We start from the raw sequence: 60,948 nt of genomic DNA, 5'->3' as shown, positions 1-60,948 counted from the left end.
CCACTAAAGACTAAGAAGACACAATGACTAAATGCAATGTGGAATCCTGGATTGCATCCTGGGACAGAGGACATTAATGGAAAAACTGGTAAAATCCGAATAAAGCCTGAAGTTTAGTTAATATATTGATGTCAGTTATTTAGTTTTGACAAATGTCCCACGGTTATGTAAGATGTTAACATTGGAGAGGCTGGATGAAGGGTGTATATGAACTTGCTATCTTTGCAACTTTTCTATAAATCTAAAATTACTCCAAAATTTAAAATGCACTTAATAAAGTGCAGTTGATCCCAAGTTTGTGAAAATATGTATATGAGCACACATGTGTAAAAAACTGTTACGGGAGGGGGATAAGGAGAGTTATAGTCTTTTTCTTGCTTGTATTTTCTAACTTATCTGGAGCCAACATGTATCACTTCTGTTAAAAAAAAAAAAAATTGAAGTTGTTTCTTTAAAACTCTCATCTCCATCAATTAGCCATGGGCATCCTTCTGTAGGTCCCTGCCCAGACCCAACCTCCATGGCTTCTGGGAACTGGAGTGGAGTCCAGGGGCCATAACAGGAGGGCCAAGCAGGACCCTGACAAGGGGGCAGTCCTTCCCTGAGCGTGTTGAATATTCAGGGGCCGGATTCTCTGTGCCTCACAGAGCTGTTTCTCAGGAGTTCAGGTCACACTGGTCAGGGTGTAGCCCCTCCCCAGGTGGGGCTTTGCAGAAGAAGTGGCTACTGTAACGAGGATCTAGCCCTAACTAGAAGTCTTTGAAATGAGAGGATTTTTTAATTCTACCTGTGGTAAAGACTGTGGCCCTTGAGAATGAGGGCCCAGCACGGGGGGGGGGGGGGGGTAGGTAGGAGGGGAGAGTTCAGGCTCTCCCTGGCCAGAGTGACAGGTATGCCTCTGTTTAAGCAAAGCTTTTATGTGAAAATTCAGATTTACCAAACAAGTAATTCTTCCTGGAATCCTTGCATGAGGAACTTTTCCTCACTGTAGAAACACCATTGTTTAGTAAAGTAGGTGAACACGGAGCCTCTGCTATGCCAGTCCCTGATTAGCAGGGATGGGCATATGAGCCTCCCTTTTTCTCTGGTGGCATGATCTACTACTCCTGTCTCTGCATCCCTGGCTCCCTCAAGTGCCCAAGGAGACCTTCCTGCCTGTGTCATCTGTGTCAATGCAAAGGGCAGATGTGTGCTCATCTGCTCAGGACAGTGTTTGGGAAGTTCTCCAGGGATTTAGCTGGAGGGGGAATAGGAGTCTAGAATTTTAATAAAACTTCCTCAGAGGGTGGGGTACGGTGGCTCATGCCTGTTATCCTACCACTCTGGGAGCCCAAGGTAGAAGGATCACTTGAGGTCAGGAGTTCCAGACAAGCCTAAGCAAGAGGGAGACCCCATCTCTACTAAAAGTAGAAAAAATTAGCCAGGCATGGTGGCGGGTTCCTGTAGTCCCAGCTACTTGGGAGGCTGAGGCAGGAGGATTGCTTGAGCCCAGGAGTTTGAGGTTGCTGTGACACCACAGTACTCTAGCCCGGATGACAGAGTGAGACTCTGTCTCAAAAAAAACAAAACCTTAGATTTGCCCAGAGCTAAGACTGAAGCCTTCTTAGGGAGTCTTGAAAGTCGACCTTGGTCGTGTCTGAGAAACTTTATGAATGTTTTACGTCATTCAGTTCTCTCCCCCACAGTTCATCTTGCTAAGCCAAACAATCACTGAATTGTTTCCGTGGAAACACCAAACTGCAATTTGGATTACCGGAATCAAAATAGAAACAAGACAGCTTCAAAAATAAATAGGAGCTTTGGAACCTGCAAGTCGCAAACTAAAAATTCAAGCCATAGCACAAGGTATATGAGAAGCTGTGCTCATCCAACCCTATGAAGAGAGATTTCAGGACCCATGGATACATCCTACTGGTTTTCATGCCAAAGCCACCAGAAACCAGCTTTATAAGCAGACTGGTAGACTTGGCAACAATTCTTAAGGCAGGAGCTGGTCTGCAGAGGCTCCTAGAAGGAGAGGTTGGAGGGCTGGAGGGGAAGGCTGAGGAAGAAAGAATGGGAACAAGGCGAGAGGTGAGTGAATGGCAGAGTGAAGGTCCAGGGGGAAGCACAGAGTCACAGTTGAGACCTGGGAGCATAGCAACAATTTTTTCAAAGGGACTTTTCAAGAGGCACGGCCACGTGCTGCAAATGGTGACCCTGCCCTCAGTTCAGCCAGATTGCAGTATTCCCCACACCCAGGCATGGCTGGCTGTCCAGCCTCATGGATCTGGCTCTAGACTCTGCACTCTTGCCAGGTGAGCTATGGGGGCACTTCTGTTAGCATGCCTCCGCATCTGTGAGGCTCAGCCCAGCACCATTGGGTACTAGGACTTCTCATCTCTGGGTCTCAGGTTCCTTCTTCCCCTCCCTCCTCCTCCCGTCACTCTAAGAAATAGGGGAGCCACCCCCTGGCCTACCTGTCCTGGCTCCTTGGCATTCTCCTGGATCCCTCACTGACAATTCCAAAGAAGACTCCAAAGAGATCAAAAGACCAGGAGGAAGGCGACAGACAACCTAGGGCCTATGTCCCCCACCTTTGCACTCAGAAATGTGCTGGCAGGGCAACACCACCATCCTGATACTCATGAAATTGTAAGCTATGTTCAAAGATCGATGAATAGGATTTGCAAAAGGGGCCTAACTCAGGCCAGTTTCCCTCCAGAAATGGCCAGACCAGGCCAGACCCTCACCTGGTACCAGAGTGGTAACTTCTGACTGAGCCACAAGATGTTTAATATGGCACACAAGGGGAGGCCTTGGGAATCTAGTGCACTTCATTATAGATGATTATTGAACAGGCTCTGTCATGCCGAAACAATCTGAGGCTCTGGCAACTTACTTTCTCCTTGGAATGTGTGGGAGAACATTAATATTTTAGGTTCCAGCTAAATATTTATAGAGGGAACAAAGTTTTACTCAGGAAATCTATTTGACAGTGGATCCCAGGCCTCGTGGGGAAGGACTGTCTGTCCTAAGGTGTCTGGAAAATGGCCTGATTTAATGAAGAGTTTGGCCTAAGGCCTGACATAAAAAATTTTCAAAACTACCCAACCCTTGTAGGAAGCAACTATCTTTTTTGAGGGCAGAGAAGCTGTTTTCTGGGCAATTTGGGTGAGAGAAGAGTTGCTGGAAACTGGCCTGGGAGAGAGAAGCAAGCATCTTGCAGGAGGCCCCTCATCAGGAGCCCTTCGGAGCTTCTGAGGCAAAACACCACAAAGGGAAGTTGCAAAAGGATGCTGTGGAGAGGATCCACTTCCAGGACAGGCCTGCAGGGGAGCTGTTTGAATGATAAGAAAGCAACCCCTGCCCTCAACAGGTATTAGTCAAGTGTGTACTGGTGTCAGACACTCTGCTGGGTGCTGGGGACACAACAGGGACAAAGGCAGATGCTACTCTTGCTTGTGAAGTTTATATTCCACTGGGCAAGGCAGGTGAAACACAAGTATACAAATTAATATATAATTTCAAATGGAGCAGTATAAGGAAATTAGAGCAAGGGAATGCGTAGTGAGTGGGGTGAGAGGTCAGGAAAGGCCTCTCTTAAATTGATACTTGAATGTGAAGACAATTGGGTGCTGCAATCTGCTTCATTTCCATTCTGAGGCTACAGTTGGAGTTGTAACGGTGGGAGGGGACCCTGGGTGGCTCTCTGGGCCCCAGGTCCATAGATCTCCCACCACATCTACCCCTGTGTAGCCACATACAGCTCCAGGAGTATCTGAAGAGCCAAAAACGTTGCATGCTCCCAGGGATGTGCCTGGGCTGTGTCACGCTCACCAAATCTGGCAGGAACACAGTAGTTAATTAAAAAAATAAGCCTTAGGAATAAAGTAAGAAACAGAATATCCTTTCCTGATGATTGCTAGAGACAGGCAGCGTAATTGTAATTAACCCAGCCTTGGTAGGAGATATGTTTACCACTTGTACAAAAACACCTAGTTCATGAAACACTGAGTCACTCTGACTTTAACTTTGTTACACAAAATGAAATACTTCAGAAAAAATACAGGATTTCATAACTCACAGCAGAATCAAGGAACAAAGGGTTACATGAAATGCTTTGGTATTTCAAAGTTAGACAGACCCTTCAATAAGAAGGCCACAGTCATAAATACTGATGGAGTTCTCTCAACAGGGTCTCAATTTAGAATTAAAATAACTAAATATTAAACTGTCCAACTTAAGAGTAATGAAAGATTTGTAGATACAGACCCCTCAGGCCTACAAGCTTCATGCTAACAGCTCAATAGGCAACTGAAGTTAGAAAAGGACTGGAAGGAACCCATTGTGAGGTTGGACATTTTCCTTCCATACCTTCCTTGTGCAAGCAATGAAAACCAGCAGGGAAGGCAGTGGAAGCTGGCAGAGGGCAGGGTGAGCAGACATCCAGTGAGGCCCACAGGGATTGGAGAGGCCAGGGCAACCTGAGGCACAGCCCGTATCTGAACTTAACTGGCCTCAGAGAGGGTTCCTGTAGCTCCCAGCTACAGGCCACAGGAAGCTCTTCATCTGGAAATGAGAGTGAGAACAGTTTAGGCTGGTGTCTGGCATCCCTGCCAAAGGTGTCACAGGCAAATTCAACTCCTCTAGACTTTTATGGGACACACATCCCTGAAAAATGATGTAAATAATTTTTAAAATAAGAAATCAAGAACCATTGCTTTTTACAATGTTCCACTCAGTGGCCCCAATGTCATTTACCATACTGGTTTGGAAATGGGCAAATTCTGGAAGCCATAGATTCCATGGGGATTTTCACTTTCATACAATACAGGAAAAGAAAGAAAACCCAGTTTGAATGGGGGGTTGTTTATTCAAAATCATCCTATGAGGGCCTTAGGAACTAAAAAGATGGTACACATCTTATCTATTTGATTTCATAAGTAAACTTAAGAGATTAAACTGGGAAATCAGTTCAATAACCTTGAAAGAAAAAAATATATGCTTTTAAAGGTTTTATCTTTATTTTTGATTACAAAAGAAATATACATGTGTTAGAAAAATTCAAAAACTTCAGCAAGATATAAATGGAAAGCTGAAGGCTCATATAAACCCACTGCGCTTCAGAAATAATACAGGACCTACAGACACTATCATTAGTTTTAAAAGAGTGATTGAAAAACAGAACAGGGGAAAAAACAGCCAGGAAGAAAAATAGCTTGAGAACAATAGTGCTGTGGACATTTGTTTGGTACCTGTCACCTCTTTCATTGGCAGCCTTAACACTTTTTCTCTGTTTGCAAGAAGGTGGACTTAGTGTGTCCTGTAATGTGTCCACTGATAAAAAATACAAACACTCTGGCAGTGTAACTGGATTAAAATAAGAAAGAAAAAAAATCCTGAGGCCCGGAAAGGCATTGGTCATGTGTAGGGAATATTTTGAAGACCAAAAACATTGTTTGAGAGTCACGCTGCCACAGCAACAGTTTTATGAGAGCCCTTTTGCTGCTACACAATATTCCATAAGGAAGCCTGCCCCCTTCACCAAACACAGCCACCCTCCTCCAATGCCCCACAACCAGGAAGCAGCCCCAGCTCGCATCACTGCTGTCTTCACACATTTCATTCCAATAAATAAGGATGCACTTATCCCTTATGCCCTTGTCATGGTCATCACCTGGTATCCAGAGTGCTGGATCTGCCCCTGCACCCCAGCACCCCAGCTTCTGCCCCTGAGTGTCCCAGGCAGGCTTCAGGGTCTTTCTGCTGTTGGTCAGCCCAAGTGTTCTGCAATTTGTCTTTCTAACTGAGACCAATAAACCATCAGCTGAAGTCACTGTGGGCTCGTCAGAAGCCATCATCACTGCTATCAAAACCCAGGTCATAAAGCAAATTCTTCCTTGGCTCCTTGCACAGAGAGGGCTCTGAACTTTCAATGTTGAGGTCACTGAACCAGCTCATCTGGTGGTCCCTCTGGGAACTGCTGGAAAGCAGGCTATTGTCTTGGGAAGAGCACCCGCTGAGCTGCAGGAGGCTCCCTTGCACTGCCTTTGCTGTCTTACTGGGCATGACTGGCTTTGTGGGGCTCCTGGGGCACTGCAGATGCAGGGGCTGAGCAAGGGGTTCCTGCTGCCGCAGCGGGAGCCTTTGTGGGCCAGAAACTGGAGGCTGAGGACTCTGATATTTAGAATTGAAAACACAGGTCTTCCTTGGGGTTTGTTCTGTCTTCCTGGCTAGAAGCCTGCCTTTGTGGGCTTTCCTGGGCTGCTGGTTCTTGCCTTTTCCCCATCTTTCTACAGTCCTGCCTTTCTGTTTAGTCACCAACTGTTCACACGGGTCACCCAAAAACATGCTTTTGGCTTGATACTTTTGGCAGGCGTTCTTAGTGCTGATCGCAAAGTTGTTTGAGTCCAGGGACATGAACTGTGAGGCTCCTTGAGAAACTGGGTCCTTGACACCAGGAACTTTGTGGCCTGAGATGCTGGAGCCATGGTTCTTAGGACCTGTTTTAGAATTCTTGCAGGTAGTCTGCACCGCCTTGTCCTTTACATGCCCATTTCCTTTATGGGGCCCAACTGTCGGCAGTGCATCCTCTTCTTGGAGAGCATCATTCTTTGCTCTTTCACCCCAGACACCAAATTCTTCAGGCCTTGGGGAGCCCAGGCTGGGATTCCACACAGTAGGGAGGGCCCGGGCCTGCCATATAACTGGTTCCGTAGAGGTGTATTTTTCCTGCCTGGTGAGATTGAGGCTCTGGGCCAGAGGTGGTGATGTCTGAGAAGTGCTGTCTTTCACATGCCCAGGTACCCGAGGCACTGAGATCCATCTCTTCAGCTCTGCTAGGACACTGGGCATATTCAGCTGGCCTAGCTGGTCACACAGCTGCTGGAAGTCCTTACTCTGCTGGACAACTAGAGCTTCAAGGTGCTTCAGGTTGGATTTCATTTCTATAAACTCTGCTTCTCTCTGGGGAGAGGCAGTGAGAAAAAGGATAGTGAAGGACAGTACAAGTCAGAATGCACAATAAAACATGAGAACAGATCAACGGACGTGCTAGCAGAACCAAGGCTTGCCCCTTGCAGGGCACCTCACAGGGAAAACATGACTACACTCTGGAACTGGGCCCCTGGGGCCCACAGCATGCCAGGGAACCTTGGGGGAAGGAAGCTAACCTATACCATGGCCCCTTACCAAGGGGCCTGTACTAGCCTCTGGCCTTGGCTGAAAATCTGCAACTTCAAAGGTGTCTCTCTGGGTCTAGTGACAAAGCCAAAAATGCACTTGAGGAAAGCGGTTGGGGTTTACACTTACAGCTTCAAATCTCCTCTGCATCTCAAGGATGGCCTGCTCCGTGTTGCCTTTGTCCTGTACTGCCTCAAACACTAGGTCATACTGGGCCCGTGCAGTCTCTTGCACTAAATACAAAACAATGACAATTAACCTCATGAAGACTATTGGGTGCCCCACCTGCCCAGACCATAAGCAGTTAAAGGGAGGAGCTGTATGCACACATGGACCACTTGAGTCTTCTCTGCTAGCACTAAGGGTTCTTCCCTCCCAGACCAGAGTGGTTGATCCAGTCTCTTCTTCCCTCCCTCCCTGAGAAGATTCTGGCCAGGCCAGACCCAACCTCAGCACCCCAGACCCTGAGAATCTGTTGCCCAGATGACAACACCAGCCTCCTCCATGGCTTTCCTTCTAGGCCCCATCATCAGAGTGATCTTTGTAAAATATAGAATGACCCCTCTAAAACCTTCACTGAAATTTTCAGTGGCACTCCACTGGCCACTGGACAAAATCTAAATCTTTAAATTGGCTAATAAGACCTGGGCTCACTTCACTTCCCGTAATTTACTCACTTCTCCTCCTCCTCATCCCTAGGCTCTGTTTTCTGAGCAATTTCTCTCTTACCACTGGCCTTTGTGCGAGCTGTTTCCTTAGCTTGGAGGAGTCCTGTTTCTATCCTGTCACCCACCTCTCTCCCCAGACACCACCTTAGCTCAACTAATTCCTATTCTTCCTTCTGCTCTCAGCAGTCACCTCCTCAGAAAACACCATTTCCCACCCAGCTTGGGTGCACCTTCTCTGCTTGTGGCACCATGTGTGTGCCCTACCATCACTGATAGCCCTTCACTTATTTATCCCGTTTACTCTTGGACCCGAATAAACTAGGGGACTGGGTGCTAACCACAGCAGAACTGATACTGATTTTCCTCTTTTGCATGAGAAATTTTTTTAAAATTTTATTTTTCACAGGCTGGGTTCCCTAGGATGCATGGGCAGATTCTATACATACACCCACATATTTATTTAATGACACATTGTATTGCAATTAATTATTGCCATTCTCTTGCTAAACTATAGGTTATGTGAAGCTGCTCTTATACTTATTCAACAAATGTTTAATGAGCACATACTACGTGCCAGGCATTATGAAAATAACCATGATCAGGACAGATAAAGCCTTCTTGAAATTACAATCTAATCAGAGAAAATAGGTAGTTAATAAGTAATTATACAAATAACTATTTATAGATATAATAAGTGCTCTAAAGGAAGGTACACCAGGCTTGAGACCATGTAACAGGCAGACCTAGTCAATCTCAGGGGTAAGATTTCCCTAAGGAACTGGTATTTAACTGAATTATCATTAACCCATGGAGGAAAGAATGTTGCCAACAGAAGAAAGAGCATGTTCCAAAAAGAGGAACCATGAGATCAGTGTGGCTGAAGCATGGTGAGCACAGGGCTGGGAGGCAGGCCACAGCTGGATAGAGGAGTATGTGGGCCATGGAAAGATTTGTGGACTTGATTCTAGACTTTATTCACAGACACAGTTAAGCAGAGAGTTCGCATGATTACATTTTCTCTTTAAAAAGAAGCACTTTTTCTACAATTCAAATGATAAACTGGAGGATGAAAGAACAGAACAGAGAGGAGAAATGACCCAAATTTTAGGGGATTTTATGGCCAAGCATGGTGGTGCAAGCAAACCTGTAGTCCCAGCTACTGGGGAGGCTGAGGCAGGAGGATTACTTGAGCCCAGGAATTTGAGGTTACAGTGAGCTATGATCACACCACTGCACTCTAGCCTGGGTGACAGAGTGAGACCATGTCTCAAAAAAGGGGGGGTGGTGGCTTTTAAATGGAAAAAAGATGGATTATTCAATCATAGCATTGGGACAAACTGAGTAGCCATTTACAAGACAAGTAACTCAAATCTCTACCATAATCCTGTTAAGAATATCAAAGCTCCATAATATGATTTAGTTTAGAAAAGATCTGAAGTTCTCCAGCCTGAGCAAGAGCGAGACCCCATCTCTACTAAAAATAGAAAGAAATTATATGGACAGCTAAAAATATATATAGGAAAAAATTAGCCGGGCATGGTAGTGCATGCCTGTAGTCCCAGCTACTCGGGAGGCTGAGACAGGAGGATCACTTGAGCCCAGGAGTTTGAGGTTGCTGTGAGCTAGGCTGACGCCACGGCACTCACTCTAGCCTGGGCAACAGAGTGAGACTCTGTCTCAAAAAAAAAAAAAAAAGATCTGAAGTTCTTTTACTTCTCATTCAGGCTTATTTCAAAGTCTTTTTTTTTTTTTTTTTTGGAGACAGAGTCTTACTATGTTGCCAGGGCTAGAGTGCAGTGATGTCATTGTAGCTCACTGCAACCTCAAACTCCTGGGCTCAAGGGATCCTCCTGCCTCAGTCAGACCCCTGAGTAACTGGGACTACAGGCACGTGCCACCACACCCAGCTGATTTTTCTATTTTTTGTAGAGACGGGGTCTCACTCTTCCTCAGGCTGGTCTTGAACTCCTGAGCTCAAGTGATCCTCCTGCCTCAGCCTCCAAAAGTGCTAGGATTATAGGCATGAGCTACCCCACCTGGCCTATTTCAAACTCTTGCAGAAGAGGACTATTATAATGGCCACCTCAAAATCCTTTTTCTTGCTTTTTCTACTTTGGAGAGGAGCTCTAAGAGGTAAAGCACAGGGAAACTATTCCAAGTTCATATACATTTTAAATGTGTAACAAGTACAATTTACAAATAATCAGGAATAATACCCCAGATATTCTTTTTGTCTTCTCATGACTATTTAAAGCATGTTTCAAGGTTCTTGACAAAATTTTTTCATTTTAGATGGGTAAAAAACAATTTGGTAACAAGGTAGTTAACTCTTCACAATAAATGGAAGGAAAACCAGAGTACATCTGGTGCTCAGGACAGGATAAGAAGTTCAAATTTAGTCTCAATTTGATTAGTCAATAGGTGCTTTTGTTTGGTCCCAGTTCTAACTATTCTGTCTCTTTTGTCTTTTATCATCAAATGGATTAACCACATGGTACCTAAATAAAGGTTCTTTTCTTTTCTTATTTCTTTACTGGACAGCCTTCTTGCAGAGATAACAGTTCTTTTAAGTTGAAGTGATTTACTTCACAGTCTCTCTAAAATAAAACATAATTCCTTACCTAAAAGGAGGCTTACATTTCAGATTTCTTATATTAACATAAATTCTAGATAGATTAACAATTTTAGCATAATTAAGTAAACTATTAATATAACAGTACCAGAAGGAAACGTGGGAAATTGTGTATAACCTTGTTGTGGGGAAGGCCTTTTTAAGGAAGACCCAGACCCAGAAAAGAAAAAGAAAAAGATGAGTGAGTTTTGTGTCCTTGTTAAGTTTATTTCTGGGTAGTTTATCTTCTGTGTTGATTTTATAAATGGGATATTTTTTTCCATTATGTATTTTGTTAATTTCTGCTGCCTTGCTGAATTATCTTAGGGCTTGTGGCACTTTTTTTGGTTGATTCTCAGAATATCAAGGAAAAGAGGAGACTTGAAAAGTATACATAAAGGGAGGTCCAGGGAGGAACCACCCAGGTAAGATGTAAAGGATTAAGGAACAGAATAGTATTGCACATTTCACCAGGCAAACTAGAATTTTAAGACAATGGAGCAATGCCTTAGAAATTCTGAGGGCAAAGTATTTCCAACCTAGAATTCTATACCCAAAAGGAGACAGAAGACATTTTCAAACATGCAAGGTATCACAAAAGTTACCTCCCATATACCCTTTGTCAAAGAGCTACTAGAAGACGTGTATCACCAAAACACAAGTGTAAACAAACGGAATACAAAGAAACAAAGGGATAAAAGATGGGATGGAAAAAAAAGAATTCCCAGAATAATGGAGAAGTCCTTTGACTAGGAAAATGGCAGTGCCACAGACCTAATGACTAATCTGCCCAATTTGGAGCTGGAAGACTGAAAAGCTCCACGCAGGATGTCTAATGAGAAAATGAAATGGAAAGAATTCCCAATGTGTTTGAACATTTTTTTTTTCAAGACAGGTTCTCTGTTGCCTGAGGTAGAGTGCAGTGGCATCATCATAGCTCAGTGCAACCTCTAACTCCTGGGGTCAAGTGAGCCTCCTGCCTTGGCCTCCTGAGTAACTGGGACTTGTAGTGTAGGTGGCCACCTACATGCCACCACACCTAGCTAATTTTTTTTTTTTTTTGTAGAGACAGAGTCTCATTGTTGCCTAAGCTACTGTTGAACTCCTAGCATCATATGATCCTCCGGCCTCAGCCTCCCAATTTGCTAGGATTACAGGCGTGAAGCCATTGTACCCGGCCTGTTTGAACCTATTAACTGGAGATTTACAGTTTTATCTGAAAGTTTACTGTCAGACACTGTGCTAGGAGCATGGGAAACAATTTTGAACAAAACAGTCTACCTACATGAATTTTGCAGTCTAGAAGGGGACAAAAATAACAATAAACAAGTAAGTAAACATGCACATAAATTAATACAATGATAGGGATTATGACAAAAATAAGCAGGCGGGGCCACCTACTTTAGATAAGGTCATCAGAGATGGAGACAGTTAATGTGAAACCAGAACAATAAAAAGGAGCCAGTCCCACAAAGATCAGAAGTCATTCAGGTAGAGGAAAGAGCGAGTACAAAATTTCTGAGGCAAAAAAAAAAAAAGGCCGGGCGCGGTGGCTCATGCCTGTAATCCTAGCACTCTGGGAGGCCGAGGCGGGTGGATTGCTCAAGGTCAGGAGTTCGAGACCAGCCTGAGCAAGAGGGAGACCCCGTCTCTACTAAAAATAGAAAGAAATTATCTGGCCAACTAAAATATATATAGAAAAAATTAGCCGGGCATGGTGGCGCATGCCTGTAGTCCCAGCTATCCGGGAGGCTGAGGCAGTAGAATCGCTTAAGCCCAGGAGTTTGAGGTTGCTGTGAGCTAGGTTGACGCCACGGCACTCACTCTAGCCCGGGCAACAAATAGAGACTCTGTCTCAAAAAAAAAAAAAGAAAAAAGAAAAAAAAAAAAAAAAGCAAAAAGCCTGTTGTTACTAGGAATGGACAAGCCAGTCTTGCAACAATCAGTAAAAATGGTAAATTTTATGTTTTAAATTTTTTTTTTAAATTTTAGAATGTTACAGGTGTACAAACGTTTTGGTTACATAAATTCCTTTTATACCATTGGAGTCAAAGTTACAAGTGTGCCCATCCCCCAGATAGTGTAAATTTTATGTTATGTGTATTTTACCATAGTTTTAAAAAATTTGGTCCAGTAATTTTTCACAGGAAGCTTTGGGAGATGTTGTTTTCTATAGTCTCCTGAAGTTGGGACAAAATTGAACAACAAGATGACTTTGGTGCTTTGGAAAGTGTGAAAACTGTTAATGAACTCTATTCTCCACTATTGGGAGAAGTAACCAAAATTAATGGAGCTCTTGCAGAAAACCCAGAATTTGTCAACAAATTTTATTATGAAGATGGTTGGCTGATCAAGGTGACACTGAGTAACCCTTCAGAATTAGATGAACTGATGAGTGAAGAAGCATATAAGAACTAAGTAAAACCTACTGAGGAGTGAACATGGAACCCCTAAATAAACTAGTATGAAACAACTCAATTCAGCATTGTTATCTGAAATTAGTGATAGAAGTCTGAAAATAGCAACTTTTAGCAATAACAATGGGAAAAGAAACTATTGTCAATACTACTACTGGAAGAAAATACTGCTTAACTTTCTAATGATTACAGATAAACACAATATGCATCTTTTTCACAATACCCTATGATTTTTAGGCTATGCTCTAGGCGCTAGTTATAATATTCAAAACACATGAAATTAACCATGGTAAAAATTATTAAAATTATGTGATACAAAGATAATATTGTTATCTTAAGCCTTATATAATATTATAACTTGATTAAATCTATCCCTAGATTTGGGTCAAAATACTTAATGATCTTTCCATTGAAAATAACTGGGAGTAGAGAAAAGTTTTTGTTAGTTGTACAGTGTCAGATGAAAAACAATACTATCTTAATTTTGTATTATACTGCATTGGCTGGTGCTATTTTTATACAGTGAAGCAACAGCTTTGCAGCAAAATAAGACACAATTTAATAATAAAACATTCAACTTCATTTTTAAAAAGTAAGAATTTTTTAGAAAGCAAATTTTCTCCTCCTTCTCAACACAAGTACAAGTTAAATTCCAATGTGTCAATCAATTAGAAAGAGGCCGTTTACTTATGTACTAGATTCCTGCTCCTAAACTCAATTAGTCAAATATTTTTCAGACATCATGTAGATATTTATAGCAGGGAGCAAATGTAATTATCCTTCCCTAGAAGAGTTCCTAAATAGCAATGTTTCTTAGCAACAGTGGACATCACCGACCCTCACAAAAGCAGAGGATAAGAAAGGCAAGCAAAATGTTTGATTCTGGATTAAGTGCTCATAAAGCATCCACCTGTGGTCCCACACATTTGGTCCTTGTCCCCAGGGAACCATATGTTTGGAGTCTTCTCCTTTACAAGAGCTTTTGCATGGAGCTCATTACTTCCAAAATCTATCCATTTTTTCTCTTTTAAAAATTTTTTGCATTATGAAAATAACTCAAAATCATAACAGGATAAACAGGCATACAATGAAAAATGATTGACTTGGCTGGGCACAGTGGCTCACACCTATAATCCTAGCACTCTGGGAGGCCGAGGTGGGAGGTTCACTTGAGTTCAGGAGTTCAAGACCAGCCTGAGCATCAGTGAGACCCCATCTCTACTAAAAATAGAAACGTCAGCTGGTCAGTGTGGCATGTCCCTGTAGTCCCAGCTATTCAGGAGGCTGAGGCAGGAGAATGGCTTGAGCCTAGGAGTGGAGGTTGCAGTGAGCTACAATGATGCCACTGCACTCTTCCCAGGGAGACAGAGCAAGATTCTATCTCAACAACAACAAAAGAGAAACTGAAAAGAACTGAGAATTGGTGGGGAGGAGATCCACAAAAACTAATCAAATAAATAAAGAAAAAAGAAAAATGATCGAATCTCTCCCCTGTGAATCTTGGATCCCACTTCCAGATTTAACAATATTAGCAGCCCGGGTGCAGTGGCTCACGCCTGTAATCCTAGCACTCTGGGAGGCCAAGGCAGGCGGATCATTTGAGCTCAGGAGTTCAAGACCAGCCTGAGCAAGAGCAAGACTGAGACCCTGTCTCTACTAAAAAAAAATAGAAAAAAATTAGCTGGACAACTAAAAAAATATATATATAAAAATTAGCCAGGCATGGTGGCACATGCCTGTAGTCCCAGCTACTTGGGAGGCTGAGGCAGTAGGATTGCTTGAGCCCAGGAGTTTGAGGTTGCTGTGAGCTAGGCTGATGCCATGGCACTCTAGCCTGGGCAACAGAGTGAGACTCTATCTTGGAAAAAAAATATATATATATTAGCAGTTTCTGGAATTTTACACTAATACATGTGCATGTCTGTGTATGTGTATACATTATGGATCCTGTGTATGTGTCTCTACAAGAGGACTAATTTCATTTCCGATTTGACTATAAACAGATATTTTTAGCTTTTGTGTAAAAATGCTATTTAAAATCCATTTCCATATTTTGGACAATATCTCTGTTTTCTTGTTAAGACGATTTTTAAAAAAATCATTTCTATAATATTTTAGCAATGTGACAAGGGCTCAATTGAGATGAGATCAGATTCTGATGCAAGTTGGAAAGGAATGCTTTTCCACTGATGGCCAGTGATTTTCCTTTTACTCTAGTTTTGTTCTTCCTGCTGTGCTGGTAAGAGCCTGAGGAAGGATCTGAGAGTCTCCTTGTATAAGAGGAGATCCCTCAGCCCCTACCTTTTTTTAGGGACACCCTTACCAATTCTCATTGGCTTGTCACACTCCCCAAGAAGATGTGTCTTAGAGCAAACTGTGTATGAGAACAGCACCTTGTTGTTAAAATTTAACAATGAACAGATATTTCCATTCCACCATGTTCATATAAATGGATCTCATTCTTCTTAACAATTATATGTATTTTGCTTGGAAAGGCTCTTCTCATTCTAAAATTATAAAAATGATGACCATGTTTTCTTCTAGTTCTTTTTATGATTTAATCATTATACTTAATATATTGACTCATATGAAATTTATTCTGATGTATAAAGTTATCTATTTTCCAAAAGAGACATTTTCTGATTTTGATAGTGGTTGATCCTTTTTATTTTCCTAATTATCATATTTTGCAATAGAGGTAACACCTATCAGGTGAAAATACTACTCTCCACTTAATTGGTCTACCTAAACTCAAGGTAAAGTAGGATGTAGGTGGCCTTGGTAATTCATTTTATTACTCTGGTCCTTGGTGTCCTCAGCTGAAGAACAGGAGGAGTTAGATTAGATGGCTACAGTGACCCTTCTGGTTGGGCAGACAGACTGGGAAAAGATTTCATGACCTCATTCTATGAAGACACCGATTGCATAATGACACAAGACAGCACTCCCACACAGTATTATTACTTCCCCATCCCTGTTGAGTACAGTGAGTACAGACTGAAAGCCTGCAGAATGCACTGAGTGGAGTTTATTATTCTAGGCCACCAGGACTGGACATAGCCATATGTAGAGGATTTGTCTGGTTCCTCTCTCAGTGGCTAATTTTCTGCTCCTTATCATTGTGTAACAAGAAAGGGAATGATTCTTGACAGGCTATTTGTGCCCATTTTCAAGAATGACCTATCCTAACCAATATGATGCCACTGTGTTTGTTACTGTTTGCCCTCTTAGTGTGGCTCCCTCTTCTGAGTCTTACCCTCTGAAAATGAGGGAACTATCAGGGGCAAATGATCAGGATCCCTGTGCCTACGATAAGGCAGATTCAGTTCTAGTCCTCTCTCTCCCTTGATCTTGTATTGGGGTCTTGGGCACTTCCATTCCCTTTTCTGGGACTTAAATGTCACACTTTTGCCGTAATCCTCCTTTTTGTACTTCACCCAGTTTTAAATGTAGAACAAAAAACAGAGTGCTTTCCTTGGGCACTTACAAATGAGTTGTTCTATCATGTTATACAAGGGAAGCATCCCTGATTTGCTTCTGTTCTCTGCTTTGCTACTTCTTGTGGGGTTAACAGTCCTAGGCTTCCAGAACCACTTTCCAAACAGATGCTATAGTTGCCCTGTGTGTGGGATACCCAGGTTGAAAGCCAGGAGACAGTACAGTGCTTCTTTGCAAACAGATGGGGATTAATTTCTAGGCCACACAAAGGCATTAATTTTTGTAAATCATGAGCAATCCATCCCATGGCATTTCAATAAGTTGTCTTTAACTTATTTAAAATAAAAATAAACACACAAAGGCAAACAAGTACAGAAGCACAGTCATCAGCTTACTATTTTGCTGAGAAACTGGTGATTCTAGAGAAGCAGCCACCTAATGACAACTGTGTATTGGCTCTCTTCTGTTTATAAGGGCCAGGCCCATGGTTTCATCTAAATGTAAATCACTAATTAGCAGAGTAGGGGATTTTACAAACAGCAAACTGTAACTGAAACTGAAATTGAGAATGATGTGATTTGCTGCAAAATACCTCTCACTGAAACCAAGGCAGCAAGAAGAACAGTGGGTGACTGGAGTATTTCTAACTCCTAAGGGGGCAGTATCTCTACAGTCAGCACAGGCAGCAATTCATTTGGGACTCAGGGATGCTGCTGATTCACTTCAGCAGCATCCCTGAGTGAGATGAAAAACCTGGTGGAGCTACCTGCCCTGAGGCAGGAGGTTTACCAGGTGGGGGATTTGAACTTCACAAAAGGCATCAAGGGACCACAGCTTTGTCACATAGAGGTGAATCCCACTACCCAGCTTAGCGAACCCCACATTTCTTCAGGACTAACCTGATGTACCCACCCTCTCTCAGCTGAAACCCTGAATGGAATCTCACCAATGGAAACCTGGCTGAGGTTAGAAAGTTCACGCTTACCCCTTGCCAGTGCCCTATGCTGATAATCTCAAACATGAGGCACTCACATGTCTTGGCCACAGTTTCCAAAGAATCCAAAATACATTGGCTTCTTGAACTGAGATGTTCCTCAGACTTTTCCACAGATGTCTGTAACTAAGAAACCCCAAATTAATAAGAGTTCACAGACTATTGCCTTATTTTATTAACCTGGAGAATTGTCATTTAAGGATTAAAAAGGGGTAATTTAAATATTGCTATTCTACATGAACTAAAGCCAATACAATATAATTATTAAACTTTTTTTTTGTTTTTGAGACAAAGTCTCACTCTGTTGCCTGGGCTAGAGTGCCGTGGTGTCAGCCTAGCTCACAGCAACCTCAAACTCCTGGGCTCAAGCGATCCTTCTGCCTCAGCCTCCCAAGTAGCTGGGACTACAGGTATGCACCACCATGACCAGCTAATTTTTTTTTCCTATATATATTTTCAGTTGTCCAGATAATTTCTTTCTATTTTTAGTAGAGACAGGGTCTCGCTGTTGGTCAGGCTGGTCTCCAACTCCTGACCTTGAGCGATCCTCCCACCTCGGCCTCCCAGAGTGCTACGATTACAGGCGTGAGCCACCGCGCCCGGCCTATTAAACTTCTTAAAATGTAAGAAGTTCTAACTCCTTGAAATGTAGCCGTACTTACCCTGTGAATGCTTTCTCTAACATGGGAAACAAAGTTGTATAGAGTCTCACTAAAATAGGAGAGAAAAAAGAAAACAAATCTTTGTGAAATACTGAAGTGATGTGTAACAATTGATTCCATTAATATGGCAGATTTCCACCAAGGTTAGCATCAAAACCTGCTTGATCAGAGTTGGAGACTTGAACCTGAGAAACCTTAGTGCCCAGTCAGAAAAGTTACATTTTGTAACCTTGATTCCAAGGAGAATCACTTTTTTTCTTTTTAAAATCCACTTTTTATGTATCTTAAGTGAGGTTAAATTTTAGCAGCTTAAGTGGTTAGAAAGTAGAAAAGAGTAGAAAAGACCACCTTTCCTGTTTATGGCAAACTGGTTTCAAAAGGCAGTAGCAGCTTCTTTCTGGTAGTCCAAAATTCCTGGATACCTCTTAGTCTTATCATTTTGACTATAAAAATGAGGTTAGTATAAAAGCAATTTTGGGAAAAAAATATGTTACCCAGGCTGGAGTGCAGTGGCACCATCACAGCTCATTGTAACTTCAAATGTCTGGGCTCAGGCAATCCTCCCACCTCAGGTTCCCGAGTAGCTGGAACTACAGGTGCATGCCACCACAACCGGCTCATTTTTTAAAAAGTTTTTTGTAGAGACAGGGTTTTGCTACGTTGTCCAGGCTGGTCTTGAACTCCTGAGCTCAAGCAATCCTCCCACTCCGGCCTCCCAAAATGCTGGGATTGCAAGCGTGAGCCACCACACCTGCCTAATTTCTTGCTCTTAAAGAAGACTCAGACAGGACTGTCATTAACAAAACTGTACAGATTTTGTTACTTTAATCTACAAAATACAAATGCAAATATCAAATTTTGAAACCCAAAAAGACAACTCTTCATACCAAGTCTTTTGGATGCTCCACCAGACCAAATTTGTAAACCATATGCTTTATGTGAAAGAGATTGGAACATTACTTGAAAATAATATATTAAAAATGAAAACAGTTAATAAATTAAGGATGTTAAGAACAGAATATTATTAGATTATAAAAGTAGAGAACAAGAAAGAGTACCTAGAAATTTAAAATAGCAGAAATTTTTAAATTAAGTACAATAATTAGAAGATACAGTTAAGCAAATATGATAGAAAATGGAAAAAAAAAACCCCAAAAGAGATGGAAAGTAAATGAAAAGTTAAAAAAAAAATTAGAAGATCAATCCAGGAGATCCAGCACATCCTCAAAATTGGAGATCCAGGATAAGAGAAGAGTGAAAATAGAAAGAGATACAAGAAAATGTCCCAGAGCTGAAGGAAACAAGTTTATAGATTGAAAGGAACAATCCAATGCCCAGACAATATAACATGCCACATCAAGGCATGTTACTGCAAACTTTCAAAACTCTACAGATACACTCCTTGATGGCACCTAAATAAGGAAAATAAAAAAGAAATAAAAGAAACAACAAAAAAAATAAGAAAAAAGGAAAATGATATTAAAGAAAATAGAAAAAATTAAAAATAAATAAATAAATAAAAAATAAACAAAACTCTACAGATAATTATAAGATCCTAAAAACTTCCAGGAAGAAGTATTCAAGTAATACATACAGGTGCAGGAATCAGAATGGCATCACACCTCTTAAAAGCAACATAGGAAGTGATAAGACAATGGAACAATGCCTTAGAAATTTTGAGGGAAAATAATTTCGAACTTAGAATTCTATATCCAGCCTAATTTGCAATCAAGTGTGAGAGGAAAACAAAAAATCAGATATGCGAGCTCTCAAAAATTATTTAGGTGCCATGTACTTGTTCTCAGGAAATTTTTGGAGTATGTACTCCACCAAATCCAAGGAGTAACCAACAAGGAAGAGGATGTAAGATCGAAGTAACAGAGGATCCAATGTAGGAGAGAGGAGGTAGGAATACCCAGGATGGGTGAAGGGAGGATTCAGGATAACAGCTGTACCACAGACCTAGAGAGTACCAAGTTCAGATTAGAGGCAGGAGAGAGGCCTCCAAGAAGAAAATAATAGGCCGGGCGCGGTGGCTCACGCCTGTATTCCTAGCACTCTGGGAGGCCGAGGCGGGTGGATCGCTCAAGGTCAGGAGTTCGAGACCAGCCTGAGCAAGAGTGAGACCCCGTCTCTACTAAAAATAGAAAGAAATTATATGGACAACTAAAATATATATATATACAAAAAATTAGCCGGGCATGGTGGCACATGCCTGTAGTCCCAGCTACTCGGGAGGCTGAGGCAGTAGGATCGCTTAAGCCCAGGAGTTTGAGGTTGCTGTGGGCTAGGCTGACGCCACGGCACTCACTCTAGCCCGGGCAACAGAGTGAGACTCTGTCTCAAAAAAAAAAAAAAGAAGAAGAAAATAATAGAGCTCTAGGGGACTGGTAGCAGTGTCCAGGACTATACTAGCTGTGGTACAGGGAAGGGTCTAGTGTATTCTTGGCAGTGGGCAGGGGAAGGAGTGCAGTAGAATCTACACAAGACTAATTCTGAGACTTGATTTGGAGAGTTGTCCCTGGCAGGCAGCCCTTGGCAATTGTATGAGCCCGGCAGAGACTTCCAGTGGAAGTGTTCCTTGGAAATCAGAATCCTGATTTTTTTCCCCTCTGGATACATTGTTACCCAGATAAATGACATTCCCAGACCTCTTTGCAGCTAGATATATCCATGTGAGTAAATTTTAGCCGGTAAGAGATATAGCAGAAGTGCTGCATGCAAATTCCAAGATTTCTAAAGGGAAGGGAAGATACCCTTCCTCCTCCTTCCATCCATCAGCTGTCTGGAACCCTGATGTAACAACTGGAGCTCCCACAGCCATCAAGCACCATGAGGACAGTAGCCACACTTTAAAAATAAAAGACCAGAGTGCTGGGAGAATCCAGGTCCTTGAGGACCATGAAGCTACCATTCTAGCCCTAGATCACACATTTCAGGATAAATTTGCATTAAAGAGAAATAAAGCTTTTTAAAGCTTCTGTTATGAGTATGAATGTATGTATGTTATAAGCAGTTAAACCTAATTTTAACTAATAAAATGAGCCACCCAACATCCTTTTAAAAATATTTAAAATTAACATGAAATTAATATGTGTGTATACATTCTATGAGTTTTAACACAAATTTAGTATTCATGTAACCATCATACCACAGTGAGGATACAGAATAATTCCATTGCCCCCCAAAAAAAAAAAAAATCCTTCAAGTTGTTCCTTGGTGGTGAAGCCCAGCCCATATCCCTAGTCCTTGTTAACCACTGATCTATCCTTATTCTCCATCCCTACAGGTTTGCCTTTATCAGAAGGCCATATAAGTGGAATCATACAGTATGTAACCTTTGGGACTGATTTCTATCACTCAGCATAATGCCTTTGAGATTCATCCATGTTGTTATGTTTATCAATAGTTTATTCCTTTTTATTCCTAAGTAGTGTTCCATTGTATGGGCATACTATAGTTTGTATATCCATTCAGACATTGAAAGACATATGAGTTGTGTCCAGTTTTTGGTGATTATGAACAAAGCTGCTATAAACATTAGTGTATAGACTTTTGTGCAAATATAAGTTTTCATTTATCTAGGGCAAATACCTAGGAGTAGAACTGCTGAAATGTACAGTAAGTTATACTTAATTTTATAAGAAACTGTCATACTTTTCCAGAGTGGTTGTATCATATTGCATTGCCATTAGCAAGAATTCCAGTTGCTCTATATCCTTGCCCAGTACTTGGTATTGTTAGTTTTTGTTTGTTTTAACTTTAGCCATTCTAATAGATGCTTAGTAATATCTCATTGTGATTTTTAGTTTGCATCTCCATAATGGCTAATGATGTTGAGTATCTATTCGTATGTTTATCTGCTATCCTTACATTTTCTTTGATAAAGTGTCAATTCAAATCTTTTCCCATTTTTTACTGAGTTGCTTGTTTTCTTTTTTCTTTTTTAAGTTTTTATTTATTATTATTATTTTTTATATTTTGCTTGTTTTCTTATTAAGTCTAAAAAGTTCTCTGTATATTCTTTTTTTTTTTTTTTTTTTTGAGACAGAGTCTCACTCTGTTGCCCAGGCTAGAGTGAGTGCCGTGGCGTCAGCCTAGCTCACAGCAACCTCAAACTCCTGAGCTCAAGGGATCCTCCTGTCTCAGCCTCCCGAGTAGCTGGGACTACAGGCATGCACCACCGTGCCTGGCTAATTTTTTTTTTTCTCTATATATTTTTAGCTGTCCATATAATTTCTTTCTATTTTTAGTAGAGATGGGGTCTCGCTCTTGCTCAGGCTGGTCTCGAACTCCTGAGCTCAAACGATCCGCCCACCTCGGCCTCCCAGAGTGCTAGGATTACAGGCGTGAGCCACCGCGCCCGGCCTCTGTATATTCTTGATACAAGCCCTTTTTTGGTTTTTTGTTTTTGAGACAGGGTCTCTTTCTATTGCCCCGGCTAGAGTGCAGTGGCATGATTATAGCTCACTGCAACGTTGAACTCTTGGGCTCAAGCAATCCTCCTACTTCAGCCTCGCAAATAGCTGGGACTACAAGGGCGCACCACCACATCCAGCTAATTTTTTAATTTTTTGTAGAGACAGGGTCTCCTTGTGTTGCCCAGGCTGGTCTTGAACTCCTGACTTCAGTGATCCTTCCATCACAGCTCCTCAAAGTGGTATGGGCCACCACAACTGGCCTCAAAGGTCCTTTTTTGAAAATGTGGTTTACAAGTATTTTCTCTGAGTTTATAGCTTGTCTTTTCATTCTCTTAGGAGTGTCTTATCAGAGCAAAGTTTTAAATTTTGATTAAAAAAAATACACCAGGAAACTCAAAGTCTGATCATTCATACTTTGAATTCCGGTTTCCTTCCCCAATCTACCTGCTACCAGGAAATATTGAAAGGAACTTTAAAGCAATGTTTAAAAGGAAGTTTTTTGGTTTGTTTTTTGTTTTTAGCTGCAGAAACCTTATTCAAACAAAACATAATCCAAAATCCAAAAAAATTAAGACTGCTCTGTCTGAAGCAGTAAGGAGGCAGAAATAGCTTACTCATCTGCAGTCTCCTACTTTAGACCTAAAGGGCCTCTAAAAAACTGGTAGGGTTCTAGATCCTGGATTCCTAGGGGAAAAATCTGTCAATGTCTGGGAAATGTTTATAAATCAACAGAATTAAAAACTTCAAATACAGTATTTTGCTTTTCTCTCTAAAAGAAGATAAGTATACAGGAGAAAAGATTACCTAATTTAGGAGTTCTTTAAGAAATTCTGTCTCTTTCAACATGAATGTACTAGTGGTAAGTAGCAATAGATTTCCACTGTCACAGAAATAAGAAAATGAAATATATCTGCTTGGGTGTTACGATTTCTATGATACCTAAATATGTAGCCTTGATAATAACTTACTACCAAGGAATATACAAATTAATTTTCCTGTGACTTCAACTTCCTTTTTAAAAAATTAATATTATATAACAGGGCCAAGGGTGGTGGCTCATGCCCATAATCAGAGGCCAGGCAGGAGGATCACTTGAGGCCAGGAGTTCAAGACCAGCTTGGGCAACATAACGAGACCCTGTCTCTCAAAAAAATTTAAAAGTTAGCTGGGTGTGGTGGTGCATACCTGTAGTCTAAACTACTTGGGAGGCTGACGCAGGAGGATCATCTGAGCCCAGGAATTTGAGGTTCCAGTGAGCTATGATGACGCCACGGCACTCTAGCCCTGGCAAGAGAGCAAGACCCTGCTTTAAAAAAATAGTATTAGTAATAGTAATAACAGTCCTAATTTATCTCACATATATTCTAAAAATATATATATAAAACACTAACAACTAAGAACATGTATAAAATGTGGGGTATATTTTTTGAAATACCAACATTTCAAAGTGAGAAAATCAGCCTGAACTAAGACTTAAGAATTCATGCATTATATTCTTGACCCTAAAATAAATAATGTTATCTAACTTCCTAATCCTGATGATCTAAAAAGAAAACTGGAGGGCAGAATTTTAGGCAGAATAAATATAACATTATTTTTCAGAGAAACCAAAATTGTAGCAGTATATTCAAATCTACCACAAATCACATTGACAAGAAGACAAAGAGTAATTATTAGATGAACTACAAAGGCAAGAGTTCTATGCAATGGTTAATTTATGTGTTGACTTGATGGGGCTAAAAGATGCCCAGATAACAGATAAAACATTATTTCTGGGTGTGTTTGTGTGTTTCCATAAGAGATTAGCATTTGAATTAGAAGACTAAGTAAAGAAGACTGCCATCATGGATGTGGGTGGGCATCATCCAATCTGTTGAGGGCCAAAATGGAATAAAAGGCAAAGAAAGGCAAATTCACTTTCTTTTCTTAAGCTGGGACATCTATCTTCTGCCCTTGGACACCAGAGCTCCTGGTTCTCAGGCCTTTGAACTCAGACTGAATTATACCACCGTCATTCCTGATTCCCTAGCCTGCAGATACAGACTGGAACTTCTTGGCCTCCATAATCTCAGAAGCCAATTTTCATAACAAATCAATGCTATCATGCAAAAATTGAATTATCTGATTATCGAGATGCCGTTTCCTGTTTTGTTCAGAAAAGATGTGCTGTCTCATCCACTTGAAAGGTTTGTATACCTGTCACATTTGTCTTTTGCCCTTTTCTTTTTCTCTTCAAACTCTTCCAAAAGGCCTTTTGATTTTCCAACTGACAAAGGAGGAGGAAATAAACCTCCATCCTTTGTAACTCCTCCAAACAGCTGGGGTTTTGCCTGGTACTTTGTGAAAATACTAGGTTCACTCTGTTAAATGAAAAAAAAAAATACCAATATAGCATTTCACACATAATAGCATTCACACAAAATAGCATTCACTATTTTCTGTATAATGCAATCACATTTAAGTGCAAACCATACTGCTAAAAAACAACATAGCATGTAGTATTTCCTTTTTATTTCTTTTTTTGTTTTTTGAGACAGAGTCTTTTTCTGTCACCCAGACTAGAGTGCAGTGGCATCATCATAGCTCACTGCAGCCTCAAACTCCTGGGCTCAAGTGATCCTCCTGACTCAATCTCCCAAGTAGCTGAGACTACAGGCACACACCACTGTGCCCGGCTACTTTTTCTATTTTTTGTAGAGAGAGGATCTCGCTCTTGCTCAGGCTGGTCTCAAAGTCCTGGCCTCAAGCAATCTTCCCGCCTCAGCCTCCCAAAGTGCTAGGATTACAGGCGTGAACCCCCACGCCTGGGAAGTATTTCCTTTTTATTTTTGTATACAACAGAAAATTATATTTAAAATGTTGGCTTAAAGATAGTTAAAATGTCAGCTAAATGGCTTATAATCAATTGCATAAATTTAAAGGCAACAAGAGATATTTATGCTATCTCTGAGATGATGTGTTAAAGTTTTCATATTAATAAGTTTAACACAAATTGCTGTTGCTAAGTGGCTAGTGAACTAAAGACACGTTGGTAAGTCTGACAGGGACTGAACAGTGGGCATGCTGGCACATAGTAAGCCATTTCCTTCATTCTTAGGCAAAATTTACTGTGAAACATTTGGGGAATTCATTTACTCCTTCATACCACCATATACCAACTGTTGTACTGAAATACTTAGAGCATATTCTACTAACTTAAAGTACTGACATACTCTTTTTCATTAAGTCTCTTTTTGATGCAGGTAAGTCTGTATATAAAATTCAACCTAGTTCTAGATCCCAAGAAAAATCAAAATATTTCTGACTCACAAGACTGGTCAGTTTCAAAAAAAAAAAAAAAAAAAAATTAAGGATTCTTGCAAGAGACTCTGTTCTTCATTCTATTCCTTTATTCATTAACTTGGGCTCAGAATTCTCATTTCCTCCTTCTTCAAGGACATAATATAGTATAGCTGACTAAAGTCCACAAAGTACATGAAGTTTCTTAGGACAAAATGTCCAACTAAAATAAAATTTATGTTACTTTATTCCTATTTTATAAAAATATCTTTTTCTTATGAAATTCTCACAAACAACAGTATTGACTAGTCTTAGGAAATGTCATGCAATGTTTGCCTCTCCATAGGAATGGTCAAGGGACTGATACTATTCTATGTTGCTTTGGTAATAGAAGAAACTGCAAATATAAATATTTTTTCCATTTTAGACCACCAAGTCAAATGAGTCACCAATCAAGCACAAATCCATTTAGGAGAGCAATTCTTAAAGATGTACAATTCTAAAATATATTCCCACAGAATAAGTATTCTTTATAGTTTATCTCCATAATGACTGTGACATGTGTGCAGAGAAATTCTGAAAATAAGACTCACATCCAGAGAATTCTGTTGTGACTGTTTTGGATGTCTCAGGTGGGCACCAAAGTCCAAAGGTGCTAACAGGGTCTCTGAATTTTCTGGACAGAACTCAGATCCAAAGAGGAATTGGGAATCACTGAGACTAGAATAATCAGTCTGAGTATTAATCCAGTTAGATGACTTAGTGGTCCTGAAATTAAGCAAGAATAGTATATTGACTGGACAAATATCCTGAAAAAATGAAATCATAGTTCACAAATATTTTCAGAATTATTTCAGAATATTTTGGGCAGAATGCTAGCTTGTTCTGACTTTTAAGTCTCATGCATACTGTCAGTACTACCTACAAAGAAACACAAGGAAATTCTGAATTCCACACATTTTGATTACAATAACTTGGGAACAACCAGACAGAAATTCAAATAGAAAGGACACCATTATTTCTTATATAATAGCATTCTGGGCTATGACATCATCTTGGAGATCAAAGTTCATAAAATTTTAGGGATTAAGAGAATATTTTCTTTTTTCCTTATTCCATAACACTTTTCCTAGGAAGAGAATATTATCTTTTTTTTTTTTTCTTTTTGACAGAGTCTCACTCTTGTCACCTGAGCTAGAGTGCAGTGGTGTCATGATAGCTCACAGCAACCTCAAACTCCTGGGCTCAAGCCATTCTCCTGCCTCAGCCTCCTGAGTAGCTGGGACTACAGGCACATGCCACACTGACCAGCTGACGTTTCTATTTTTAGTAGAGACAGGGTCTCACTCTTGCTCAGGCTGGTCTGGAACTTCTGAACTCAAGTAATCCTCCCACCTCAGCCTCCCAGAGTGCTAAGATTACAAGTGTGAGCCATACAGGCCCACTCTTTCTTTCTTTTTTTTTTTTTTTTAATTTAAGAGACAGGCTCTCACTCTGTTGCCCAGGCTGGAGTTCAGTGGTATGATCATAACTCACTGCAGCCTTGAACTGGACTCAAGGGATCCTCCTGCCTCAGCCTCCCAAATAGCTGGGACTACAGTTGTATGCCACTACGTCCAGCGAATTTTTTAAAATTTTTCTTAGAGATGGGGTCTTGCTATGTTGCCCAGGCTGTCTCAAACTCCTGGCCTCAAACAATCCTCCCACATCAGCCTCCCGAGTAGCGGGGATTATAGGCTTGCGCCCCCATGCCCAACAAGTATATTATCTTTTTATTTTATTTTATTTTTATTTATTTATTTATTTATTTTTTAGAAAAGGTTGCTTTCTAAATATTATCTTTTTAAAAAATGATTCTGGCCAGACACAGTAGTTCATGCCTGTAATCCTAGCATTCTGGTAGGCTGAGGAGGCCGGATCACTTGAGCTCAGGAGTTTGAGACCAGCCTGAGCAAAATGGAGACCCTGTCTTGCTCTTGTGTGCCACCCCCCACCTACCTACCCCATCCCCATTATGTGAAGACACAGCAAGAATGGGGTGCCTGCAAGTCAGGAAGCCGACCATGCTAGCACCCTAATCCTGGGCTTCCAGCCTCCACTTAGTCTATGGTATTCTGTTATGGCAGCCTAAGCAGACAAATACAGGCCTCATCCAGACTGAAAAATATGATCAACTCAGATATGTGCATAAAAGGATCCATTAAAAAATGTTTTTGAAATAAGATATTGTTCCCTTCGCCCTTTTAGTGACTTGTCCTTTCTTGTTCTAAATAGTTCCAGCTGTGAACTTCCGCCTTGCTTCCCATGGATATCCATGCCAGTCTTGAAACCTCATATATGAAGTGGATGGTGATATCAGTAATGATAACGATATAATCACTTGAGTGTAGTGTACTGAGCCTACTACAGAAATAACGTAAGTAGACAGAGAAGACAGTCTTCAAGTTTTTAATTTGAAAGACATCTCTATAGCAATTTGTGTTACCTAATGCTGTTGTGTAACCTGAGAAAACATGCTTTTCATTAAAACACATACACATATACCCACAAATCATTCCTTTTCCAAATGTTAAGTTTAAAGTAATTTGATAACATATAAATACATATTCTAAGCCAAAGGAACTTTGATATTATTAATACAAACTATTTGTTTATATGTTGATATAACCAAACATATTATTAATGTTATTGTTATTATTTTTTAGAGACAAGGTCTCGCAATGTTGCTCAGGCTGGTCTTGAACTGCTGGCCTCAAGCAATCCTCCTGCCTCAGCCTTCTAAATATAGCAGGGTCTATAGGTGTGTGCCACTGTGCCCAGCTTTCAAATATATTATTAATAAAACAAAAAGAAACTCTAATAGTTCAGGATAGCAAAGGGCAATTATTTTTACTCACAGAACCATTTCCTGAGATAGCTAAGGTAATGGACTACACACAAATATTGTAATATGGTTTGCATAATCATTGCTCAAAATAGGTCTCTGTGACTCCCCTCTTGGGCCAAAGAGAATAATTAGCTGGGCTGGAAAAAAAAAAAAAAACAACACAAAACAGCTCTGTAAGCCTATTGAAATCATGGAGTATTTATATCTTAAATCTATGATCTGGAATTAAAGATAGATTTTCTCTCCTCTGTCTCAACTATAAGCTTTTTTTTTCTTTTTGAGAAAAAAAACAGTACCCTAGGTTTTTGATAAATTAATAACTCTCTTCAGAAAAGTGTTAGGGAGGAAAGAAACCATCCAATGATAAGAGTATACCAAAAGCAATTAGAAATCCCTTAAATATACACTACTTCTAGGGCATACCTACTAAATTACCAATGGCAGGCTCATTACTGGATGGTAGACACCAGTGTAACTACCTGGGTGGAGTAGCAGAGGGGGCAATATTTCCATGAGCCTTGTCAACAGCTGGAATGGCTCTTATCTCCATAATACATACAAATAGCACTACACAATTGACCACACATCTTAACATTGTCTTGATTTTACTCCTTGCTACTTCTTTTCTTCCTTTTCTTTTTTTTTACACCTGTGCTGTAAGAACTCTTTGCTATTTCAGTAGCAGTCACCTCAACTGAGGTGAGTGTCCAGATGTGAGACCATGTCTGACTCTCATAGGCCCAGCGCTGGATACAGAGTCATTACTCAGTTAATTCACAGAACTGGACTGACATCATTTTTATAATCAGAAAATGGGCAAAAGAGAAAAAAAAAAACAAATACGGGAAGGTGCAGCAATGACGGAGGAGGGGAAGACAAGGAGAAGAGGCTGTATGGGGTACCTCTATTCTTGTAAGAAGGGGTCTTCTTTCTAAGAAATCAGTGAAACCATAAGATCCTCTTAAGTATCAGAGAATATAACCAGAAGACTTACCCGGAGCCTGAGGGAATACTGAGCATCTCCTTGATATTCCAGACATTAAAATTCATTTCTTATGATTATCCCTATTTGAAAGAACAGAAAAATATTAAGAAAATTAACATAGTATAATTTTTTCTAGAGATTACTAGTGATTATTATATATAGATGACATTTCAGCAATTACATTCACATCCAATTGGTGAAAATTTCCATTACCTATGTGCCAGAAACAGGTATTTTCTGCTGTTAAATTGCATACAAATTCCCATCCATCTTAATACCAGGGAAAGACCAAAGTCACCTGTGAAACAGTAAATTTACCTTCCATCTTCTGCTCTTTTGCCCTTTTCTCTTGCCACCCTATTAATAATCTGCTTTTAGGAAAGAACCAATAAACCCCATTTTTCATTGCCTGGCCCAATGAATGACTTAATCTATTATATTACCTCTACCAAGAAGACTAGTTCTCCCCAGACCATGAGATATTGGAATGCAAAGTCAGCTGTGGAATTTGGGCAGTACAGAAGCTGCATGAGGAAGGAAGGAGTGCTTTGGGCAAAAGTGCCTTCCCACACCTCTCATATAAGCATTTGCCTACTCTGCTTACAGACAACTTAACATGCTATATACTGGAGTTCATTATAATGATCATAATAGCCTAGATTTTAGAAACAAGATCAACTTCTAAATTTTGTCTCCTCAATCTCACAAGAACATTCATATTTATCAGATTATATATTATCATTGTGGCATCAGAAAATATGATTTCCCACACATATGGTGGAATAAAGACTATCGGACATCAAATACTGTTCCAACACAAACCTAGGTAAAATGAAACAGAAATTCTGAAAATAGACATTTTAATATACTTTTATATAATTTAACCTTGATTAACGAAATCTGTTCTAACTTTCTAGAAAAATGGATGCATTTGAATGATTATAACCAACCATTTGTTTTGCAAGAATATTAAGTATAGACCACAGAATTAAGGAGCTAAACGTACTACCACTTACTCAGCCACTACTACATGCCAACCACAATGCTAGGCTTTATATATGTCCAGTTATTTAAATCCTCACAATCATTTTGTGAGGTAGCTGTTATTATCCCCATTTATAAATTTGTCATCAAATTCAGATAGGTTAAATAATTAGCTCAAGTCCTCTCCAATAATTAGGGGTAAGTAGGTTCTAAGCCAGGTCAGTACAGTACAAAAGCTCGTGCTGTTTCAAGTATACCATATTCTATTTCTCAACATTTGCTCTATTTAAGGCACTTTTTGGAACTGAGCAGCTCTTAACGTCTCCCTTTATAAGCAGCAAGGTAATGAATTGAAAGGGTAGGGCTGTAGAGGCAACCAGACCAAGGTTCAGATCCTGACTGACTCTTGTACTTATAAAATACAAAGTGTGAAGTTGGGCAAATCAGTTAACTTCTTTGAATATCAGTTTCCTCATTAGTTAAATGAGGATAATACCTAATCCTATAGGTATTATTACCATGGGTAAGAATTAAAGATCATGAATATCTAGTGCCTGGTATGGACACTAGTGCTTATTAGGTTCTTAATTACTTTCTCAAAGACCATGGATTTACCATTCTCAAATGAATCCATGGTCTCCTGGGGCCTTCCACATCCACCCACTCTCAGTTTAAAAGACTCATTCATAACAGACAATGGCAGGAGCAGTAGCTCACATCTGTTATCCCAGCACTTTCAGAGGCCAACTGGGGAGGACTGCTCAAGGCCAGGAGTTCAAGACCAGCTTGGGCAACACAGTAAGATCCCCATCTCTAAAAAACAAACAGACCATAGACTCTCACATATATTTACATCAGTTGAGAATGAAGTTTGCTGCAGGGTTGGGACTAAATATTAAAAGTTTTTGTCTCAATCCTATTGAACACAGTTTAGATCATTTCTTTTTTGTAGACTACCTTCAAAGAAGTTCAGTGCAATATTATTTTCCCACAAAACAAATAAATTAATAAAATACTTCATTGGGATGACAACTGAAATAAATTCATTTGAAAAACTGGCTACATTGCCCAAAGGGGTTCGTTCACAGGTGAATTCTACATTTTAAATAATTAATTAATTAATTAATAGAGATAGTGTCTTGCTCTATCACCCAGGCTGGAGTGTACTGTGGCCCAATCATAGCTCACTGTTATCCTCTAACTCCTGGGCTAGAGCAATCCTCCTACCTCAGCCTCCAAGCAGCTGGGACTACAGACACATGCCACCAGGCCTGGCTAATTTTTTTTTTTTTTTTTTTTTTTTTTTTAGAGACAGAATGTCACTATGTTGCTCTAACTGGTCTTGAGTGATCCTTCTGCGTCTGCCTCCCAAAGTGCTGGAATTACAGGCATGGGCCACTGAGCCTGTCCTGAATTGTACATTTAAGGAAACATTTAAGGAAATAATTATGCCAATTCTCTACAATCTCTTCCAAAAGATAGAAGCAGAGGGAATACTTCCTAACTCATTTTATAAGGCCAGTATTACCCCAAACCAGACAAAGACATTACAAGAAAAGTACAGACCAATATCTCTCATGAACATAGATGTAACATCCTCAACAAAAAATAAGTATATATAATCCAGCAATGTATAAAAAGAATTATACACTACAACTAAGTGGGATTTATTACAGGTAGGCAAGGCTGGTTCCACATTCAAAAATCAGGCTGGGCGCGGTGGCTCACGCCTATAATCCTAGCACTCTGGGAGGCCGAGGTGTGTGGACCATTTGAGCTCAGGAGTTCAAGACCAGCCTGAGCAAGAGCGAGACCCTGTCTCTACTAAAAATAGAAAGAAATTATACAGACAGCTAAAAATATATAGAAAAAAATTAGCCGGGCATGGTGGTGCATGCCTGTAGTCCCACCTACTTGGGAGGCTGAGGCAGGAGGATAGCTTGAGCCCAGGGGTTTGAGGTTGCAGTGAGCTAGGCTGTCACCACGGCTCTCTAGCCTGGGCAACAGAGTGAGACTTTGTCTCAAAAAAAAAAAAAAAAAGAAAAGAAAAGAAAAATCAATTACTGTAATCCATCACATCAATAGGCTAAAAAATAAAAATGACACGATCATATCAGTAGATATAGAAAAATCATTTGACAAAATCCAATACCCATTCATGATAAAAACTCTCACCAAACTAGAAAGAAAGGTGAACTTCCTAAACTTGATTTAAAAAACTACAACAAACCTACAGGTACCATCATACTTAATGATGAGAAACTAGGCCAGGTGCGGCAGCTCACGCCTGTAATCCTCACATTTTGGAAGGCTCAGGTGGGAGGATTGCTTGAGCCCAGGAGTCTGAGGTTGCTGTGGGCTAGGCTGAAGCCATGGCACTCTAGACTGGGTGACAGAATGAGAAATAAAATTAAATAAAAAGTACATAGATTGGGAAGGAAAAAATAAAACTGTCTTTGTTCACAGATGACATGATTATCTATGTTGAAAATCTAAAAGAAATGACAAAGTTCCTGGGACTAATAAATGATTATAGCAAGGTCACAGGATAGAAGGTTAATATACAAAGTCAACCACTTTCCTATATACCAGCAATGAACAAGTAGAATTTTAAATTAAAAACATAAAACCATTTACATTTGTACCCCCCAAAATGAAATACTTAGGTACAACTCTGGCAAAACATGTACAAGATCTATATGAGGAAACTACAAATTGATGACAGAAATAAAAAAACTAAATAAATGGAGAGATATTCATACTCATGGATAGGAAGACTCAATATTGTCAAGATGTCAGCTCTTCCCAAACTGATCTACAGAGTCAATGCAATCCCAACCAAAATTCCAACAAGTTTTTTTTATGGATATTGACAAACTGATTCTAAAGTTTATATAGAGAAGCAAAAGACCCAGAATAGCCAACACAATATGGAGAACAAGCCAGAGGACTAACACTATCCAGCTTCAAGACTTACTAGGGATCTACACTTGAATCTTAAAGTCAACTGATTAAAAAAAACTATAGTAGTCAAGACAGTGTGGTATTAGTAAAAAAAAAAAAAAAAAAAAAAAAAAGACAAGAGATAAATGGAACAGAATAGAGAGCCCAGAAATAGACACACACAAATATAGTCAACTGATCTTTGACTAAGGAGCAAAGATAATACAATGGAGAAAAGATAATCTTTTCAATAAATGGTGCTAGAACAACTGGGTAGCAAAAAAAAAAAAAAAAAGGAATCTAGGACACAAACCTTACACTTTTCACAAAAATGAACTCAAAATAAATTATAGACTTAAATGACTTAAATATGAAAAGTGAAAAACTATAAAACTCCTAGAAGATAACATAAGAGAAAATCTAGATGACCTTGTGATTGGCAAGGTCATCTTGGCAAGATGAATTGGCAAAATTAGATATAACTTGGCAAGGTCAACTGGCAAGATTAGTTAGAACTTCAAAGATATATGATCCATGAAAAAAAGAATAAGCTGGACTTCATTAAAGTTAATAACTTCTGCTCTGAGAAAGACATTGTCAAGAAAATGAGCAGACAAGCTATAGACCAGGAAAAAATCCTGCAAAAGTCATACCTGATGAAAGACTGGGATCCAAAACACACAAAGAATCCTTAAAATGTAACAATAAGAAACTGACCTGATTAAAAAATGGGCAAAAGATCTGGACAGATACCTCACCAAAGATATACAAATGGAAGGCCAGGTGCAGTGGCTCACACCTATAATCCTTTGGGTTATAGGACCTCCCACTTTGGGAGGTCGAGGAAAGAGGATCACTTGAGGCCAGGCATTCAAGACCAGCTTGGGCAACACAGTGAGACCCCATCTCTACAAAATATCAAAGAAATTAGCCAGGCATGGTGACATGAGCATGTAGTCCCAGCTACTTGGGAGGCTGAGGCAGGAGGAACACTTGAGCCTTGGAGTCTGAAATTACATTGAGCTACGATCAGGCCACTGCACTCCAGCCTGAGTGACAGAGCAAGACCCTGTTTCAATTAAAAAAAAAAAAAAAAAATCAATGGCTGCCAAAAGTTAGAGGGGTTAGAGGGGAAGAGGGAGGGAGGAACAGGTGGGGGAGCACAGAGGTTTTTTTAAGGCAGCGAAACTATGATACTATAATGGTGAATACATGTCATTATACTTTTGTTACAACCATAGAACGTACAATACCAAGAGTGAACCCTGATGTAAACTACAGATTTTCGGTGATAATGATGTGTCAATGAAGGTTCATTGACTGTAACAAATGTACCCCTCTGTTAAAGGATGTTGACAATGGGAGAGACTCTGTGTGTGTGTGTGGGGGGGTGATTACAGGAAATCTTTGTACCTTCCACTCTTTCTGTAAACCTAAAACTGCTCTAAAAATAGTCTATTTTTTTAAAAAAACTGGCAACATTCAAACAATCTTTAAAGTGAGCCATAGTCAGGGGAACAATGTAGACCTAAATGCCAAGATTCTGAAAGAACTAGCTGTTAGCTATTATTATCTGAATCTTAGTGATGCTCAGACTTCTCCTCCCACAATCTCCGCCCACCCTTTGAAAAAAAAAGGTATAAATTGCTTTTGCAAATACATATAAAGCCCAAATAGTTTATACTTGTGAATTAGAAACACAAGCATTTAAAAGGCTTTTCTAATTCCAGGTATGTGACTGTGCTGACATCAGAGGGGTGGGGCTAAGGAGATCCTCTATGCCCAGAAGGTGGCAAGGGTACTCTCTCTCTGACTAGATGACCAAACTCTCTCTTGCTGTTGAATATGAAACCATCAGCCAGGCATGGTGGCACACACCTATAGTCCCACCGACTCAGGAGGCTGAAGGAGGCCTTCACTTGAGCCCAGGAATTTGAGGTTACAGTGAGCTATGATTGCACCACTGCATTCCAGCCTGGGCAACAGAATGGGACCCTGTCTCTTAAAAAAAAAAAAAAATTAAAAAAGAACAAAATGAGGCCGGGCGCGGTGGCTCACGCCTGTAATCCTAGCACTCTGGGAGGCCGAGGCGGGTGGATTGCTCAAGGTCAGGAGTTCGAGACCAGCCTGAGCGAGACCCCGTCTCTACTAAAAATAGAAAGACATTATATGGACAACTAAAAATCTATATAGAAAAAATTAGCCGGGCATAGTGGCGCATGCCTGTAGTCCCAGCTACTCGGGAGGCTGAGGCAGTAGGATCGCTTAAGCCGAGGAGTCTGAGGTTGCTGTGAGCTAAGCTGACGCCACGGCACTCACTCTAGCCTGGGCAACAAAGTGAGACTCTGTCTCAACAAAAAAAAAAAAAAAAGAACAAAATGAAACCAGCAACTCCAGTTAACTGGATTAGACAGGAGAGATTCAATATATGTGTGAGAGAAGTTGAAATAACAACCCTTCTTTTTGGTTAGTTGTCCTATCCTTACTTAGGCATTATGTCTATGTTCACCATATGGTTTACCCAAGCTTGAGTATGTCTATCTTCTCAGAATTCATCCAGAGGAAAAGTGTCCTACAAAAGTTAGGAACTTGGGCCAGGCGTGGTGGCTCATGCCTGTAATCCTAGCACTCCAGGAGGCTGAGGCGGGTGGATCGTTTGAGCTCAGGAGTTCGAAACCAGCCTGAGCAAGAGCGAGACTCCATCTCTACTAAAAAATAGAAAGAAATTAGCTGGACAACTAAAAATATACAGAAAAAAAAAAAAAAAGTTAGCCGGGCATGGTGGTGCATGCCTGTAGTCCCAGCTACTTATAAGGCTGAGGCAGAAGGATTGCTCAAGCCTAGGAGTTTGAGGTTGCTGTGTGCTAGGCTGACGCCACAGCACTCTAGCCAGGGTGACAGAGTGGGACTCTGCCTCAAAAACAAAAACAAAAACAAAACAAAACAAAACAAAAAGTTAGGAACTTGACTGTCAGTTACGTTCAGTCATGATTGTCCCCCTACTCCCACTCCCCCTGTGCAAAGAGCTCTTGCACGGATCATTAATTTTATACTTTTTTAAAAAGTCTCTCTCTGTCACCTGGGCTAGAGTGTAGTGGCATCATCATAGTTCACTGCAACCTCAAACTCATGGGCTCAAGCCATCCTCCTGCCTCAGCCTCCTGAGGGACTACAGGAACGAGCTACCACGTCCAGCTAATTTTTTGATTTTTCATAGAGACAGGGTCTTGCTCTTGCTCAGGCTGAACTCCTGGCCTCAAGCAATCCTGCTGCCTAGGCTTCCTGGAGTGCTAGGATTACAGATGTGAGCCATCAGTGCAATGGCATCACCATAACTCACTGCAGCCTCAAACTCCTGAGCTCAATCAATCCTCCCTGCTCAGCCTCCCAAATATCTAGGACTACAGGCACACACCAGCATACCAGCTAATTTTTTAAATATTTCGTAGAGACAGGGTCTTGCTATGTTGCCCAGGCTGGTCTTGAATTCCTGGCCTCAAGCGATCCTCCTGCTTCGGCCTCCAAAAGTGCTAGGATTGCAGGCTATCATCCCTGGCTCCAAATTATTTTTAAGAAGTAAAACACTGACTCCAAAACTTGGCAAAAGATTGCATTAAAAATTAAAACAACAGACTAATGTCAATGTTGAACATCAAAGCAAAAATCTTAAATATTAGCAAATAATGACTAGAGAGATGACTAGATGATTTCCTGCATAGAAGTGGAAAAGGCATTTGACAAAATTCAACACAAATTCATTTTAACAAAAAAGTACTCAATAAAACAGAAAATTGATATATACTCCCTTGATATGATAATATACATATTTCAGCCAAAAGCTAGCATCTTCCTTAATGGAGAAACACTAGAAGCCTTCTTGATAAAGTCAGGAACAAGACAAGGATGCCCACTATTATGGATGGAATTGTGTCCCCCTAAAATTCGTAGGTTGAAGCCTTAATCCCCCATGTGACTATATTTGGAGATAGGGCCTTTAAGGAGATAATTAAGGTTAAATGAGGTCGTAAGTGTAGGGCCCTAATTCTTCTAAGGCCTGGTGTCCTTTTAACAAGAAAAGGAAACACCAGAGCTCGCTCTCTCTCTCTTTCTCTATGCGCACAGAGGAAAGGCCAGGAGAGGACAATGCAAGAAGGTGGGCTTCTGCAAGTTAGGAAGAGAGGCCTCACCAGAAACCAACTTAGATGGCACCTTAATCTTGGACTTCTAGTCTCTAGGAACCATGAGAAAATAAATTTGTTTAAGTCACACAACAGGATATGAGAAAATAAACCATTCCTGAGCAATGGGAAAGATATATCATGTTCTTTGATAGGAAGATTAAACATCACAAAGATGTTATATCTCTCTAGAGATTTTAAACTTTGTGAAATGATCCCAATAAAAATGCCATCAGATTTTTTTCCTGCAGGTAGAAAGTTGATTATAAAGTTCATTTGGAAAAAAAAACAAGACTCAGTAGGAAATTCCCAAAAAGGAAAAAAAAGAAAGAGGGAAAGGAAAAGGGGAAAGGGCCTACTTCTACCAGGTAGTAAAACATATAATAAAGCTTCTATAATTTTACAGCTTACATTGGCACATGATTAGAGAGACAAACCAGTAGAACACAACATAAAATATAGCAATAAATCTAACTGAAAACAGAAATGTAGTATGTATATGATAAAGGTAGCATCTCAAATATATGGTAGAGAGAGAAGACATTTTAATTAGTTGGGGTAACTGAACAGCTATATGAAAAAAAGATAAAACTCAATCTAGTCCTTACACCAAACACCAGAATGTATTCCAAATGAATCAGAAATAATGTAAAAATGAAACCATAAAAGTACTGGGGAAGGCCAGGCATGGTGGCTCACGCCTGTAATCCTAGCACTCTGGGAGGCCGAGGCAGGAAAATCACTGAAGGTCAGGAGTTCAAGACCAACCTCAGCAAGAGCGAGACCCCCGTCTCTACAAAAAATAGAAAGAAATTAGCCAGGCATGGTGGCATGAGCCTGTAGTCCCAGCTACTCGGGAGGCAGAGAAAGGAGGATTGCTTAAGTAGGAGAGTTTGAGGTTGCTGTGAGCTAAGCTGACACCACGGACTCTAGTCTGGGTAACAGAGCAAGATTTTGTCTCAAAAAAAAAAAAAAAAAAAATGAGGCCGGGCACGGTGGCCCACCTGTAATCCTAGCACTCTGGGAGGCCGAGGCGGGAGGATTGCTTGAGCTCAGCAGTTTGAGACCAGCCTGAGCAAAAGAGAGACCCCATCTCTACTAAAAATAGAAAGAAATTAGTGAAACAACTAAAAATAGACGAAAAATTAGCCGGGCATGGTGGCACATGCCTGTAGTCCCAGCTACTCGGGAGGCTGAGACAGAAGGATCACTTGAGCCCAGGAGTTTGAGGTTGCTGTGAGCTAGGGTGACACCACAGCACTCTGGCCCAGGCAAGAGAGTGAGACTCTGTCTCAAAAAAAAAAAAAAAAAGAAAGAAAAAAAAATGTGCTGGGGAAAAAATTGATAAATTCTTCTATAACCTCAAAATGGGGGGGGAAACTTTGACTCAAAAGCCAAAAATAAGTTACCTCGAAACATGGTAACTTGATGCCATATTCCTAGTGAAGCGTATCCTAAGGACAAAAAGATCAGCAAAGGAATCTGTTTACCAGTTTTTAGTAATCACATTGTTAGTAAAAAATGATATGTATATGTATTATATACCTACATATATCAAGAATAAAGCAAATAAATATTAATGTGGGTGGGAACCAAAAATTTCAGTGTGTGATAAAAGGTACAAATATAAAATCAAAGAAGTTAAGCAAAAACCCTGAAAAACCCTGTAATCCTAGGTTTGATATAAAATGAATGTTATTATTAACTCAAAGTATTTTTCCCTTTAAAAATGTATTTCATAACTCTGTCCACTGAAAATGCCAGGAAACAATGACTGACCCAGTAGCAACAATCATCCATAAAATCCAGCGTTTGTCTTGAAATGCCATTCCCCATTAAAAGCAACCAGGTCTGGGGCAAGAAACGTGGAAAATGACTCTGGGACTTTTTTTTTTTTTTTTTTAAGATGGGGGTCTCACTATATCACCCAAGCTGGTCTCTAACTCAGGCTCAAGTGATCCTCCAACCTCAGCCTCCTGAGTAGCTGGGATTACATGCACAAGCCACCATACCTGGTCAGAACATCTTGTCATACCAGAGAACAAGAAAGTTATCAAAGACTATTAGGGCCAAGGACTACTGGAGAGATAACTTATAGGGGCTCCCTTTGTTGAATTCATAATTGTATTTTTTAAAATTTTCATTAATCACTTTGGGAGATAGGCAACCAACTCATTCTGAAAACTGGTGGAGAAAGAATCAGTCATTTATCTTACCTTTCCTGAACAAACTGTACCTCAGGATAACCAACAAACAGATGTGACAAAGTTCTTTTTTTTCGCCCTGAGACAAGGTCCCTCTGTTGCCTGGGCTGGAGTGCAGTAGCATCATCATAGTTCACTGCAAGCTCAAAATTCCTGGGCTCAAGCGATCCTCCTGCCTCAGCTTCCCAAGTAGCTGGGGATACAGGCAAGTGCCACCACACCTGGCTAATTTTTCTCTTTTTTGTGGAGATGGGGTCTCAGTCTTGCTCAGGCTGGTCTCGAACTTCCGATCTCAAGCAATCCTCCCACCTTGGCCTCCCAAATTGCTAGGATTACAGGTATGAGCTACCACACCCAGCCGAGAAATTTCTTCTTTATATAAGTATACCAGGTAATAAACACAAAGTGAATGATAGAGTTAGAATATAACCATTTTGGAATCTAATGAAAATAACGGACCTAGGCAATGATCATCAATGGCTGCTAAAACAATGAAGTAGAAGGCTGATAGGGAACTTTTACAATGGATAGAAAAGGCTGGCAACACCTAAACTTTTTGATTAATCTTTTCATCACAAAAGAGAGACACCAGACTTAGTATTTACCTCCTAATGAAATTTAATAGGAGGTGCCTAGCTTCACCAAAAAAGTTAAATACAGTATACTCATCACAAATACTGAACCTTAACCTAATTAAGCCTCTGAACAACCAATTAACCAAAAATATAGGGGTTAAATGGCAGCACAGGAACATAATCAGCAAAATATAGAGAGTAAGAAATTCTACAGTTTAAATGATCCTATTCTTTCAAAACATAAAAGGCAACAAAAGAAGAATGGGAGACCATAGACTAAAAGAGATTTATGAAGCACATCAAACAAATACAATGTGTTTGGGTCCTGAGTTGTAAGAAAACAATTAAGGAAATTTAAACATTGACTTGCTACTTATGATATTAAGAAATTTATTTTAAGTGTGACAATGATATTGTGATTATGTTAAAAACAGAGTCCTTAAATAATTTAATATTAGTGTTTTGCTCGAAAACGATGGGGATGGGCTGGGGGAGAAGTGAAGAGGGGTACAAACTGGTCCTTGGTTAATAATTGTTGAAGCTAGGTAGCAGGTAACACTGAATTTCATGCATCCATTATCTCTATTTTACATGCTTGAAATTTTCCATAATAAAAATTTAATGAATGAATAAATACCTTACATTAGCTGACAACTCCCAAAGTTGTTACACCTCCAGCCCAGATTCCTCCCCTGAACTCCAGACTCCTATGTTCAACTGCTGAACTGACATCTCTAATTGGTGAATAATATGCACCTCAAATTTAACATGTCTGCTATGGATTAAATGTCCCCTCCAAAATTCATGTTGACTTTAATTGTCCATTATGATGGTATTAAGAGGTTGGGCTGTTAATAGGTGATTAGGCCATGAGGGCTCTGAGATAATGATTAATGTCATCATCCTAGGAGTGGGTTGATAGAAGAGCAGTTTCAGCCTTTTCTGGCTCTCATTCTCACATTTGCTTGTCCTTCTAACCTTCTACCATATGAGGATGCAGAACAGAGCCCCTCACCAGGTGCCAGCACCTTGATATTAGACTTCCTCGTTTCCAGAGCTGTGAGAAATAAATTTCTTTTCTTTATAAATTACATAGCCTATGGTATTCTGTTATAGCAACACAAAATAGACTAAAACAAAAAACTGGCACCAGGAGTGGGGTTGTTGCTATAATACCTGAAACTGTGGAAGCAACTTTGGAAATGGGTAAAGGGTAGAGACTAGAAGAATTTGGAGAAACAGGCTAAAAAAATGCCTATATGCTGTTAATGGAGCATTAAGGGCAATTCTAGTGACAGCTCAAGGAGACTCCAGAACTAGGGAGAGCATAAATTTTCTTAGGGATTACTTAAATGGTCACAATCAGAATGTTGGTGGAAATATGGACGGTAAAGGCCATTCTTATGAGGTCTCAGATAGAACTAAGGAACAAGGTATTGGAACAAGAGTAAAGGCCGTCCTTCTCATATAGTTTCAAAGAACTTCTCTGAATTGCGTCTATGCCCAAGGATGTTATGGAAGGCAGAATTTAAGAGCAATAAACTGGCAGAAGAAATTTCTAAGCAAAATATTGAAGGTGCTGTGTGACTACTTTTAACTATATACAGTAAGATGCAAGAGGAAGGAAATGACTTAAGGATGGAATTTATAATCAAAAGAGAAGCAGAGGCCGGGCGCGGTGGCTCACGCCTGTAATCCTAGCACTCTGGGAGGCCAGGACGGGTGGATCGTTTGAGCTCAGGAGTTCGAGACCAGCTTGAGCAAGAGTGAGACCCTGTCTCTACTAAAAATAGAAAGAAATTATATGGACAACTAAAAATATATACAGAAAAAATTAGCCGGGCATGGTGGTGCATGCCTGTAGTCCCAGCTACTCGGGAGGCTGAGGCAGGAGGATTGCTTGAGCCCAGGAGTTTCAGGTTGCTGTGAGCGAGGCTGACGCCACAGCACTCAATCCTGGGCAACAGAGTGAGACTCGGTCTCAAAAAAAAAAAAAAAAGAAAGAAAGAAAGAAAGAAAGAAAAGAAAAGCGAAGCAGAAAGATTTTGAAAATTTTGACTGGCCATGTAAAGGATGAAAAAGTGTGTTTGAGAAAGCAAATCAAGGGTGTGGCCAAGCAATCCTTTCTAAAGAGATTATCACAGATACAGATTAGCACAGATTGAAGGGAGAATCAAGACAAAGGGAGAATGACCTCAAAGGTATTTCAGAGATCTTTGAGGCTGACCCTCCCATTACAGGCCCAGAATTCTAGGAGGGCAGAATGGTGTGGGGTGATAGGCCCAGGGTACCCTCAATGGTTCACTGCCCAGAGCTGCCTTGGGTCCCTGCTCCCCACACTCTGGCAGAGCATTCCTCAGCCACCCACAGCCTTGGCTCAAGCGAGCCCAGGTGTCAACCTGCTGCTCCAAAAGACACAAGCTGTAAATTTTGGCAGTATCCACATGGTACTAATTCTGTGGAGGGCACAGAATGCAAGAGCTGTGGGGGCATGGCTTCCTCTATCTAGATTTCACAGGATGTCAAGGACAACCTGGGGGCTCAAGCAGAGACTTGTTACAGGGCAGAACCAACACAGAGAGCCCCACCTAGAGCAGTGCCAACAAGAAGTGAGGGGTCAGAGCCATCACAGAGTTTGTGGGAGCTGTGGGAGAAGGGCCACTCCTAAAACCTCAGAACTGTAGAGCTACCATCATGCAATACCAGCCTGGGAGAGCTGCAGGCACAAGACTCCAATCCTACTTAGCTGAAGTGTGGGATGAGCCCAGAAAAGCCATTGAGACAGGGCTGCTTGAGGCCCTAGGGGCCCACCCTCCACCCCAGTGTGCCCAGGATTTGGGACATGGAGTTAAAGGGTATTATTTTCCATCTTTAAGATTTAAGGTTGCTTTCTGGTTGGGTTTTAAACTTACTTGGAATCAGTTACCCCTTTCTTCTTGCTTATTTCTCCCTTTTGGAATGGCAATGTCCATCCTATGCCTCTCCTATCATAGTATTTAACAGGTTTATAGCTGGAGGAGAATTTGCCTCGGTATGAATCATGCCTTGAGTATTACCCATATCTGGTTCAGACAAGACTCTGGACTTTGGATGTTTGAGTTGATACTGGGAAGAGTTAAGACTTTGGGTGCTACTGAGATGAAATGAATGTATTTTGTATGTGAGAAGGACACGAATTTGGGGGGCCCAGGAGCTGAATGCTATGGTTTAAAATGTCCCTCCAAAAACTTATGTTGAAATTTAATTATCATTGTGATGGTATAAGAGGTAAGACCTTTAAGAGGTGATTAGGCTGTGAGGGCTCCACCCTCATGAATGAATCAATGTCATTATTATGGGAGTGCATTCGGGAGTGGGTTCATTATCTCAAGAGTGGGTTGTTATAAAAGCAAGTTCCAGATGCTCAAACCTTGATATTGAACTTTCCAGCCTCCAGGACTGTGAGAAATAAATTTCTTTTTTTTTTTTTTTTTATAAATTGTGGTATTGTTATAGCAACATAAAATGGACTAAGACAATGTCCAAAGCCAAGGTCCTCATCGTTCTCCCCAAACATTCTTCACCTATGGTCTTCCTGTTTCAGTTAAGGACAACTCCATCTTTCCAGTTGCTCAAGCCAAAACCTGAGTCCTCCTTGACTCCCTTTTCTCACACTCTCACGTCCAATCTTTCAGCAAATACCACAGTAATTCCCTCAAAATATATCCAGAATCTGACCACTTCTCCCTTCCTCCTTTCTGGCAACTGGTGAGTTGCCAGATAAAATAGGACACCAAATTAAATTTGAATGTTACAGGGGGCATACTTGTACTAAAAAAAATTTTTTTTATCTGAAATTCAAATTTAACTGAGCGTCCTATACTTTTATCTGCTAAATCTGACAATCCTACTCCACTGTCACCAGTCTAGATTATTGCAATGGACTCCTAGTCTCCTTGATTCCACCCCTTGTCCCACTTCAGTCTCTTCTCTATGAAGCAGCCAGAGTTACACTATCCCTAAGTCAGATCACATCACCTCTTCGTTCAAACTCTCTGCTGCTCCTACCCTACTCAAAATACAAGCCAGAGTTCTCACGATTATCTACAGGATCCTCTGAAATCTTCTCTTAGCCTTCCTCCTTTCCCATCTATACACCATTCCATGCCTTTAATGGGGCTCCTCCCTATTGCTCTCCCTTGCTGGGCACAAAGATGCTTCACATCCCTTTTGTACTCTTAATTTGATGTGCTCCTCCTTCATATATCAGCATGATAGGCCACCCCATCTCCTTTAAATTACTCAAAATCGTAACCCCTCAATAATTACTATGGCTCTCCCCTGATTCATTTTTCTATACAGCACACCATAATTCTGATACACTATATATTTTATTAACTTATCTTGTCTTTTCTGTCTTAGCACATATACCCACACCTAATAGAATGTAATATTAAGCTTTTTTTGGACAAAGATTTTTGTCTGTTTTATTCACTGCCACATCCCAAGATCCTAGAAATTATGCTTGGCACACAATAGGTGCCCAGAAAAACATTTATTGTTAAATGAGGTAAAAAAAAAAAAAAAAAAAAAAAAAGCTTGGGAATTAAACCAATGGAGCAAAACATTCCAAGTAGTCACAGATTGAAAATATACAATGTTTTCTGTTTTAATTATTTTTAGCTTTTAAAAAATTTTTTAAATTTCTTCTTTTTTACTTTATTTTATTTTATTTCTTTTTTTTTTTGAGACAGAGTCTCACTCTGTTGCCCTGGTTAGAGTGCAGTGGTGTCATCATAGCTCACTGCAACCTCAAACTCCTGGGCTCAAGTGATCTTCCTATCTCAGCTGCCCAAGTAGTTGAGACTACAGGCATACAATGATGCCTGGCTAATTTTTCTATTTGTCTCACTCTTGCTCAGGCTGGTCTTGAACTCCTGAGCTCAAGCAATCCCCCCACCTCAGCCTCCCAATGTGCTAGGATTACAGGCCTGAGCCACTTCGCCCAGCCTGATGTTTTCAATTACTACATTTCAAGTCCCTAGATTAGCACAGACTCTATTATGTGTTTTAATAGAGGTATATTTACGTAAATACAAGATTCTTTGCTCTTATGTTTACTTGTTTGATAGTCTGAGTGTCTTTCTTCCTTTCAAACTAACAGAAATTCCCTCTAGAATCTAGACAATTTTACACACATCACTACATCAAGTTCATTATTAATGACATTATTACCACACCTAGATGTTAAATCCTCCATCATTTTCCACCTCTGTATATGCCAACAGAGGATAGTAATTTACAAGTCTGTGGCTTAGGGTTTAGAATGCTCCCTGGGTTCCAGAACCTAATTAATTCTTAAGAGGATTTTTAATGCAGTTAAAGAAAAGTCCATGATTACACCCTTAATTCTTTTTCCCACTGTTTAAAAATTGTGGTAAGTACACCCTTATTCTCAATATGTCTAAGGAACACCTGGGGCTTGATGTACCCAACCTCAGGTTTATCTCTCTTCTCTGCATTTACCTGTCTTCATGCTACCTGTATAGGTTTTTAAATTCCCAGAGGGTAGAAATCCCATCTGCCTAAAGCTCTCCTTGAAGATGCTACTACAACACTAGTAATGAAGAGGTAGGCATTCTAAAGTAGAACACTAGTCATTCCAAGATAAATGAAAACTTAAATCCACACATTAAAAACTTTCAAGGTCAAGCTCCCCTCCTCATCTCTCACCACCCCCATCCTTATTAAAAGAAGCATAAAAGGGGAAGAAAAATTGAGTGCATTCCAGGAATGGAACCATTCACCCAGGAAGGGCCCTAGCAGGGTGGGTAAGCATGGGAGGCTCCGAGGGGCATATACTCCCTTCATTTGACCCCATCTTCAACCCTGAAAATCTTTTTTTTTTTTTGAGAGACAGGGTCTCACTCTGTTGCCCTGGTTAGAGGGCAGTGGAATGATCATAGCTCACAGCAACCTCACACTCTTGGGCTCAAGCGATCCTCCTCCCTCAGCCTCCCAGGTAGCTGGGACTACAGGCGTGACCCACCATGCCCCGATAATATTTTTAGTTGTCCAGATAATTTCTTTCTTTCTTTCTTTCTTTCTTTTTTTTTTGAGACAGAGTCTTGCTCTGTTGCCCGGGCTAGAGTGAGTGCCATGGTGTCAGCCTAGCTCACAGCAACCTCAAACTCCTGGGCTTAAGCGATCCTTCTGCCTCAGCCTCCCGAGTAGCTGGGACTACAGGCATGTGCCACCATGCCCGGCTGAATTTTTCTATAAATATTTTTTAGTTGGCCAGATAATTTCTTTCTATTTTTAGTAGAGACGGGGTCTTGCTCTTGCTCAGGCTGGTCTCAAACTCCTGAGCTCAAACGATCCTCCCGCCTCGGCCTCCCAGAGTGCTAGGATTACAGGCGTGAGCCACTGCGGCTGGCCAACCCTGAAAACCTTGAAGCCCCGGTGTGTAGGCTCTCCAAGTGCCACTCCCTTTCCTCCACTGCATAAAGAGCAGAAAAAAAGGAAGTTTCTTCCTCAGACATCACAGGCCCCCTCTGATCTGGCCGGGCCCTCCTCAAGCTCGAACAGTAGTCCTCTCTCAACTTCAGTCTCTTTTCAACCTGGAGACACTCTCTGAGCTCCTATCATTCCCATGTCTTTTCCAGAGGCCTCCAGAGGATTCACCATAATAATAATCAAAGAAAAATTCCAGTGGGCCTCTCTGGGTCTCACTCAGACTTCCCAGGCCAACTCTCTTCTTGAGTCTCCCAGGCGGGAACCCGGGATGGGAGGTCACAGACCCTGAGAAATATGACAAAAACTTCTCAAGGACAAGCACAGAAGTCAAGCCTCCTTCAAGAGTCACAGCAGCTTACCATCACAGGGAAAGAAAGGACGGCGAAGGACTCCGAAGCCAGACTCAAGTGCAGAAGCCAAACTCGGGAAACCTGCAAGGCCCCCAGGAATCCCAAACCTATCCCCAAGTCCCCGTTAGGCTCCTCAACCCTTCCCCCACCTACCTCCACCTCCAGCCGGGCCTAGCCCACCCTGCCCAAGGCGCTCCTGTCCCCACCTCTGGCCCCTGAGGAACGCCCGCACCTGGAGCTGCCCAGACCTGGCTTTTCTGGAGAAGGCCTGCTCCCGCCACGGCTGCCGGAGCATGCGCGGCCCCGCCCCCAGGGCCTCCTCTGACCAATGGGATTCCTTCTCGTCCCCAGGGCCCCGCCCCCATCGCGACACGCGGCTAATGGTCTTAACGGTCTTAACGGTTTTAACGGTTCTAACGGTCCTAACGGTCTTAACCGCGCTAATTGCGCGCTGGGCGGGCTGCCTACATCGCGCCTCACACAGCCACATACCACACACAGCGCACGTTGCCTCGTATAGGACGTAACCTCACATCCCCACACTCACACCCAGCGGCCCACCTGCAGCCCATCCGGCATCCCCTTGAAAGCCCAGACACGCTCGCTTGTCGCCCGACCTACACTCCACTGCATGCGCCAAGAACAGGGAGGCCTGGAACCCCAGGGATGGCGAGGTGCTGTCTGTGAGAGAAGCATGTGGGCTGCACCTGGTGGCCAAGCGCCAGGGCATGGATCAGAGCAAGGGCAGGGCAAAGGGGACCAGCTGGGTGAGAGGTGCTGTGAGTAGATGGGGGACACAGAACTGGGGCCCTGGAGGAGACAGAAAGGAGGGAAGTAATCGTCTGAGGCTCTTGGCCTGCTGGAAGCTAGAGTGACCTAAGGGGAGGGGGGGACAGCGAGTGTAGGGCAGGCGGGATCTGCCTCTGGTGGTTGTAGACAACTTAGAAAGCAATGAAACAGGATGAGATCACCAATGAAGGAGTATAGATGGAAAAGAGATTGGATTGAGCCCCAGGACACACAACTAGTTTAGAGTCTTTGGAGATGAGGGAAAAGCAGCCAAGGAGTTGGAGCAAGTGTTCAGGGACGGGGGAGGGACACCAGGAGAGTAAAGTTCTCTGGAAGCCACCTGGAACTGCTTCAATGAGGAGGAGATCAGCTGTGACAAATGCTGCTGGTATGTTGAGGAAGATAAGTGAGAATTAATTTTTCAGAAACAGCAACAGTGTAATGGGGACAAAAACCTGATTGATGTATGGATTCAGAAAACCAGAAGGAGCGATTTGGTATATGCATACAATGGAAAACTACTAAGCAATAAAAAGAATTGAGCAATTGATACCCACAACAAGACGGATAAATCTCAAAATAGCTATGCTGAGTGAAAGCCAGACACAAAACAATACATACTGTATGATTCTATTAATATAAAATACTAGAAAATGCAAATCTATAATGACAGAAAGCAGAACAGTGGTTGCCTGAGGCAAATGAGTGCCATAGGGAAAGATTACAAATGAGCAGAAGGAAACCTGAGGGTGATGGACATGTTTACTATCTTAAAGGCGATGTTTCATAGGTATATACATATATCAAAATGTATCAAGTTGCACACTTTTTTTTTTTTGGAAACAGAGTCTCGCTGTTTTGCCCAGGCTAGAGTGCCGTGGCGTCAGCCTAGCTCACAGCAACCTCAAACTCCTGGGCTCAAGCTATCCTATTGCCTCAGCCTCCTGAATAGCTGGGACTACAGGCATGTGCCACAATGCCTAGCTAATTTTTTCTATATATTTTTAGTTGTACAGATAATTTCTTTCTATTTTTTAGTAGAGATGGGGTCTCGGTCTTCCTCAGGCTGGTCTCAAACTTCTGACCTTGAGCAATCCTCCTGCCTCGGCCTCCCAGAGTACTAGGATTACAGGTGTGAGCCACCATGCCCGGCCAATAAAGCTTTAAAAATAAATACAGATAATGTTGTAAATTTAAAAATAAATACAGATAGATATAAGGAATGACTCCATTCTGCCCTTCCTGATACCATTCCCCTTGCTCCCTTATCCAGGTGACTTTTATACTGAATTTGTTGCTTATCATTTCTATGCATCATTTCTTGTGCCTTTTACTCATGGTTCATATGTCTGTATCCATAAACAATATATAGCATTATTTTCCTTCTTTTTTTTTTTTTTTTTTTTTTTTAGAGATGGGGTCTGGCTCTGTCACTCCGGCTGGAGTGCAGTGGCGAGATCATAGCTCACTACAGCCTCAAACTCCTGGACTCAAGGGATTCTCCCACCTCAGCCTCCTGGAGTCTCTGGGATTAACAGGCTTGAGCCACCTTGCCCAGCTCTAATTTTGCATGTTTGCATCATTTTATAATGGGCATATTTTGCACATCTTTCTATAATTTGACTTTTTGACTCAATATCTTTAAGATTTATCTCTATGGATTCAAATATCTGTAACCCATACATAATAACCATAGTAACTCCAGTATTTCATTGTGTGACCGTAGCCCAGTTTCCTCATTGTCTTATTGGTAAATAAACACTTGCATTGCTTACAGTTTTTCCTCTATGTAGATGCTACAGTGAACATTTTAATACCTGAGTCCCTGTGAAAGGATTACACTAGGGTAGACTTTCTGGTTATTAGGGCTGGTGCCATTGATACTAGCAGTGTCTGGGTGTTTCCTACTGCTGAACTTTTTAGAAGCTGATTGCCAGCTTCCTTTGGTTAGTAAAGAGGATGAACTATTCATGTTTCTTTGTTACAAATAAAAGAGAATGGGTCAATAATTTGCCCAAGGGTAGCTCAGAATGGAACAATGATGTCAAATCTTTGCATTCTCTGTCTTATGCTCTTCTGTTATGCTCTCCTCCTTCACTCAGCCCTTGTAACATTCACCTGTCATGATCTGGTCATCACAAACTCCTAAGAAAGAGGTAAGTTGCCAGAGCCTTATTCTGAAGCAGCAGTTTTGTCCTGAGAGATACCAACCCCTTTAACATTTCTTCTGATTCCATGGAATGCTTTCTAAATTTATATATATATATCCCTGGCAGTATGGATGCATAGTTTTCTAAATGCAGGATTTGCCTCTGAAATGTTCTTTAATATTTCATTGGCTGTGAGTCCATCAGGCTCCACCATTTATGTTTCTATATATAAAGGCTCTCCCAGATGGTTAAAGCCAGGGGGCAGATTTCTCTCATAGAAAAGAAATAGAGCAGCAAGGACAAAAGGGCAACAGGCCAGGTGCTGCCTCAACAAACAGCAGCATTGTGCAGTCATAACCTCCCCTTGTCACTAAGCAACAAGAAGTTGACCTCCAGAGATTCTTTCCTCAGACATAACCTCAAAAAGACAAGAGGAAAGTTTGCTCTTTCAGCTCCCTTCCTGGAAAGATGCAAAGTGCTTTAGTAGGCTCCTGGGTAAGAATGTGCTTTATAGTTAATCCTGGCCCCTCACCCTCAGGTTGTACCTGAAATCTGAGTGAAGTGAAAAGGGTTGCATCCAGCATCCAGCCTAGCCTGGTGGAGAACCTTGAGCTGCCCACTTCCCCTCCACCATCCTGAAGTCACCCCTGGAGGCTGCATAGTCTTCCTGACACTATGCCCCCTTACATGCATCCTGGTCTCCTGCAAGCGATATGAAACTCCTAGTCCTCTGGCCACCCCGTTTTATTCCCAGTTTATTGTTTGATTCCCCCCTTCATGCCCCCTGCCAAGCTTCTGGAATTTGACTGCTCTCTAGTCTGGTAACATTTTGAGGGAAAAGACTGTGTTTTTGTCCATCTGTATTTCCCATGCCCAGCCCCATGCTTGGAATACCGTAAAGGTCCAGTAAATACAGTTGAACTAACCTGAATAGAAGGCAAAGGGTTCTTGACAGATAGCAGAGGAATGGACAGACAAGTAAAGAGACTCAAGTCTTCAGTGGGATGAAAAGATAGGGGCTTCCTAGACCTGCTGAGGAGCCCACTGTGATTGTCAGAGGCCAGGCTCGGGGCAGGTTCCTCTGCTCAAGAGTTATGACTGTGAAGGACCAGACACATCTATCCTCTCTACAGAGAACACAGGACAAAGAGGTTGGGCCAAAGGAGTTCCCAGACCGGTATTCACCTAATGACATTGGCACAATATAGCCCCTTCTTGGAACCCTGATAGGTGTTCATTTCTGTCTTCTGCCAGTGCATTTTTCTGAAATTCTCTCCAGAAGATATCCTCTGTTGGTGAAATTTTCTTTTTGGAAAGTTTATCCCTTGCTTGGGTGCTCCAGTTTCAGGGGGTGCCCCTTTTACTCCAGAATAGAAGAGTGTGTGGCAAATGAGTATTCACAATTTTGTCAATAGAGGCAGAAGGAAGATCCATTGGACCTTCTCTCATCAGGGACTCTTGATCGGGGAGGACAACAAAGGAGACTTCTTCTCAGACTCCTTAAGGAAGGGCTATACCACTGGATAGTGGTCCTGCCTACAAAACTCTGCTCTGAGTGAATGGTACCCCTTTCCCACACACTCATAGCCCTCCCAAGTGGGTCAGTGCAGCTGAAGCCAATTGTCCTAATGATACATGGAGACGCTTCTCTGCTGGCCCCTCTCCAGGAGTGTCCCAATTCCTCAGATTCTTTCTGTTCTGTCAGGAATTCTCATAAGGGGCTTTTGACCAAGCTTCCCTAGAACCTTCAGATGGGGTCCTGAGATCTGGGGCCCAGGGTGGCGGTTTGAGAGGGATTACCCTCAGGCCTTTTTTGTTATAGCACAACAGTGGCTTCTATGGGCACTACAGAAGCCAATTCAAGAGTGAAAGTGCTGGAGAATACCGCCTTGCAGCCAAACCCCAGCCTCCAGCAGTGTTCCTGCAGCGATGTCAGGTACAAGGCATCCCTGAGGGAAATGGGGGTAACTAGGCCAGTTCCTGCCTCTTCTAGGAACCAAAAGCATCATCTCCAACCCTTCCACAGCTGGACTGACACCTGGGACCAGCAAATACCTGGAACAGGCATGAAATTTTGCCCCTCTTCCCTAAAATGTCAGATCTTCCCCCTACAGGCAGGGTGACAAAGAGTGGGTGCCAAACTAGACAGTCTTGCTCACTGTCCCTTCTAGATGGAGGAATGGTCAGGGCCCAGACGGGGTGGGTAGCTTTGGAGAGAGAACCTCCAGAACCCATGACATAAGCCTTGAATTTTGCTGACAACTTCAGGTTCCTTGATGCCACAAAAGCCCATCATCCAGGGCTGGGCACGGTGGCTCACGCCTGTAATCCTAGCACTCTGGGAGGCCGAGGCGGGTGGATTGTTTGAGCTGAGGAGTTCAAGACCAGCCTGAGCAAGAGTGAGACTCCGTTTCTACTAAAAATAGAAAGAAATTATCTGGTCAACTAAAAAATATATATAGAAAAAATTAGCCGGACATGGTGGCACATGCCTGTAGTCCCAGCTACTCGGAAGGCTGAGGTAGTAGGATCGTTTAAGCCCAGGAGTTTGAGGTTGCTGTGAGCTAGGCTGACGCCACAGCACTCACTCTAGCCCGGGCAACAAAGCAAGACTCTGCCTCAAAAAAAAAGAAAAAAAAGAAAAAAAGCCCATCATCCAGCCCATAGGCAGCCTCACAGTACAGGGCCTCTTAGACAGAGGAGGCCTCCTCTGGTCAGGGAAGTAGTGCAGGAGGCAGCTGGGTACTGGCCTGCACATTTGACCAGGGAAGACTGGAACAGAAATGATGGCAGAGGCAGCCTAGAGAGGCTGGAACAGGCTTTCATGAATAGCAGAGGGATGCAGGGTCCCAGGCCCTTCACTGCTTACAGGCCTGGAGACAAGGAGGGGTACTGTGCACCATATGTCAGGGTCCCAACAGTAAAAAGCATACTCAAAACAGGAAAACTCAGGAGGGTGTATTTACTAAGGAGTAGGCATGGAGGCCTCAGGAAAAGGCAGTCTCACAGGCTGGTAACAACCAAATGGTCAGTACCACTGGGCCGAAAGGGACAAGGGGGAAGCATGGTTCCTAGAACCCAGAAGGAGAGAGAGAGGTGTGAATAGGGTCGCACTGACAGGAGCAGTGATCCTGTGTAAAGAGACAGAGCCATATGGGAGCTGGCTGGGAGAGAGCCAGGAGAAGAAATGCTTATGTGCACATGTAGTAGTAACTTTCATTGGGTGTCAGGCAGGGGAGGAGGGAATGGGTATATGCACACCTAATGGGTGCAATGTGCACCATCTGGGGGATGGATATGCTTGAATCTCTGACCTGGGCGGGGCAAAGGCAATATAAGTAACCTAAACATTTGTACCCCCGTAATACGCTGAAATAAAAAATAAAAAACTAAAATTTAAAAAGTAAATTGCCCAAGATAATACTAAAACTAAAGAAAAAACAAAAAAACAAAAAAACAAACAAAAAACCCTCGAATCAATGGGAATCAACAGGTTATCCTGCCACTGTAGGAATAATGAATTTCCAGTCAGAGATGCCTCCAACAACAAAGTCGTCTGCATTCTAGGGCTGTGTACAATTCGGTAGCTGAGGATAGAAACAAAGGAGAAATTAGGGGGTCAACTGGAAGTTGCTCCAGGTTACCAGATTTTTCTAAAATTGAAACTTTTATTGAGATGATTATAGATTCATAAACAGTTGTAAGAAATAACAGAGATCTCTTCTATGTTTTGCCTGGTTTCCCCCAATAGTAACATTGCAAAGCTATAGTATAATATCAGGACCAGGACATTGACATTGATGCAATCACCAGTCTGGTTCAGATTTCCCCAGTTTTACTTGTACTCATTTGTGTGTGTGTGTATGTGTGTGTGTGTATTAAGACCTATAACATTTTATCAGTTTTACTTGTATTTGTGTGTGTGTGTATTAAGACCTATGAAATTTTATTACCTGTGTAGGTTCATATAACTACCACTACAGTTAAGATATTGACCAACATTACAAGGATCCCTAGTGCTGCCCTTTTATAACTTCACTCACTTGCCTCCCACTTCTCCACCTCTTCTTCCTTGTCCCTAACCACCAATCTGTCCTTTATTTCTAAAGTTTTGTCACTTAGAAATGTTATATAAATGGAATAACACAGTAGGCAACCTTTGGAGATTGGCTTTTCTTGCTCAGCATAATTTCCTAGAAATTCATGCAAGTTGTTATGGGTATCAGTTATTTATTTCTTTTCATTACTGAATAGTATTCCGTGGTATGCATGTACCAGTTTGTTTAACCATTTACCTATTAAAGGATATCTGAGCTAATTCCAGTTTTTTTGACTTATACAAATAAAGCTGTTATGAATGTGTACAGATTTTTGGGTGAACATAAGTTTTTGTCTTTCTGGGATAAATGCCCAGGAATACAATTAATGGGTCATATGGTAGTTGCATGTTTATTTTTTTAAAGAAACTGCCAAACTGTTTTCCAGAGTAACTGTACCATTTTACATTTCTACCAGGAATGCATGAATGATCCAGTTTCTCTGTATTCTCACCAACATTTGCTGTTGTCTCTAATTTTAATTTTAGCCATTCTGTTAGATGTGTAGTGATATCTCATTGTGGTTTTAATTTTCATTTCCCTGATGTTTAATGATGTTGAACATTTTTTCATGTGTTATCTGCCATCTATATATCATTTGCAGTGAGGCTTCATGTTGTTTGCCTATTTTCTAATTAGATTGTTTGTTATTTTACTGTTGAGTTGTGAGTGTTCTTTATATATTCTAAATACTAGTTCTTTGTTGAATATGTGATTTGTAAATATTTTCTCCCAGTCTGTAGCTTGTTTTTCATCCTCTCCACATAGACTTTCACAGAGTAAAACTTTTAAAAGTTTTGATGAGATCCAGTTTACCAATTTTTTCCTTTATGGCTCCTACTTTTGGTATCAAGTCTAATAACTCTTTGCCTAGCTCTAGATTCTGAAGATTTTCTATGCTTTTTTGTAAAAAGGCCCTGAGTTTTTAACTCCCATTGTGTCAGCTTGCTTTATGAGGAATGAGCGGTAAGACTGGTCAGCTTCCAGCCTTCTTCGGGCTTTCATTCTGTTTGGAGACTGCTACCGGCTATCTAAGGCAGGAGGTCCTAAGAGGGGAGCTTGTTAAAGATACATACAACAGGCTATACCCTAAAAATTGTGGTTCAGGGATTAAAGATAGAGCCAGCCCCTGCATTTTATCTGGGAACATGCTGTCAGCCATTGGTCATACCTCCAACCCAGCCAAGCCTGAACTCACCAGATCAGGCCACTTCAGGTCTGCAACAGAAGCTGAATGGCTGGGGAGGGGATCACTCAGGGGCAGAGGCCAAGCACGAAGGCAAGGAGATGGTCTTGGGAGAGATTCCTGCCAATCTCTGGAGGCCTAAGAGATAGTCTTTCTCTGCCTCGGGATAGGGCAAGGCTTTCTGGCCCTAATTGAGACAAAGGAAATACCCTGGTCCAGGACCTTCTATTCCAGTTCATTGATTTAACAGCAAACATTTATTGAGCACAGTGCCAGGCCTTGTTCTCAGTGCTGGAGTTACAGATGTGAGCAAGGCAGACAATAACCTTTGCCCACATGTTTATGTTATAATGGGGGGCATCAGATGATAGGCAACATCATAATATATAATCAGTGTGTTAGGGGGTGGAAAATGCAGAGTTGGGGTGATGAGACTACTGGCATAGTGCTCAAGGAAGGCCTCTCAAGAGGGAGGTGAGAGGGAACTGTATGGCCAGCAGAAGGAACAGGTGGTGCTAAGGCCTGAGGTGGGAGTACCTGGTGTATCTGAGGAAAAGTGGGGAGACCAGCATGTCTGGAGGTAACAGAAGGACCAATATCATATGGGTCTCATGGACCACTATGATGACTTTGGCTGTTACAAACAGGACAAACTGTTGTGGATTTTAAACAAACTGATGTGATCTGATTTATGTACTAACAATTATTCTGGCTGCTGAGAGGAAAATAGACTGAAGCGGCAAGCTTGAAAGCAGGGATACCAGGCAGGAAACTGTTGCAATGAGGAAAGTGGCTTAGACCAGGAAAAGCAGCAGGCATGCTGAGGAGGGATCTGATCCTGGATACATTTTGATGGAAGTATCAACAGGATTTCCTGGCATATTCAATGTGTGGGGTATGAGAAAAAAGAATCAAGGGGACTCGAGGTGTTTGGCAGGATCTAGCTGCCATGGCCTAAGCTGGTGAGGCTGTAGGTGGATTGGGTTTGGGGGTGATCCAAAGCTCATTCATGTCTTTGGAGATGGTCCATTAGGCATTGACATGGAGATGTGGAGTAGCCAGTTGCTACTCCACATTGAGTCTGCAGTTCATGAGAGAACGTGAGCTAGAGATAGAAATTTCAGTTTTCAGATGGCATTTAGGGCCAAGAGCCTGGGTATGCTGATGAAGGAGTAAGTGTGGACAGAAGGGAGGAGAAGACTGAAGTCCTGAGCACTAACGGGCCCAACATGAAACTCAACCACCACTGCTCCTCTGATGATGGCAGGATGTCCTGGTAGATGCTTCAGCCCCCTCCTCAGTCAGTGGCTTCCTCTTCAGGGCAAGTCCCCAGATGAGATACCCCAGGAGTGAAGTGCTGCTTTAATTTGTCTCTACTGTTTCAGCGTGTTGGCAGTTTAGCAGTTCAGGGGTAGTGGCTCCTGGCAGCTTCCCTCCATTGTAGGCCCTGAGGTAATTTCTTGTGGGGGGAGTAAGCATCATTTTCTCCATTCACCTTATTTCTCACTATCTTTCAAGGAGCCAGCACAGCAACACTTCTTCTCCAAGCATGACAACCGCACTTCCTTCGACAAAGTGAGTGCTGAAGAGAGGAAGAACGGGCAGTCCCCCAGCCTCGGTTTAAGTCAGGACAGAGGAGGTGGTAGGGTGGAGGGGATAAGATATTGAGGGAGGGCTCCTTATGCAACCAGAAGAGTGCCTGTCTTCCCCACAACCTTTCTTCTCTGGGAAACAGCCCATTCCCCAAATGGAGGCACCTCTGTTTTGGTTTCCTCCACCAGCTTGCCTGACAATGTGCAAATATCCTGAGGGCCACTGACTTTCTGGGTGCTTCACCCTGGAATGGAAGGCATCGCTAGGGAGACAGGCCGAGGAGGCCGGGGTACAGGACAGGCATCACCAAGCAGACTTGAGGTTAGGAGGGGCCCAAGGAGGTGCCTGGTGCCAGGACTGTGGGCCAAGGGCCCATACCGTTGAGGAGGGCCCCTACTGCCTACTGCAGGGAATCGGAAGGCGAAAAGACCTGGAGCGTTTGTGGCAGCGACACACCTTCCTGCGTTGGGCACCCTGTGAGACGGAGTTTCGCCAGCAAGGGCCCCTGGAATCTTCCTACCAGGCTGATTTCCGGCCAGGCCCAGGACTCAGTGGCCTCCCCCAGCGCCTCGTCCACTTTGTGCAGGTCCAGCCTCCCCGTGCCAGCACCACCTACCAGCAGAACTTCTGCCAGCCATCCCGGGGTGGTCACTGTGGTAGTGACAAGGTAGGGCCCCAGACATCAGTCACCAACACACTGCCTGACATCCTAGGGATCCCGAGACCCAAGCTGCTGCAGCACTACCTTCATGCTGGGGTCTCTGAGTGTCTAAACTGGTCCAAAGCATTAAACAATGACAGCTGACACAGCAGCTTATCCATACTTGCAGAGGTCTCAGAGGCTGGATAGCAGTGGTGTTGCTGCCAGGCCCTGTGCCTGGCTCCCATGGCACTTGTGCCCATGGTGTGTGTACTGGGCATGGGAGGTGTTGTCCAGGGAGCCCTGACACTGAGTGAGAAAGGATAAAGCCTGCAGGAGGCTAAGAATCCAAGAGAGTTGCCAGGACTGTGGGCCAAGGGCCTGTACCGTTGAGGAGGGCCCTTACTGCCTGTTGCAGGAACTCAGAAAGTGGAAAAGCCACAGCAGATGGATTCCAGGGCCCCAAATACTTCTTGTTCTTGCAGCAGACTCAGCTGTGAGCCCCTTGTACTCAGTGTAGCTGCAGGGAGAGCAGAGCCAAAGGCCCCTAGTGGTGGGCAGCAAAGGTTGGAAGAGCAAGGGTTGGCCACAGGAAGCTCCTGCCCGTGAGGGGTTTAGTGGGTGGCCACACAGCCCTGACCAAGAGATGGCTGCCCCAGAGCTGGGACAGAGGGAGACCACCCCTCCCTGTGGGGATGAGCAGAGACCTTGAGGAGACACAGTGTGACTTGGACCTGGAAGTCATTCTAACCCTATGGTGTTGTGTTGTTGTTATTTTCTTAACACTTTTCTAGTCATCCCTTTCAGTGCCCTCTAACATTCAGGACAGTAGGGGAAGGCTGTTATCCCATGTCACCAAAGGAGAAGCTGAAGCTTAGATGGGGCTAAGACATCAGATCACTCTGAGGACAGAGACCAGATCCAAGAGGTTCCCTCTGGACCCTCATCTCTGGGAGCATTGAGGAGGACAGGGGCTGTAGAGGCAACATGGGAGTCCACACCAGGGGCTACACACCAGATTTTAGCAGCACTTTTACTTCCACATCCAAAGTTCCTGGGTCCTCACAACAGCCCTGTGAGGTAGGAAGGGCAGTAAGGTTTCAGAGATCCCCATTTACAGTTGAGGATGCTGAGGCACAGAGAGGTGAAATGACTTGCCCAAGGTCATACAACCAACAGTGTAGAGGGCCCAAAACCAGCATTCCTCTGGCCCTCTGGCAGTTCCCAAATCCTCTCCATTCCCTCTGTGTCCCTCACCCTCTCTAAATTCTCCTGGGTCTAACAGGGACCCTCAAGGCAGGTTGGCAGCTGGCATTTTTCAGGAATGGCCACTGGGGTAGGCCTGGTCAACTACAGATAGGCACTGACCCTGTGCGGCATGAGGCCAGCTCTCCCCTCTCCCCACTTCCCAGCTGGACAGAGGGCCTCGTAGGATCCAGGGCAAGGGTGGAGCTATGCATGGTCCATGAATGCATGGTGATAAAGGTAGGTACACATGGTAAGCATATGTGTGTCCTGCACTAAAGACAAAGGCTCCCCTAACCCAAGTCCCCAAGGCAGTGTTTCAAGTGCCTGCTTCTGTGCCTCTCTCATCCCACAGAGCCACAGTGAGTGTCCTTGGCAGCAAAAGGAGCCATAGACATCTGCCTCTGGCACTGAGTAGACAGGTCTTTTCAGGCCTTCAGACTCCATCGTGCAGACACAGTGCCTCCACAGCTTGACTGGGACCCTGGGCCACACCCCCAATAACAAACAGCCGGGACCCAGCCTGTAGGCTAGAGCAGGAGCAGCGGGCTGTGGGCATGGCAGGCAGTGCCTCCCAGCGCCGCCGTGCAAGGCTGAAGCTCTCCACGGAGCCCAGAGGGCATGGCTGGTTTCCTGCAGGAAGGAGACAGAAGGTTGTTAAGAGGCACAGGCTAAAGGGGCTCCAAGCCCTTTTGCTCCCTGAGCCCAGAGAACAGTCCAGTAGGTATCATCCCCAGATGAGCTATCAGTGCCTTGTTCTTCATTGTCCCTGTTTATCATTTGTTTTCATTCATTCATGTTTCTATTTGTGCACTTGGCTGGGCATTCAGTAGTCATTTGTCCTGCTTTTGTCTCCTAGGCCTCTGCTGGTACAGAGCCCAAGTCAGGTACTAGGGGATACCCTGAGAGGAGACCAGGCAGACCACACCCTGCCGGTTTCATTGGTAGGGAAAGGAGCTCACAAAACCCTGACCCCTGGAGAAGGGCAGAAAGTGATGCTCATGCTGGGGGTACTCTTTCCTGTCTTGAGCCTCCTTCCTCTCTCAAGCCCCACAGAGACTTACCAAGGCCCCCAATGGCCACAATGTGGCCCCCAAGGGAGCCAACCACAAAGTCAGCCCTCTTATCTCTCATGCGCAGGCTTCGAGGCAGCTTGGTCCATGACCCTGCAGGAGAGGGGAGATCGGTTCTAATCACATAACTACTACGCCCCTCCATCCCACGGAGAGTGGGAGGATAGCCAGGATAGCCACTGCTCACCATGTTCCAGGTCAAACATCTCCACAGTGTTGACAAAGTGTGGGCGGGAGTAGAAATTGTGGGGCCCAGGCTGCTGCAGGCCACCCAGGCTAAAGACACTGCCTTCGGCCATGGCGCAGCCAGCAAAGGCCCGGCGGCTGGGCAGGCTTGGGTGCCGGGTCCAGGTACAGGCCTCCAGATCAAAGGCTTCAAAAGCAGTCACTGGGAGCTTGCCTTGGCGGCCCCCTGTCAATGAAATTGGGGCACCTGGGAGGGAGCCCAGGGGACTTGGTGGGCTCCTCACCAGGTTGCTGATCTGCCTGGCCCAGCCTCCTATACCCAGCTATGTGCACACTTGCACATGGATCAACCACTCCAAGACCCTCAGGCACTGGGGTTTGGTTTTTCAACCCCAGCAGAACCACCGAGGTCAGAGCCTCAGAACAGGCCTGGATCATCCCAGCGAAGCTTCTCTTGTTCTGCCATCCTGGACTGAGCCTGATCCCTATGCCAGCCAACCTATGGGGATGAGGACTTCTGGACTCTGAGCCCCTTTCTCACATCTCCCAGGGCCTTACCCAAGACATAGATCTTGTTCCCGTGCAGGAAGGTGGAGGCCCCGTAGCAGGGTGTGGGCATGGAGGGTAGCGAAAGCCAGCAGTCCCGGCGGGGCTCATATACCCGTACCTGGGCCTGGGGGGCTGTGTCAGAGCCCATTCCCCCCAGAGCATACACCATACCATCTGCATAGAAA

At 42.4% G+C, this 60,948-nt stretch overlaps 3 protein-coding genes across 3 annotated transcripts in view; 1 reads left to right on the top strand and 2 right to left on the bottom strand.

Annotated features, from left to right (window-relative positions):
* Positions 1 to 5,829: 5,829 nt before the first annotated feature.
* Positions 5,830 to 29,591, bottom strand: IHO1 (interactor of HORMAD1 1). Its single transcript, XM_069473634.1, has 7 exons — positions 29,536 to 29,591; positions 26,248 to 26,422; positions 24,572 to 24,735; positions 17,955 to 18,003; positions 17,331 to 17,418; positions 7,294 to 7,397; positions 5,830 to 6,948 (listed from the first exon to the last, which is right to left on the bottom strand). The coding sequence occupies exons 1-7, from the start codon at positions 29,589 to 29,591 to the stop codon at positions 5,830 to 5,832; spliced, it is 1,755 nt and encodes a 584-aa protein (XP_069329735.1).
* A 20,985-nt stretch (positions 29,592 to 50,576) lies between these two features.
* Positions 50,577 to 57,877, top strand: CIMIP7 (ciliary microtubule inner protein 7). Its single transcript, XM_069473633.1, has 4 exons — positions 50,577 to 50,689; positions 52,017 to 52,130; positions 56,996 to 57,052; positions 57,459 to 57,877. Exons 1-4 carry the CDS (start codon positions 50,663 to 50,665, stop codon positions 57,873 to 57,875), a joined length of 615 nt encoding a protein of 204 aa, XP_069329734.1. The 5' UTR covers positions 50,577 to 50,662; the 3' UTR covers positions 57,876 to 57,877.
* An 849-nt stretch (positions 57,878 to 58,726) lies between these two features.
* Positions 58,727 to 60,948, bottom strand: part of KLHDC8B (kelch domain containing 8B) — a 4,878-nt gene continuing 2,656 nt past the window's right edge. The window contains exons 3-6 of the mRNA XM_069473632.1: positions 60,773 to 60,937; positions 60,216 to 60,440; positions 60,020 to 60,121; positions 58,727 to 59,588 (exon numbers count right to left, since the gene is read on the bottom strand). Of these exons, the coding sequence (XP_069329733.1) occupies positions 59,392 to 59,588; positions 60,020 to 60,121; positions 60,216 to 60,440; positions 60,773 to 60,937 (689 nt within the window). The 3' untranslated portion in view covers positions 58,727 to 59,391. The remainder of the gene's footprint in view (positions 59,589 to 60,019; positions 60,122 to 60,215; positions 60,441 to 60,772; positions 60,938 to 60,948) is intronic.

This window comes from Eulemur rufifrons, chromosome 7, assembly GCF_041146395.1.
Source record: "Eulemur rufifrons isolate Redbay chromosome 7, OSU_ERuf_1, whole genome shotgun sequence".
Taxonomy (NCBI): Eukaryota; Metazoa; Chordata; class Mammalia; order Primates; family Lemuridae; genus Eulemur; species Eulemur rufifrons.
The sequence above is the reverse complement of the archived record's forward strand: the minus strand, read 5'-3'. Positions and strand labels throughout refer to the sequence as shown.

Bases quoted from the DNA above. Each gene is read 5' to 3' on its own strand.
- IHO1 (XM_069473634.1), bottom strand. From the start codon at position 29,591: ATGAATTTTAATGTCTGGAATATCAAGGAGATGCTCAGTATTCCCTCA. The intron at 24,736-26,247 runs GTGAGTCTTATT...TTCATTTAACAG, and splicing joins CACAACAGAATTCTCTGGAT to AGTGAACCTAGTATTTTCAC. The intron at 6,949-7,293 runs GTAAGTGTAAAC...GCCTCTCCCCAG, and splicing joins TGCAGAGGAGATTTGAAGCT to AGAGAAGCAGAGTTTATAGA.
- CIMIP7 (XM_069473633.1), top strand. From the start codon at position 50,663: ATGCAAAGTGCTTTAGTAGGCTCCTGG. The intron at 50,690-52,016 runs GTAAGAATGTGC...TTTTTGTTATAG, and splicing joins GTGCTTTAGTAGGCTCCTGG to CACAACAGTGGCTTCTATGG. The intron at 52,131-56,995 runs GTACAAGGCATC...CTATCTTTCAAG, and splicing joins TGTTCCTGCAGCGATGTCAG to GAGCCAGCACAGCAACACTT.